This window comes from Acinonyx jubatus, chromosome X, assembly GCF_027475565.1.
Source record: "Acinonyx jubatus isolate Ajub_Pintada_27869175 chromosome X, VMU_Ajub_asm_v1.0, whole genome shotgun sequence".
Lineage (NCBI taxonomy): Eukaryota > Metazoa > Chordata > Mammalia > Carnivora > Felidae > Acinonyx > Acinonyx jubatus.
The window spans coordinates 78,600,900-78,658,382 of NC_069389.1; the positions used below are offsets into that span (position 1 = coordinate 78,600,900).

The 57,483-nt window shown below is 43.4% G+C and overlaps 2 protein-coding genes across 9 annotated transcripts in view; one reads left to right on the forward strand and one right to left on the reverse strand.

Moving 5' to 3' along the window:
• The first annotated feature begins 7,053 nt into the window (after window positions 1-7,053).
• DRP2 (dystrophin related protein 2) lies at window positions 7,054-48,920 on the forward strand. 6 transcript variants are annotated; one of them, XM_015081734.3, is made up of 23 exons: window positions 7,054-7,428; window positions 18,352-18,529; window positions 22,676-22,839; window positions 24,657-24,813; window positions 26,240-26,360; window positions 27,949-28,217; window positions 28,604-28,750; window positions 29,192-29,270; window positions 30,937-30,997; window positions 31,305-31,366; window positions 32,390-32,464; window positions 33,399-33,600; window positions 33,830-33,915; window positions 35,568-35,725; window positions 36,050-36,216; window positions 37,869-37,980; window positions 39,285-39,421; window positions 39,730-39,795; window positions 40,047-40,112; window positions 40,937-41,080; window positions 42,727-42,964; window positions 44,374-44,494; window positions 44,810-48,920. In XM_015081734.3, exons 2-23 carry the CDS (start codon window positions 18,413-18,415, stop codon window positions 44,932-44,934), a joined length of 2,874 nt encoding a protein of 957 aa, XP_014937220.3. In that variant the 5' UTR covers window positions 7,054-7,428; window positions 18,352-18,412; the 3' UTR covers window positions 44,935-48,920. The 6 variants fall into 6 exon arrangements, with proteins under 6 accessions (XP_014937220.3, XP_026909594.2, XP_053057431.1 ...); XM_027053793.2 differs by lacking the exon at window positions 39,730-39,795; XM_053201456.1 differs by lacking the exon at window positions 22,676-22,839.
• Window positions 48,921-52,173: 3,253 nt separating this feature from the next.
• The window catches only part of TAF7L (TATA-box binding protein associated factor 7 like), an 18,400-nt gene continuing 13,090 nt past the window's right edge, over window positions 52,174-57,483 (reverse strand). For all 3 annotated transcript variants that reach the window (XM_027053837.2, XM_053201459.1, XM_027053838.2), the window contains 2 exons: window positions 56,492-56,551; window positions 52,174-53,033 (listed from right to left, as the gene is read on the reverse strand). In XM_027053837.2, coding sequence (XP_026909638.1) covers window positions 52,989-53,033; window positions 56,492-56,551 — 105 coding nt within the window. In that variant the 3' untranslated portion in view covers window positions 52,174-52,988. The remainder of the gene's footprint in view (window positions 53,034-56,491; window positions 56,552-57,483) is intronic.

Here is a 57,483-nt window from a genome sequence, read left to right on the forward strand (position 1 = left end):
CTACCAGATGTAAAAGACTGATGGCGCTTGTCTTTTAGGCTCAGGCTCACTTTAGATTTCAAAACAAGTTCAGGATTTAAAAGTATCCCTGAAAGGGGCCTCTACCTGTTGGTGAACAAGGTACTTGCCAGATATTATGCCACTATGTGCTTTTGAATGCACCAAGAAGTGGTGATTTCTATGATGTGCCCTACTTTTAATATTGAGGCACTGTCTGGGAGGAGAGAAGTTGGAAGAGCATTAACGTTGGAGTCAGACGGATTTGGGGTAGAATCCCAGCTTTCATTTCTTATTAGCTTAATAAATTTGAACAAGCTACTTAATATCTCTGAGCTGTAGTTTCCTTATTTGCAGAGTTGGGAACAATAATCCTTACTTCACAAATTGTTGTGAAAGTTACAGGAGGTAACAGATGGCAAGTGCCTTACGCTGTGTTTGGCACAGGGTATGAGCTCAGAAAATATTAATACCCTTCTCCTCTCAATACAAGCTACAAGCAAGAAATGCCCACCTTGCCCCAGCAACCTAAACACAAAGTAGAAATCATTAGCTGTTCTCTTTAGCCTAGAGATCCAGTAGTTCTCATTGCATTGTATATCCTATCCTGCAATCCCATATGTAAAGATTGTTAGTATGTGTGCATGTGTCTAGTATTCTGGGTTGGCTAGGAGGATGGGAAGATTGATAACATAAAGATGGTTAATAAGAGTCTGACTGCCTTGTTAGTATGTCTACTTAAAGTGCTATAATATCTGACCTATTATGGGGCACCTAGGTAGCTCAGTCAGTTAAGCATCCAACTCTCCATTTCAGCTCAGGTCATGATCTCAACAGTTTGTGAGTTTGAGCCCTGTATTGGGCTCTGCACAGTACGGAGCCTGCTTGGGATTCTCTCTCTCTCTCTCTCTCTCTCTCTCTCTCTCTCTCTCTCCCTCCCTCCCTCCCTCCCTCCCTCCCCTGTGCATTCTCTAAATAAACAAAAAAACAAGCAAACTTGAAAAATACCTGATCTATCATGGAAACAGGAGCTAATTACATTCCTGGCACTGCTTCCTTTGCTATAATCTACCCTGGGTCTTTATGTCTTCTGCAGATAGGTAAGCCACTAGGACCTTGAAGCAATAAAAATGATAATCTCTTACATTTGAATAGCACTTTATAAATACACTATATTCAATATATGTTCACATTCATTATCCTGTTTGATTCACAATCTAATCAACTGAACAAGGCAGGTATTATCCTCTCCATAAGAAGAAAAAAAAAAAAAAACAACATGTCTCAAAAGGTTAACAGCAATGTAATAGCAAACTTGGGATTAGAACCTTTGTCTTCTAACTCCTAATTTGGTGTTTTTTCCACTTTAACTGTAACTGAAGTGGTTTGGGCCTAAATGGAATGCATTTGAAAACAAACAGAACGTAATATTTGGTTATATAACATCCCAGCTGCTGGGTCTGGTTTAGCAGAAGCTTTAAGAACAGTAAAAGAGGGTGGAAGGTAACCAAGTGTGTAAGATGAGTTCTGCATTTGAGATGTTTGACAAAAGCTGCAGAGGATGTTCAGAACATTGACTGGGACAACACTGAGACTTCAATTCTTGGTCTATCATAGCTTTGCCTTATTGCTTATCACTCCAATGACAAAATTCAGCTTTTTCAGCAGTGTGGCCCTATATTCCTAACATGTTTCTCCAACTTATCTCCTAATTTCCTGCTTCCTTGTCTATGTCATACACACTCCCCTCCTCCTACTGTCTGACTCATTCTCACATCCCAACTTCTCCTGAGGCATTTCACCTTTGTCTATCCCTGTACTTAACCCTTTTGGTTTTGTTGCATGAAACCCCAATTCATTGGAAGCGACCTCTGCTAGACAAATAAAGTGGCAAAAAACACTCTGTAAATAACTGACAGAGGGTTATTCTTGTCCTCTGCATTTTATAAGTGCTGCTTTTTACTTCCTAGCCTGACCTAAAACCTGGGAATTCCTTGCTCTGATACTTTTACTTTCCTCTAAACTTTCTCCAACTTGTCTGTAAAAACAGTCTTGACGTGGTTGTGTGTGTGTGTGTGGTGGGTTGTGGCAGGGGGGTGGGTGTGAAGGGGGCTTTCTCTAGTAGGAAAACATTCTTCCCACTTCTCAGCTCACAGAAGTCAGCAAAATTCCTGTTCCTCACATGTTTTTAGACAGCAGAGAAAGTGTTAGAGGCAAGAAAAAGGTTGAAGATGGAAGCAAGAGAAAGAAAATTTATGGAAAAAGTTCTAGAGGAGATAGGAAGAGAATGTTGTGAGATGATGAGCAAAGCTATTGACCTTAAGAAGGGGGAGAAAAAGGGGTTTTCTTTCTCTGGGGATAATAGATGGGAAAGAAAACTGGAAGAAATTCTGAGGTAGAAAATAATTTTGCAGGGATAACTCCCACCTTCTCAGTAAAGCAAGAATGGAGATTATTTGCTGAAGTAGGTGGGCTTGGGTTGGGCATTTGAGAAGAGTAGAAACAATTTGAAGTAGTTTTGGTAAACATGGTCAGGGACCCAATGGCAATGGGAATGACCCTATACTACCTCTCCCAGCCCCGAGGGACAAAAAAGCTATTCACTGTTTATTTCTCCTTTAGCAACTTAGCAAGTAGTAAGGCTGGGAAGAAATGATAAAAGGAAAGGATAATATGAGGAGGAATCACTGGGGGAGGGTGCTGTTCACCCTCACTACCAACTCCTCTGCTTCAGACCCCCAGCTGATAAGTACCTATAACTGCCTCCTACCCGGCATCCAAGCTTCTGGCCTTTCTCCCCTCCAAGCCACCCTACATTGCACTTATCATTCTATTGCATTCGTGTTTAATTGTCTAACCCATTGGGCTACGAGCAACTTCAAGGCAGTTTCTGAGTCTCTGAGTCTTCTCTGTGCCCCTGGGATCTACCACAGGCCTAGCATGTAGTAGGAGCTCAGTAATTGTTCTTTAGATGAAAGGCGTTAGAATAATATTTCTAAAGCATAAATCTGACCATGCTGCCTGCCTTTAAAAAACTCTTAAATGATCCTTAGCACACCTTCTTGTGTGCTTCTATAGCCACCTCCTGCCACCTCCCATTTCCTACCAGTATCCCTATCTTAACTAGTACTTGCAGTCCCTCAGCAAGCTGAATTCTCTAAGCTTTGTGCCTTTGCACATGCTTTCTCTCTACCTACCTAGAAATGCTTTACTTATCCGTGTCCACCTAGCAAAGTCCTGTTCAATGATACAGGATGGGTCTCAAGCATCCTTCTACAAGTTATCAGGATAGAGCTGCAGTCAAAGCTTGTAGCCCAAACTACTTAGATTTTTCTTTGCCCTCCTCAGAGAAATAGTTAAAGCTAGCTTATGTGCTTGCTCTGGTTTGTCCAGATGTTCCCTGGGTGAGAAAGAGTCTCACTGGGGCTTAAATGTCAGAGTGGGCTTATCTATCTAGTTAGTAAGGAAAGATGTTACCTCTCCTGCAATACAACTAGAGACTCTGTCTATCCCAATACCCTCCAGGAAAAAAAACAAACAACTCTTCTCCAAATACCTCAAAAGACCAACAACAGTAAAGAATGTGCCTTCAGTGTCCTGTGAGATGGCACATGGTGAAAAGCCCATAGGAGCTAAGCCAGTAGACCAAATACAGTAAAGTAGAGAAGTACAGCAGGCTATGTGGGGACCATGGCAAACTGGAGAACTCTACCTCATCTCAAGGTCATTTCTCTTTTCCTTTTCATACTCCATTCATGGCCTTAACCTTTTTTTTTTTTTTTTTTTTTTTTTTTTTTTTTTTTTTTTTTTTGGTGGGATCTGCTCACTTGGGACTCTTCAGAGAGAGAAGTCTGACCTCTAAGGTCCCTGTGTCTCTAACTTCTAAAGGAAGGGAGGCAATTTGAGTAGAGTAAATAGCTTGAGAAAAAGTACAAAGGATGGAAAAATTATCTGAGGAAATTCTTCTGCCCTAGTCACATTTGTCTACGTAAGCCTGACATCTCTTCAGGCCACTGCTAGATGAATGGAGGCAGAATAGCAGTGGTTCACCATGTGGACATTGCCCACAGAGGTCTAGGATAAGCCTTAGCTCCATAGCACATTAGCTGTGTGACCTTGGACAAGTCATTTAACCTCCCTGTTACACTGCTTTATCTGTAAAATGGGGGCAATAAGAGAGGCTATTTTTTTTAAAAATTTTTTGATGGCTATTTATGTTTGAGAGAGAGAGACAGAGAGACATAGTGCAAGCAGGGGGAGGGGCAGAGACAGAAGGAGACACAGAATCCGAAGCAGGCTCCAGGCTCTGAGCTGTCAGCACAGAGCCCAACGTGGGGCTTGAACTCATGGACTGCGAGATCTTGGTCTGAGCCGAAGTCAGATGCTCAACCAACTGAGCCACCCAGGCGCTCCAAGAGAAGCTATTTTAAGTGTGTTGTGAGGATAAAATGAAATAACGTGTGCAAAGCACTTCAAATATATGCTCAATAATGTTAACCATTATAATTGTTATTAGTATAATCTAATAATTAAACTTAGGTATTGCTAGCTGATAATGACCTAATGTTTTGTGGGGTTTTTTTTGTCTGGTAGGTAACATTCCCATTTTCACAGGAGTCCTTGGTGCCTTAAACAGAGAAATAAGGAGGGGTGGTTTTTCCATCATGATGGGGTCAGTGGGAAAGAGATTTGGGGAAACCTTTTGTTATGTCCCTCAAAACAAACTCTGTGGGTTTATTTTCATGGAGGCTGGTACTGTACTTTTGTATCTGCAGCCTGAATGCTTTCTCTAGAGGTAGAAAAAGGATTATTCCAAGTGTTCCTTGTGATCTGGATAAGTCCAACTATAGTCAAAGTGGGTGCCCCATCCAGCTCACTCTCCTTCCTCCTTCCAGACCTAAGACTCTGGTTTTGTTTGGCCTACTGGTGAGCTGGTGCTGGGGTGAATAGTGAGTCAGGTTGCCATGTGTTTGGTGTATGTCTCTTGCCATTGTTCTGCATCCGTGCTAGCCCAAACAATTTCTCAGAGTGTTCCCTCTGGTCTTTCTTCTAGCCAACTCTCCCCTCCAAGTCCTTCCAAGTCAGTTGTAAAGGACTCCTGGGGCGGCATGGTATTGAGAAACCCTGCAAGCTGCCAGGGCTAAGACTGGGGCTGGGACTCAGGGTCCGGCCTGGGCTAGGCTGGGTAGCTAAGAAATGAAATGCTCTGTTGAGGGTGTGTCGATGGAGATGCTGGATGTTCTTCCAAAAGCACCTTCAGAAATCAAAGACCTTTTCTGGGCCTGCACAGAGGCTTGGCTGCTGCTGCTTTGGCCAAACAGGAGGGGTCACTCAACATAGCTCTAAAAGCCTAGCTTGGGGGAGGGGGCAGTTTGTTCCCATTTTGCTTGTTTTATTTATTTATTTTTTAATGTTTATTTATTTTTGAGAGAGAGAGTGCGTGCTAGTGGGGGAGGGACAGAGATAGAGGGAGTCAGAGGATCCGAAGCGGGCTCTGTGCTGACAGCAGACAGCCCAATGCGGGGCTGAGATCATGATGTGAGCCAAAGTCAGATGCTTAACCAACTGAGCCACTCAGGTGCCCCTGTTCGCTTGTTTTAAAGAGGAGATTACGCCTTGACGCTAAACTTTTACTGAAACCAGCAGCCTAAGTTTTAAAAAATTTTATCTCAAAAGAAAAAACACATACACACTATTTCTTAGCTGAGGGTTTTCAATAATAATAATGATAATAATTATTATTATGCTCAGTCCCTATAGACAGTTTGTAAGCACTAGACCCAGGTCCTTTGGGCCAGGAAATATGTTCTGTTCTAAATTCCAGTGCCATCAGAGCTTATAAAATTTTTAGATGCAAATTCTTTTAAAAAAATTTTTTTAAGTATAAGAGACTCTTAAAAAACTGAGAACAAACTGAGGGTTGATGGGGGGTGGGTGATGGGTATTGAAGAGGGCATCTTTTGGGGTGAGCACTGGGTGTTGTATGGAAACCAATTTGACAATAATTTTCATATATTAAAAAAATTGTTTTAATGTTCATTCATTTTTGAGAGACCAGAAAGATAGTGTAAGCTGGGGAGTGGCGCAGAGAGAGGGAGACACAGAATCTGAAGCAAGCTCCAGGCTCTGAGCTGTCAGCACAAAGCCTGACACGGGGCTTGAACTCGTCAACTGCGAGATCATGACCTGAGCCGAAGTCGGATGGTTAAGCAACTGAGCCACCCATGTGCCCCAGATGCAAATTCTTGAAGTTACACAACAACCCCCCCTTCCCCAAACCACTGTTTCTCTCATATACACCCTGTTCTCAGAAGTGGAAGGAGGAAAGAAGAATGCTTCTCTTATCCTTTGCCCTCTCCTGGAGCTGCTAGAGCTTTAAGTATGAGTATATTTGTGTAGGAGGATGGACATGGTGACTTTCTGGCTGCTATTCAATCCATTCATCCATCCATCCATCCATTCAATTTACTCATTCAACAAATATTTATTAAGTAACCTACTGTGTGCTGGGCACTCTGTAAAGGGATATAATCCCCTCTATCCATTTAGTGGCTTTTCTGAGTTCTCTCAGGGTGTTTGGAACTTATGCTGTCTTCTCCTTAACAGAGGTAATAAAGGAGTAAGGGCTGGTATGGACAGAAGGAGGGAGAGCAACTGGGGTATTTGCTGAGGAGAGGCATGGAGGAAATATATTTTCTCAAATCATTCAAGGTCCCTTTTGTTTCCCTTATTGTGGAGGTTTTTTTCTACATGTAGATCTATCAGGGGTAAGCATAGAACTTATGGGTGACTGGAAGGTTGCCCTAGCCTAAGACTGAGCCTTGAGTACCAGTGACGATTCTAGAGCAGAGTGTTTCAACCTCCAACACAGAAGTTGAATCCTGGACTGGCTACTGAGGGACCCTGCCAGCTGCTGGCTCTGAAGTTGGCTTTGGATCTGGGCTAGATCTGTGGAAGTTGGGGCCCAGGCTCCTAACTCAGCAGCTTGTATTGATCTCCAGGCCTCTTTTGTCTCCTCCTCCCCAGTGGAAGCCTCTCCCCCTCTCCCCCTCTGCCTCAGCCTCTTCCGCTTTCCTCCTCTGCTTCTAATGAATTGAAATCTCCGAGAGCCGCTAAGGCTCTGGTAGTTTTACAAAACTGTCCTTGCTCTTTCTGCATTCTGCCCAGTCAAGGGTATCTTTGCTGGAGGTCGGAATGATGCTGTTAGTCCTGATGTGATTGCATAGCAACACAGAGCGGCTCTGAGAGGGGAGGAGGAGGAGGAGAAAGAGAAGAGGGCAGGAAGGTGGGAGAGACAGAGGGAGAGTGTGCATACAGCAGCTGTCGGCATCCCTGTCTCAGGGACTTCTTTGCTGATTCACAGAGGCAGCCCAGCGCCAGCCTCCCAGCTCCCAGTTGCAGCCTGCTCCTCAGACCCGAAGGAATCAGAAGGTAGGCCACAGAGAAATGATTCCCCAGCCTCGCCCTTTTCAGGCTGGCTGAGAGGAAATGATTGAGGGAAGGGAAGCTCCAGAGGACTCTGTGTGCGTGTGTGTAAGCGTGTGTGTGAGTGTGTGTGTGTTTGTGTGTATGTGTGTGTGTGCGTGCCTGCCTGCTTCCTGCATGTGCCTTTGGGGGAAAACTTGCTTTTAAAAATGCCCACAATGAAGTAGCTACTGCTTGGATTCAGAGGGGAGAGAAAAGGTGCCCTGGCACAGAAACACAAGCCAATGTGTGCAAGTAATGAATAAGAGGAAGGTCCACGGTTTGCTTCTTAGAGAGGGAGAAGGGTATTATTTATTTGTTTGTTTGTTTGTTCATTTATGTTTGTTCTCAATGACATGCCTTTTGTACAAGGGTGGATTTCCTGGTGGGAGGGAAGGGAAGGGGTGTGGAGAGCATTGATTGAAAAGGGAGGAGAGAGGAAATGTGGGACCTCAGAGCAGGTTCCCTGAGTAAATGAATGTCTGGTCAGCAGACAGGACACAGGAGTGCTTCCCTGGAGTAAACTGGGCTCTGATTTAGGAGCCTGGTGCTGAAGGCACGTCCTGATATCTGCCCTTACTTCGTGGTTAAATTTATCTTCCCTGTTGGATTTTGTCCTTTGCTTCTTCCCTTGGTTGCCTTTCTAACTCCTGCAATCAGGAGGGTACCTCTCCACTTCTGAGAGCGTAGCTTGGTGTGCTTTGAAATGGGGTTTACATCTCTTGGAGTCAAAAACCTTGTTCCTTCTGGTCTCCTCACCTTTCCTGGCACGAGGTCCAGTGTCCAAGCCTGGTAAGTGGGCTTGAGACTGTGTGGGTAGTTAAAGTTTGTCCTGCCTTTGGTAGGCAGGTGGAGCTAGGCCTCATGGGTGTTGGGTCCAAGCAGGTAGCTGGGCTGGGCTTGGGTGGAGTGGAATAGAGAAGGAGCGATGGCAGTGGTAGCTGCCTGTTTCCACTGAGAGCATGGTGCATGCTGAATGGAAAAGAACATACTTTCCTCTTATGTTTTCTTTGTGATTGTTCAAAAGAACTAAAGCCTTAAAAAAAACACCTCTATTTCTAGTTCACCTTAGTTCCTGGCTTTTCCAAAGGCACCCTTGTTTCTAGATTAAAGGCCCTCAGGTAAAACACCTTTTAAAAGGCCCTGTGGGAACCACAAATCTCAGAAGATTTGCTCTGTGGGATTTGGGTGGGGGGATGGTTCCAGAGAACTTTGGAGCCTCAAGGAAACCCTCCAGGAAATGGAAATACTGCAGGTGAAATTGATAAGTATCCTGTCCCTGAGAGAAGACCAAGCCCCTCTTTTGCTGGGTGAGTTAGCCTCTGCCCTGCAGTCCTGCTTCCTGCAAACTCTTGCTGGAGGAAGAAGACATATGGAAAAGTTCCCTCTTCCTATGACAGTTGTTCCCCCAGGCATTCTGCTCTTGCCAGGTATCTCTCAGCTCCGGCCCAGAGCATCCTTCAGTTCCAAAATCACCCAAAGGAGGAGAGCATGGCCAGAAGCAGAAAACTTAACAAAGGCCCAAGAGCCAGATGTACAGAGTGTGTCAGTGATGCAGCACTTCTCAATATAGATACCCAGAAGTTTCTGATGTTAAATCTGCCAGAGTGCCAGATAGGATTAGGCTCTCACTAATGAAGCCCAAGAAGATATCCTTCTAAACTTGCCAGGGACACTCACCCAAAAGAAACCCACTGTATGGAAAGCTATACCATCAAACCACATTCCTCCCTTATAAAGGATTCTGAACACACACTGGCAACAGAGATAGCAAGTGAGACAAATCCTTCTAGGACAGCATTTACCAAACTGATGTCTCATAGAACACTGTTCTGAGAGAATGTTAATAGATTGTGTTTTAAAGTAAGGAGCGGTGGTGGTAGTAGTGGGGGGGGGGTGCATTCTGTGGGGGGTCTTCTTCCCCCTGCTCTGTTTTTTTCCAAGCCTCTCATGATTTAGAAGTCTTCCCTATTTATTTTTCTTCCAAGAAAAATAAATGCTTGTTATAATTTGTTGAAAATGCTTCATAACAGAGTTCTCTGCTTAGAGAGTCACAATGTATGGACGCATATTCAAAGCTCTGAGGTATAGTGCCATAAATAAATCTCTTTAATTTTGTTTAACCTGGTATATCCCAAACTGATTTGACCAGGGAACAGTTTTCTACATAGAAAACACTTTAGCATCCTACAGACACAGTTTTGGGAACTGCTCTCCAAACAAACAAACAAACAAACAAATAAACAAAAAGCTGGAAGAAATTGTCACATGGAAAAAATGTGTAAGATAATCTAGTCTAACACAGCATTTTTAAATGTGAAAAAAATTGAGAGGTTAATCAAATTGTTCCCCTTTCCATAGCTGATAAGTATCTGAAAGAGTGGGACCCTTATCTCCTGATTATCAGTCCATTGCTCCTTTTCTAGCAGGTTCCCTCCTGTGACACTAGTCCCAGGAAAATCAAACAGCTTTAAGGAATAATCCTGTCATTTGGAGTACAGAATTTGTATCTTATACATTTTTTTAGTATTTTGTTATATCTGAAAACTGAATGTTTTTCAGCATGAGATTTGTTGCGTTGTTTCAAACAATGTATTGTGAAAATCTTTATACACTCAAAAAGATATAAAGAATAATATAATGAAAATCAGAATACGCATCACCCAGCTTAAGAAAAAGCATCACCAGTAGAGTTGAAACACTTTGTCTATCCTTCTATGATTAAAGCTCCCTCCAGAGTAACCACTCGCCTAGATTTGGTGTTTATGATTCTTATGCATTTATTTATACTTTTGCTACATATGTATGTGTCTTTAAACAGCACACACCACTTCTTTTCATGTTTTAAAATTTTATATCAATGGTACGTATTCTTGTCCAATTTTTAAAAATTCAGTGTTATAGTTACAAATCATCTATGTTGTGACATGTGACTCTAAGTCACTTATTTTTTTCACTATCGTATAACATGCCATTTAATAAATATGCCTTGATTTATTTATCCATTCTGCTGTTTATGGACATTTAGGCTATTTCCAGGTTTTGGCTCACAGGGCTATTATGATCATTCATTTGTAGATATTCTTATGTGACTATTGCTATTGTGTATATATCTAGAAGAGAATCATTCCATCACAGGGTATGAGAATCTTCACCTTTGGGAGATATCGTCAAATTGCTCTGCAAAATGGTTTACTAACTTATACTCCCACCAGCAGTGTATCAAGGTTTCAGATGTATTGCATTAATTGGCCTTAGAATAAAATGCTCCCCATGGGGATGCATCTCTGATTCTTTTCACTGGAAAATAAACTCCATTTCTCGAAATTTCTTGACAGCTAAATTCTCAGGAACACATGTCCTTGTTTCTGTGTGTAAATGAGGGGGTTGGTCTAGATAATCTCTAAGATTCCTTCCAGTTTGACAATCTGAGGCTCCATGATTTATTCATTAAGTGAGAGCATCTGAAGCAAAACCTCAGTTTTTGGCTACATTGCAATAATTATTTTAGGAACAGATAACAAGGTTCAGTACCAATGAAATGTGTGTCTTCTCTCTTAGTGCCATGCTGTCAGGTAGAAAGTCAGTGCTGTGAGAGAGGGGGGCCCATCATTTCATGTTAGTTTGGGTTGGACAGAGGAATCTATAGCCCATGGGGAGGGGGTCTTCTTCCCCCTGCTCTGTTTTTTTCCAAGCCTCTCATGATTTAGAAGTCTTCCCTATTTATTTTTCTTCCAAGAATAATAAATGCTTGTTATAAAATACATACATTTATATGTACATGTATGTTTATATATATATATGTATATATATATGTAGTTGTGTGTGTACATATATATACATACAAAAAGTATATAAATCAAAGGGAGACTCTCCCTCACACAACTCTCCAGAGTAATGTTACTGAACAGTTTTGTGTATCCTTGCAGGCTTTCTTTCTATGCATATACACATGTAGATTTTTTACAAAAGCTTTTTGCATAATTGTTGTTCTATTAGACATATTATTCCTAACTTATTTTCTTTTATCTAAAATATATATCTTCAATGTCTGTTCAAATCAGTGTATATAGATCCACCTATTTATTTTTAACAGCTGTATAATGTTTCATTTTGTGAGTGGCTCCAATAATAGGTAAGATTTGAGTACTTACTAGGTATCAGAAACTATGAATTAACTCCTTGTAACAAGGCTACAAGGTAGGCCTCTTTGTTATCCCTATTCTACAGGTGCAGGAATTGAAGCACAATAAGGTCAGGGAGCTTATCCAAATCTGTGCTGATAAATAGTGGAGCCAGGATGGAAACCTGAGTGTCCTGGCTCAGAGCCCACACCATTACCTGTCATGCTGTGCCACCTCTCTGACACAGTCCACTTAACCAGTCCCCTGTTAATAGACATTTGAGTCGATTACAGAGTTTTGCTATTGCAAACAATGCTGCAGCAGCTACCCTCATCCATTTCTGCAAGTATTTCTCTAGGATAGGTTCCTCGACTTCTCTAGTTTTATAGGCAGAAAGAACTTATTGATTCATTAAAAAAAATTTACTGAGTTCTAAGGCACTGGAGATGCTCAGAAGCTAGGACAGTTGACCAGAATTTTACTTCTCAGATGTCCTAGGAAAGTCATGTAAATATTCCGTAGGGTTTGCCAGCTGGGTGGTACCCCAGACCTCAGACTCACTGCCTTCTCTAAGCTGCTTGTATCTTTGCCTGAGTAAGGCATGAGTGAGTCAGTTCTTGGGCTCCCATCTGGTGGCCCATAGCCCAAAAAATCTCTGCTTGCTAAGGTTAGTGACTACAATGCCTCAGGGCCTGTGTTCTAGAATACAGAGGCAGAATAGTGTAACAGTGACGAATTTGTATTCTTGGACACACCTGCCTGGATACAAATCCCAGCTTCTCACCGCATATTCACAATATCACTCTAAAGCACTTACTTACTGCCTCTGTTCCTCTGTGTTCTTAGCTGCACAATGGAAACAATAGAAATCACTTAATAGGGTTATTGTGAAGATTAAAGAACTTGGTGTATGTAGACTGATTAGTTAATTATGTAAAACATGGAATACAATAAGTTTTAACTGTTATTATTTATTTGGGCTATGGAAAAACTGTGACACTAATGATTACATAAAACAGTTGAAGAAGTCCATGACATTTTGGTGAGGAGTGGGGAAGGGAGGGAGGAAGTAGCTGTTAAATAGCTAATTATATTGACATGGTACAAAAGGATATTCAGTAAAAACTACATCTCTTGTTGGTGGGCTTTTGTGGGTGTGGGTAATTATTCTATTTTTCAACCCAAGCAGTGAATATATGGGAATTTACTTTATAATAATTCTATATATTTTATACATATGCTTTATGTATTTTCTGCAGGTATGTTTTTAAAACTGAGAGAAAATCCCACAGGAACGGAGGGAATTCTCCCACCCCTGTCTAGTAGCCATCTGTCTCCCTTCTCCAAAAGCAATCAATATTAACAGATTCTTTTGTATAATTTTATTGCATATAATTTTTTGCATACATAAGCACATATTTTTCTTTTGGTTTTACACAAATGTAAACTAATTACCTTATTTTTTTCTACTTTTCTTTTTACTTAAAATTATGTCCCAAGAGATTATTCCATTTTGGCACATAAAGAGTTCTTAATTATGTTTTTAACAGCTGTATAGAATTCCATTATATGGATATGCCATTATTTATTTAACTAGTCCCCTAGTAATGGACATTTAGGTTGTTTGCATTTTTTTTTTTTTTGGCTATTTCAAGGCTTGCTTCAAATGCTAGCATTCTGTATACATCATTTTACACAAAATACAAATAAATATGTGTATCCAAAGCATTTTTCTTCATGCCTCCTGGGATTTGTACCTACAAAGTTGAGAACCTGTATGCTTACCTAATTGGAGTTTAATTCCATAAATCAAGTCAGGAAACATTCACTGAGTGAATGCTCTGTACCCGGCACTGTCTTAAAAAATATGTGGGATATAAATAAATATCAGGCATGGATCTTATCTTCCATGAGCCAATAATTTTACTTTCATGTTGGAATCCTTGTATTTCCCATATGTTTTTAAAGCTTTTATCTCTGCCCAAGAGAAATAATTTCTCCCATCTTAATCTTCCTGAAAGGGTGTATGTGTGGTTTTGAAAACCAAGAAGGGCATTCCTAGTAGCAAAAAGCCACAATTTGGTATCTAGCAGGATCCCTAGGGGAGAGCACAGAAGAGTCAGTTCCACCCCCAAAGCATCCTTCACACTACTCCATGTGTACAAATCACCTTAGCTCAAAACCATCTCTTCCATAAATACGTCCTAAATCCCTCCAACTTAAGGCGAACACTTCTTCCTCTGTGACCTCTCAAGACATGATTTCTGTGTCCCACATAAGGTATGAATCATTTTTTCCCTTAAGTTATACTTTTAAAAAATGTGTCTTATTTCCTACACTTGACCATCTGGGGACTAAGATTCCTCTCCAATTCCTCACAGCCTCTGCAAATTAAAAAGAAAAATAGGAAGAGAATCAGTAAGTACAGGTGGTAATGTGGGACATCATGAAGACAAATAGGCAGAAATAAGAATCTTTGTGCAGAACAAAGAGCACTGGTCAGGAGTCAGGTGCCCTGGTTCACTTGTGTCTCAGCATCTTAATCTCTCAAATAGGATCATAATCCTTCCTGGGCCATCCTTACCAGGTTGCATTAAGGATCAAGAAAGACAATAGCAGGCTACAAAAGCATGTTATACAAGTACAGGGGGTGCTAGCATTTTCTTTTTTTTTTTTTAAGGGAATGCTAGCATTTTGATGTGTGACAACTTTTTTTATTTTTAAAAATTTATTTATTTTGAGAGAGAGAGAGAGAGAGAGACGGAGAGCACAAGCAGGGGAGAGGGCAGAGAGAATCCCAAGCAGGCTCCATACCACCAGTGCAAAGCCTGATGATGCAGTACTCAAACCCAAAAACCATGAGATTATGACCTGAGCTGAAACCAAGAGTCAGATGCTCAACTGACTGAGCCACCCAGGCACCCCAATGTTTGACAACTCTTAAACATTAATGTTTTACAGGTTAGCAAACCAAGATCTAGAGAGGTGAAATGACTTGAGGTCACAAGTGGCAAAGTCTGGAAATAGCAGAGGATAGTCAAGGTAGGACTAGAAGGAGTTTATTCCTTCTCTGCCTATACTGGGATTAGACTATCTGAATTCTCTGACTCCTGTGTTTGTTTTATTTTTGTTTTGTGAAGCATCAACCTGATATCAGGTCAGAAGAGGAATAAGAAGGAAGGAAGTTAATCTGCAGAGAGGTGAACCTCAAAAGAAACAAAGATAGTTCATGAAAGAAGAAATAGAACTGGCCACTAAAAGTATAGGAAAAAAGTTAAGCATCTTTAGTAATTAATGAAATATGGAGTACTCCTTAAGATGCCATCTTCTCTTAAAAATTGGCAAAGATGTTTTAAAAATAAGAATACTCACTGTTGGCAAGTATGCTGGGAAACTGGCACTCTCATCCATTGCTGGTATTAGTATAAAGTGATCTATTTTTTTCTAGGGCAATTTAGAAGTATGCATCACAAACCTGAAATTGGTTCATACCCTTTGGTCCAGGAAGTTTTCCTTCTAGGAAAATATCCTAAGGAAAGAATCACAAATAAGCACAAGGCTGTTCATTGCAGTGTGACTTATGTCTAATTATTAAAATTACGGTATATCCATTCAATTGAATAGGATACAATGATTACAGCTAACATTTATTGAGCAGTGTACTATTGCCAGGGACTCTACTAAGTTATTTAAATACATTATTAATTTTAATAATTAGAATAACTATGATGGCAATATCATTGTCATCTCCATCTTGCAGATGGGAATACCGAAGCTCAGAGAGAGGTTAACTCATCCCAGGCCACACCGCTATTAAGTTGAATAGTGTGGATCTGAATTTAGGTCTGTATGATGCCAAAGCCCATGGCCTCAACTATAGTGCTCTATCACCTTTGCAGTCATTAGAAATCATGTTTTAGAGGAATAGTGACATTCTAAAATGATCATGATATAAGGGCATCTGGGTGGCTCAGTCTGTTAAGCATCCAACTTCGGCTCAGGTCATGAACTCACCATTCATGGGTTCCAGACCCGCATCGGGCTCTGTGCTGAGAGCTTGGAGCCTGGACCCTGCTTCAGATTCTGTGTCTCCCTCTCTCTCTGCCCCTCCCCCACTTACACTCTGTCTGTCTCTCTCTCTCTCTCTCAAGAATAAATAAACATTGGGGCGCCTGGGTGGCTCAGTCAGTTGAGCTTCCGACTTCGGCTCAGGTCATGATCTCACGGTCTGTGAGTTCGAGCCCCCTGTCGGGCTATGTGCTGACAGCTCAGAGCCTGGAGCCTGCTACAGATTCTGTGTCTCCCTCTCTCTCTGACCCTCCCCTGTTCATGTTCTGTCTTTCTGTGTCTCAAAAATAAATAAACATTAAAAAAAGAATAAATAAACATAAAACATTTTTAAATGATCATTATATAAATGATAAATGAAAAAAGCACAATTCAAAATGATATATATCACATGATGGCAATTGGATATGTATAGATATATTTTTTCATAGAAAAACTACTATGAGGCTTCATACCTATTAGTTATTTCTGGGTGGTAGTGTTATAGGTTATTTTAATTTTCATCCTTATGATGTTTTTTGTATTTTCCAGTTTTTCTGTAAAGAATATGCATTATTTGTGTAATCAGCAAAAATAAAAATGTTGATATAAAAAGAGGTCTGAAAGCAAGCATTTTGTAGCCTTCATGCTTGTGACACATCTATAGTAATTATTTTTTATCTGTTGTTTCATCTGTTTTCTGTCGGTGTCAGATGAGAGGGGAGCCATATTTTCAACCATTCTTTGGAGAATCTCTTTGGGGATGAGGAGCTATATAGCTGTGTAATCTCTAGAGACTTTGAATACAATTAAGTGTCCTTTTGACCTTAAATTCTTGCATCTTTGTGATCTGTAACAGTCCCCAATCTTGGACCATGGGCCCCTGAGGAGGAGGGAAGGGCACTCAATGCAAGAGTCCACAGATCTTTAAATGTATAAGTGCTTTTTCTTACTCTGTAAGTGCTAAAAGTATAGCTACTATTGTAGGTATGAGTGGGTGAAGTGAGATTCTTTTTTTAATCTTTCTTAAGAAGGGGCCCTTAAACCTAAAATGTTGGGAACCACTGAAATAGAGACTAAAAATGGTGGCTATTTAATCATCAACCTCAGGAATCAAAGATGCTTATGTCCTGCCCTTTTGATCAGGGTTTTCATGTCTTTGCCCAACACTAAAAGATAGGACTTTTAGCAGTTCCAAGCATTGTCTTTGTTACCCATTCTCATCACACTTGTGTACATTCCTTGTGTACATCTAACTTTTTCACTCATATCTTCCTGTTCTCAGCTTAGCTCCTGACATCTAAAGCTGAATATGTCTGAAGCATGGCTTATTATGGAACACTGCCCAAGCATAGCTTATTATGGAACACTGCCTTCATCCCCCACCCTACCAAATTTGCTCCTCCTCCAGTCTTCCCTCTCTTGCTGTTGGTAACGTTATCCACCTAGCTCCCAAATTAGAAACTTTTCACTCCTTCACTTCCTTCACCCTTTACATCCAATTGATCACCGAACCCAATGTATTTTACCTCTTCAGTGTATCTCTTAATCCATGCTCTCTGCTCCATCTTCCCTGCAACTGCTTGCCTATTGTAACAGCTCTTTAATGGATTCTTCCCCTAGGAGAATCACTCCAAAAGGCAGCCAGAGGGCTCTTTCTAAAATGCAAATCTGGTCCAGTCACTCCCCTGCTTAAAATCTTCTGTTCCTCCCTATTATCTACAAGATAAAGCCTAGAATTCTCTGCTTGTCACTCAAGGCATGACCCAATCTGGCCACAGCCTCATTTTTCAGACTCGTCTACTGCTCCCCACAAGGCACCTACCTTGTACTCTGGTCACACCATACATTTCATTTTGTGCTTTTTGGAATTATTATTATTTTTTTTTTATCTCTCCTGCCTAATAACGATCTGATTTCTCTCTCATGGCTCAACTCAAGTGTATTTCCTCTAGGGAGACTTTTCCTGACCTGACCAGGTAGAACTCACCTCACCTATCCCTTCACTCCATCCCATAAATACTTCTACCATTAATGCAAGTAACACTTTATGACTTGATTTTTTTCTAGGTCTGTTCTTTCTGTGTGTGAACTCCTCAGGGATAGGCACCATGTCTTTTTCATCTCTGAGCCTCCTAAACTCTAGCCAAATGGAACTTACTGTTCTCTGAACATGCTATGCTTTTTTGTGATATCCACCTTTACAGAGGTACATTACTCCACTGGGGAGACCCTTCTCTCTTACTCCCCTTCTCTGCATACAAAAACATCTACTTGTCCTTTGAGAGTCATCTCAAATGCAATTTCTCTGAAATCTTTGCACATTCTTAGAGTTATTTGTCCCCAAGTCTGTGCTCACCAAGCCTTCTGGTCAAATCTCGATTATAACACTTGCCACATAAGCATTTTATGAGCTTATATGACTGCCTCCTCCCACCCTGCAACCTCCCCGACACTCTTCCCCAGGCTCTGAGATCTCAGATAGCAAATCATCTTAGTGTCTCTAGCATAAAGCATAATAGATGAACAATAAATACTTCTTTGGTCAATAATTAAATAAAGCCTCTTATGGTACATGGTGGCCTGGGAAAAACTATTGGGTAGACCAGTAAGCTTTAATACTTATTTACATAACTGGTCAAGGTACCCTTGGGTAAGTGTTGGGTTCATAAGCCTTTTCTAGGTCTTGACTCTAAATCTGTCCTTGTTACTTTTCCAGGTGCTTATGGTCAACAGTTGGTGCACTGCCCATTCTCTCCCCCCCATGAGCCTTGATTCTGATGCAACCTATGGTCATGCAGGGATGCCCTTACACCCTCCCTCGATGTCATGAATGGCGGGCAGCTGACCAGTTCCATAACAGCAGCAGCCTTCGTAGCACCTGCCTCCAGCCTCAGGTAAGAGGCTGATAGCAAAAGAAAGTCCTGTGGAGAAAGGGTAGACACAGGACTTTGTGTGTGTTCTTGTGGGTGTCCATGCTTCCTAAGGCTATGGGACACTCTATATATACATGAATCTGTTTGGAGGGCATAGGACCTCCTTCTGACTCATCCCTTATCAGTCATGAAGCTTTTTTAAAAATAAAGTTTATTTATTTTGAGAAAGAGAGAGAGACACCACGTGGGGGCAGGGGAGGGGCAGAGAGAGAGGGAATGAGAGAGAATCCCAAGCAGACTCCTCAGTGTCAGTGCTGAGCTCAATGTGAAGCTTGAACCCACAAAGTGTGAGATCATGACCTGAGCCAAAATCAAGAGTCAGATGCTCAATCAAGTGAGTCACTGAGGAGCTCCCTTGAAGCCTTTTATAGGGGGCATGGGGCAAAGAAATGTGTTGGTCTGGGTAAGTGAAAGGCCAAGAATGGCTGAGGGAGACTAGCTTCATGTTAACCTCCCAAGGGAAGTCCCAGAAGAGTGTAACCCTTCAGGTTATCACCTAGGACAAGGCATGATCTTCCTTTGCTTTAACTTCTTTATGCCATACTTCATGTTCTGCACCTGAAGAATATTCTCTCTCCTTCCATGGGCTCTTCCTCTCAAGCCTTTAGTCTTACAGCTCCTGGCAGAATCCCTGTAGCTTCATAGCTGTCTCTCCTTTCTCTCTCCTCCCCTAGGAGTGGAATGGTGGTACTGTGTGTTCCTGCCTATATATGTTGGCAGATGGGCAGAGGATGTATGAGAGGTAGTAATCCCAAGAGGATAGCCCCCTTCACTGACAATGAGGGAGGTCCATGGGAAAGTTGACTGGACAAGGGGGAAGCATAAACATATTTTGGCTTGTCCTACAATGCTTTGAGGTCCAGAGGCCATAAGGGTGTGAAAAAGTACTATGTCTCCTAGTATCTCACAGATGGGCTGTGGTGCTGAGTCACTGCTGGGGGTGCAGACAGCAGCTAAATATACAGGGATGAAGGGAGGAAGGAAGGAGGGAGAACGGCAGCAGGGATGGAAAATGTGGGTGCTGGGGAGTCCATTTTGAAGAGAATAATGAGGAAAAGTCCAGAGAGGCATAACATCCAGGTCTTCCTGAGCTGTCTTCCCACATCTAACCAGAGAGAAATTGCTGCCTCTAACATATTCTCAGGCAAGTGCCAACTTAGAGTTCCCCAGTGTACCTACCCCTTTCCCAGACTGGGACTGCCATAGGGTCAAGGGATTGAGAAGTCTGGGCCCTTCCAAAAGGCTTGCCCTGCACATTTGTCCACCCCCTCCAAATTTCACCACCTAGACAGAGGGACCTAGGGCTTCATTTTGTGATTGAGAATGGTGAGAGCCACCCCTCTCCTCTGCCACTGTCCACTTTCTTCTCTCCCTTCCCTATGGCCCTGACTTTGTCTTAAAGTTTCAAGAGATAAGGGGAGAGCCCTCTGGGGAGTGGAGTGAGAAACAAACATCTTGGCTACAAAAGCCAGAAGTAGAAGGCCATTGGTAGCAAAAAATGTTGTTATTCATTATTTGCCTATTGTGTACCTGGCTGTGCTAGGGGTACTTGTGAGTATAAGGGGGGACTCGGAGGGGAGAACAGGGTGAGGGAGTATAGTAAGGGGGCCAAGTGAGGATTTAGGAAACTAAGAAGAAGTCTGAAGAGAATGAAACCTAATATGGGTGGAGCCAAGTTCGTCATGGGCACTTCCCTCAGAACCAGGACAACTTGGTTGTAGCTGAGTTACAAGGAGCCATTTCTAACTCTCAGTCTAGGGGATTCTGTGAAACTGTCTTGAGCCCAATTATCCCAGCATAAGCAAAGCTGTGACTCAGAACTAGAGCCTGCTCTTGGCCTGCCATCCCCTGCCATCCCCCATCCACCCAGAATGGCTCCACCCCAGACCCCCAGAAAGGGTCAGGCAGCTGCTCCAACTATTCCTGTAGGTGGGCCTCAGCATGGAAACAATGTGGAACTGTGGAAAGCCCAGAAGACTCTGTGGGAGATTAATGAGGATAGGAACAGAACACTTTTTGGTAAAAATGAAGTGTTTTCCCTCAGTGCTGAAGAGTGGGGGCCTAGCTTGGGAATGTTAACCTTTCCCCCAGGCAAGTCTGCTGGAAAGAGAGAAGAGTGACCACTTCCAGAAGGGGCCCTACCCCACAGACCAGTGGCCCAGGACAGCACAAGTAGGGCACAGGAGCCTCCCTGGCACTGGATCCCTGTACAGAGCTTCTGAGTTCCATTTTGCCTTCTCCCTCCCCTGCAGAGGTTCAAGGGGATGCCCATAGAAAAATCTATTTCCCCCTAACCTTAGAGTGCAGTGAGAGGTCTGAGGAGGTGGATAATGACCCTCCCTTCACTCCTCTCTGCCTCTCAAAGGTAAGGTAGAGCACCCCCTTGTTTTCATAGTGGGCTCAGATGAATCTTCTGCTGTTCAACTTCCTGATCCTGCCATCCTGTGGCTCTGTCCCCAGGTGTGCCACACACATTCCTCACTGCTTCTGAGGACACTTACTTAGTTAAAGACAAGGCTTATTTCCAAGCCCATCCTTCTGCCAGGCCTTGGGGAAAATAGCTTACCAGAGGTTTGTCACCAAAGTGGTCTGATCCTTTACTCCCACCTCAGGGGAGGGGTGGGCCTGGACGCAGTGAGTCCTTTGTGTCTTCCATAGAAAATGAAAATAAATCAAGAGAAACTATCCTCTGCATACCCTTCCTCAACACCATGGAATGTCCAGTTCCACTCCTGCAATCCTTGCCAGCCTGGGAGGGCCTTCCTGGCCCCGGTGTGGTGGGCTCAGATGGGAGTGAGCTGGAATTCCCCAGGGACAAAGCTCTGATTCACCAGCTGAGCCCTGACATAGCCGCCCCCTCTAGATTCCTGGGGGGTCAGTAAACAAACAGGGTGACAGCTCCCACCTCCTGACCTGGCTCAGCTCTGCCAGCCTTCCCTGAGGGAGCCTGCTTAGAGCCTGTCAGGATTCTGCCTGTGGCTCATCAGACACTGATTCTGGAAGCAAGCTGAAGGATAATCATGGAGCTGCCTAATCCTGCAGTGGAGTTCCCAGGCAGCACAGGTAGGGTCAGCTCATGGGAACATACGGTGACTGACTTCAGAACTTTGCCCTTGAGCCTGGTTGCTCCCTCACTTCCTTTCAGTGTGTGGCTGTGAGCTGTGGTTTTAATGGGATGATTGTTTTCTTAAATTGTTGGAAGAGTCTTGTGTGGGAAGGAAGTATGGTTTGGGGGGAAAGGGAGACTAGAAGAGTCTCATCCACCAACAGAACTATGTTCTTTCTATAAAAGGCAAGCTGGTATACAGGTGGGCAGACAGGTGGGTTTCCCAAGTCTGGGATTGAGCAGCACAGGCTGAGATTTCCTCGTCCATACTCCCCTTCCCTCAATTCCCTTCTGCCTTTGGCTGGGCAGTCCTGGCAGTATGCTAGAGGTGGCTAACTTATTTAGCACAACCCTCATTCCCCCAAACCTTGTAATTCCCTGCACGGTGAAGAAGTGATGGGCTCTGAGCTTTAGGGCTCAAGGGAAGCCTTTGGTAGGATCTATGACTGGTCCTCTTGGCTGCTGACTCTGGTCAGCGTCCTTTGGAGATCAGGGTCAAAAATATGGCTTTAGTTCTCTCTCAACCCATGGAAGATGAACAGTACTCTTTAGGACTATTTCCAGGCTTTCCGACTGGTGGAAAATGCATGTGGGGAAGAGGGAGAGGGGGCACCAAGGCCTGGATTCATTTGAGAAGCAGGACATCTATTACTGATATCTTTCCCTGGCTGGTCTACTCTCTCTCCCTGAATCTTTTGAGGCAGCCCCTCAGCTTTCTTTTCTTTTTCAGTGTGGGACACTGAGGTTGAGCCTACAGCTTACCTTGAATGCTGTGTTTGCCAGTGTTTGGGCAATTCTGAGCTGCTCTTATCTAAGGAAAATACTTCCAGAATCCCATCTGGGCAATAGTCTTGGCAGAATTTACAGTAATAATCCACCCCCAAACATACCCTGGGACATGCGCTTCTCTCTCCTTGTTCACATTTGTCCCATCCTTGGCTTGGTGCAGACCAGGGTGTGGCATACTCTGGGGATTGCAGAATGTCTATGTTTCTGTCCAGGTTAGAGTTGCTGCTACTGCCCCTGCGCCTCCTCAGGATGGTGCTGGAGTTTCCTGCCTAAGCCCAAAGCTATTCAACGGGTCTGTTGGTGCCGCTGGACCCCTCGAACCACGAGCCATGAATCTGTGTTGGAATGAAATCAAAAAAAAGTCTCACAACCTCCGGTAAGGCCTGGCCCCTAGAAACAGGAGCCTTAGGCAAATGGCTGGGGCTGTGTTGGGCTCCTTTTGCTGCTTCAACTTGTCATTCTCCTCTCAGCCTGTGTCAGCCTCATCATCCACTTCTCATCGTCTCATCAGCTTCATCATCTACTTCTCCACTTCCTTCTCTGGACCGTGGAAAGGACCCTGGGTCAGAAGTCAACAGGCTTGGATTTGAGCCTAAGTTGTTTTTTTTTTTTTTTTAAATATTTATTTATTTATTTATTTTGAGAGAGAGAGAGAGAGAGAGAATCTCAAGCAGGCTACACGCTGTCAGCACAGAGCTTCACAAGAGGCTCGATCTCATGAAGCTTGAGATTATGACCTGAGCCCATATCAAGAGTCCCATGCTTAACCGACTTAGCCACCCAAGGCCCCCCTGAGCTTCATTTTAAAGTAGTTGTGTCACCTTGGATACGTGGTTTAAGTTATCTGAATTTTACTCTCTTTTTCTTTTTAAACAAAAACAAAAATGAGTGAAGGAACTTTCCTAACTACTTCACAGTGTTGTAAGGATTCATATAAGATATGAAAATGCTTTCTGAACTTAAAAGCACTCATGTATAAGTGAAGGATATGTGTGCTCCTTCCTCCTCTTCTTCTCATAACTGTCCTTCCTCCATCTCAGTAGATATTATCTGCTCTCTTTCCCATCCTTTTATGCCTTCTACTCCCATCCATTGGTTATCAGCCCACTTATTCCTCCCCAAACTGAAGGCAAATCTGTACGAGCATGAAGGCAATTCCTATATCACTTGTCCCTCTTCTCCCTACCCTTCTGTATAACCTACCCCCACACTTTTCCTCTCCACTCCCTATTACCAAAGCCCAAACCCCTGGCTTTTGGTAGGCTTTGGCTGGAATGAGACAGTGTAGAGAAGTTGAAAGAATGCAGGCTCTGGGGTCAAATAAACCTGAGTTCAAATCATAGCTCTACCAGTGATTTAACTGTGTGACCTTGGGCAAATTACTTAACCTTCTTAGGCAATAGTAGTACCTACCTCATAAGGTCACTGCTCTGAGAATTAGTGGAAGTAGTGACTTAGGTAAGGGTTTGGTCCAGGTAGTAGGGAAGTAATGAATAGTTATTATTGTCAGCTAGGGGGAATGGGCTTGATAGCTATACCTAGGCTGGCCTCTAGCTTCCTACCACTTGGTCCTCAGCTCATGGTTCATTTGTGGGGGATGGCTTACAGAGATGATTATAGTGTATGCATTTTTCTCCTTCCATATGTCAAATCTCTAGCTTCTGGTGCTGTCATCCTTTGGGACCCTTGGGCTACGTATATTTGTATGTGTCCTCACACAAGGGAGTACCCATGTTCAGTCACCTCATTTGCCCTTTCACTTACTGTATCCTCTTCCTACTCAGAGGTCAGGCTCTGAGAAGCCTCTGTTGATGAGTAGTTTGGCATGGTTTGAGTTCCTCAAAGGCAAGAGGGTAACCAGACAGCTGTCACCCCTAATGCCCTTGTTCAGTTTCCTCCCCTTCCCAGCTTGATGCTGGGCAAGCAACTGAATTAGCTGATATCCACACTATCACACCTCCCCACTCATGGACCTACCCATTGGTTTTAGTACTGTACTCCATGCAAAGGTACATTGGGAACCTCTGTGGATGGGTAAGATGGAGGGCTCTGGGCCTCCTCCTACTTCAACCAGAGCAGCTCCTCTTTAATCTGTTTTATATATATTAAAGTTCTACATAAGTGTTTGGGGAAAAAGTGTTTTGCCACTTAAAAAGAAGGTTGAAAATCACTGGTCTTTTGCATTGTGTGCAGTGCTCGCCTAGAGGCCTTCTCAGACCACAGTGGGAAGCTTCAGCTCCCTCTCCAAGAGATTATTGACTGGCTCAGCCAGAAAGATGAGGAATTGTCAGCTCAGCTGCCCCTGCAAGGGGATGTGGCTCTGGTGCAACAGGAGAAGGAGACACATGCGGTAGGTTTGAACTATGGAGGCTGTGGCGTGTCACCTCTCAGCTGGGAAGGGAGCTTTTCTGCAGTGTTCTGACAGATGAGCACCTAACCTCTGCTTAGACATCTGAAGTAACAGGAGGCTGGATACAGTTTTACTGGGTTTTGGATAGCCCGCTACCAGAGTAAGTCAAACCTTTTCTCCCTGGCCCTTTCATCAAATACTGACCTCTCTTAAAATCCTGCCCTGATTTTCAGTGGGGACATGGAAAAATGAACATAATATAATGTTAAGTGAAAAAAAAACATAGGATACAAAAACTATATACAGGTGGATCTCAGTTGTACAAAAACAAATATAGACGTGTGTACATGTATACACACATACGAAAACATAAGAATGAACTATATCACAAAGCCCCCAATGGTCAACTCTAGGTGATGAAATTAAAGTTCTTTTTAATTTTTCTTCTTCATGCTTTTCTGAAGTTTCTAAGATTTCTGTGACATATATTACCTCTTATAATCAGAAATTAACAACAGATATTTCTTAAAAATGAATACAGAATGCAGTAGGAGAAATAATTATGTGACATGGTAGAGGTGTTAGCTAAGACTACAATGCCAATCACATTGCGATATAAATGTACCAAATCAATATGTTGTATATCTTAAACTTACACAATCTTCTATGTCAATTATATACCAATTTAAAAAGTGGAAACAGAATGGAATACAGTACAGCAAAAAAATAAACTATAACTGAATGCCACAGCATGGATTACTCTTAAAAACAGTATGTTTAGTGAAAAAAAGCCAGGTAAAAAAAGAGTACATACTGCATAATACCATTTATGCAAAGTGTTCAAAAATGGGCAAGACTAATCAGTGGTATTACAAGTCAGGATACTGGTTACCTAAGGGGAAGGGGTGATATAGTGACCAGAAGGGGCCCTTGAGTATACCTGCTGGGATGCTGGTGGAGTTCTGTTTCTTGATCTCAGTGCTGGTTACAGACATGGAATTACTTTATGGAAATTCCGAGCTGTACACTTTTGATTTGTGTACGCTTCTCTATATTTCGACACAAATTTTAATTAAAATTATGATATAAATCCTGCCTGTCTGGTTTTGATTTCTCTAAAGCCCCTTACTGGGGAATTTCTGGGTCTTCCAGAGAACCAAGATTTTCAACACCAAATCCTTACATTTCTCTCTACCTTGTGGCATATACAGACCCATTTCATATTAAATAGATCTCCCTATGTCAGAGTCACTCTTCTGCTTATAGAGAGGACTGCAGCTCTTTATGTCTGGGTAGCCCAAAGATGCATGATAATGCTAAAGGATCAAGTTGCACTAAGGAGAAGAAAGGTTGTCAATTGCAGAATAGAATTTGAAGCAGTTGAAAGACTTTACTTCCCTGTTGACAATGTTGCTAAACTTCATAGGCCTTTATGGAAGATGTCAAGTCTCGGGGCCCTTATATCTACTCCGTTCTGGAGTCAGCTCAGGCCTTCCTGTCCCAGCACCCATTTGAGGAATTAGAGGAGCCTCATTCTGAGAGCAAAGGTGGGTAGTCTTCCTCTCTTTTACCTTCTTCTTGAACTGCTAAACACCTTCCTTCCTTCCCCAAACTCAGTTTCTCAGCTATTATCTAGGAGAATAATTTTCTCTTAAGAGTCCAAAGTTGGGAAGGAGCAAGGTTCACACTGCAAGAAAAAGCAAAGAGAACAAAAGAAAAAAAGAAAGAAAAAGAAAAAAGAAAAAGCAAAGAGAACAGAACCTGGAGCAGGGAAGACCAATGGGTGGCCCAAAGCTGTATGTGACTATGTGGAGCATCATGTGTGGCATTCTAATGAGACATAAAAAAGAAAAAACAAAAGACTCAAATGCATTGAGCTGACTCTGAATAAAAGTAGTAGTATGTCCTTTAAAAACGTACTCCTTTAAAGAAAAATAAAATAAAATAAAATAAAATAAAATAAAATAAAATAAAAAGTGTACTCCTTTATTCCGACATAGAGAGACATGCAGTGATGTTCTAATCAATGAGACAATAAAAAATCTTTTTTAAATCTAAAAAGTTAGGTGATGACATTTCAGGAGAAAATTTATTGTGGGTCTTTATTGTGGTGACTTCTGGCCCCTTTCCTCAGTAGAGTAGGCCACTCTAGGTCTAGGTTCAAATAAGGGAGCAGGGTGGGATTCTTGGGGTAGCCCAGCAAACCCTCTTCTCCAGAAGGAGTTCTCAACCTTTCAAGACTGGCTATGAATAGCCTGGAAGGATCCGTTGTTAACTGAGCTTTGTTAAAGCTGTTGACTCTCTCCGTTTACTTCCAGCCCCTCAGTAGGAGGCTATTAGTCAATTTACTATCCAATGGGCCTCAGACAGGACAAGTTCAAAAGAGAGCAGGATAGTTCCAATTAACCTGGAGTTTTGGGGGTCTGAATCTACTTCTGAAGGGAGTTCCAGGGGAGGATGAAGAAACCTACAATTTAGGAGCCTAGATAGAAAAGCTGGGAAAGTTCTGCTAACCTCCCCTGGGCATAAAATACTTCCCTTCTTTGGATGGAAGTGGGCAGCAGACACTAATGCAAAATGGCATTCCAGGGTCATGTGCATAGGACTCTGGATGATTTGCCTCACTGTGCCTCTTAAAATATTTTACTCACTGGGGTACCTGGATGGCTCAGTCGGTTGAGCATCCAACTTCAGCTCAGGTCATGATCTCACACTCCGTGAGTTTGAGCCCTGCGTCAGGCTCTGTGCTGACAGCTCAGAGCCTGGAGCCCGCTTCAGATTCTGTGTCTCCCTCTCTCTCTTCCCCTCCCCGGCTCATGCTCTGTCTCATGTCTCTGTCTCAAAAATAAATAACAACATTTTTAAAAAATTAAAAAAATAAAATATTTTACTCACTGTTTACCTTGCCCATTTTTTTAAGAATATGAAGAAATCCTCTTAGCAGGTGGAAAGTAACAACATGGTCTCTTGACTGTGGTGTTGGATCCATGAACCTACATGTGTGATAAATCGCATAGAACTAAATATACACATAGGGGCACATGAACATTTTACAGAGGTATATCTTTGCCTCTCTCTTTTCCATGGCTGCCCCTGCCAGGTTGGCCTGACCTGGCTTCCTGCTTGCTCTTACAGATACTTCTCCCAGACAGCGGATCCAGAACCTTAGCCGCTTTGTGTGGAAGCAGGCAACGGTGGCCAGTGAACTATGGGAGAAGCTGACAGCCCGCTGTGTCGACCAGCACCGCCACATTGAGCACACTCTGGAGCAGCTGTTGGAGATCCAAGGGGCAATGGAGGAATTAAGCAATACTCTGACCCAGGCTGAGGGAGTCCGAGCCACTTGGGAGCCCATTGGGGATCTCTTCATTGATTCACTCCCTGAGCACATCCAGGCTCTTAAGGTATACAGGCCCCCTAACCTGGCTAAAGTCCACCCTGAAACCTGACACTCCTCCCAGACCATGTCCCTGCTACTGAAGCTTCATTGTTGTCCCAGGTTGTAACTGAGCCTTTTCCAGTTTATGTGCTGGATTTTGGGGCTGGTTTAGCTGGAGTCTCCTCTGTCCTTTTACTGTCTTCTCTTTCCCTGGTGTTTTCTGAGAGTAAAAAATGAAGAGGATAAGGACAGTGGCCCCCCTCACCTTCATCCAAATGGCCTAATAGCAAGCACCTGGATCGTTCTATTGAAACAAAAGTCTGGGTGAAGAAGGAGGAGTTGAGATGAATGACTAATGGTTCCTCTTACCTACTTTCTCTTTGCTGTGGGATTTGGGTCCTGGTTCTATAGCTATTCAAAGAAGAATTCTCCCCTATGAAAGATGGAGTGAAATTGGTGAATGATCTGGCCCATCAACTTGCCATTTCTGATGTACACTTGTCAATGGAGAATTCCCGCGCCCTGGAGCAGATCAATGTTCGGTGGAAACAGCTACAGGTAGAAGAGAAGCCTGGAGTGAGCCAATGGAAAGAGCTTTGATATAACTAGGCTTGGGAGAATCTTCTTCTGGCCAAAAGAAAGTGAAGGGGCATTAAAGTGGGATGAGACCTCCATGGGGAAAGAATAGTAGAGCATTTGGGGCCAGGGAACAGTCTTCTCAACCTCTAAGCTGCAGGACGTAATTGAAATGAAGATTTGAGAGGGGCCTGTGTAAATGTGGGCATTTAGGGTCAGATAAGAAGTGACTGTGGCCTGTAATTAAGAATGCTCTTCTCTGACCCTTGGGAGTGATATGGAAGCACTAGGAGTTAGGTGATCATGGAAGGATCTAGAGCCAGAGATGAGTTAGCCTGTGAAGGACTTCACAAAGATTTCTGGAGGTGCCTGGAAATCTCACACTAAATATCTGGAATGAATTCACTCTGCCTCTTTCCATAGGTGTCAGTTGGTGAGAGGCTTAAGCAGCTCCAGGATGCCCACCGGGACTTTGGGCCTGGGTCACAGCATTTCCTCTCCTGTACGTGAGACAAACTAGACTTCACTTAGCAGAACCGCAGATACCTTACAAGAGAGTCTACTCATGTCCCTTGGGGGTCTGGTAGGAGCCCAATATATCTTGGCATCCAAGAAGCAGTAAGGATAAAGCAGTGCAGTATAGTGGAAGAAAGGACAGGGTCTCAAATCAGAGAGACCTGGATCTGAGCCACTGCTCCTTGACTTAATAGCTGTGCAAGCCTGAAGAAAATAGCTTAACCTTTCTGAACATCAATTTTCCCATATGAAAAAAGAAGAGAAAATATTACCTAACTCATAGGGTTATGGGAATATTAAATAACTTGAAATTTTCAACAATATTTATTGAGGACCTAATGTGGGCCAGGTAGTGTTCCAGGCACTGGAGCTACAAAAGTGAGAACAAAACAGACAAGTCTTTAGACTTATAGAGCTTCTACACTAGTAAGGGAAGCCAGAACATAAACAAATAAGTAAAATCTATATAACGTAAATTGGTGACAAGTGCTGTGGGAAAAAAAATAAAGCAGGGAAGGCATGAAAAGGCAGTGCTGGACTTAATGAGGGAGGCATTGCAATTTTGAATAGGGTAGTCAGGAAAGGCTTCACTGAGAGCTCTCGGAACAGAAACCTCAAGGAGACAAGGGAATGAGCCATGGGGATAATTGAGGGAAGAGCACACCAGGCACAGGGAACAGCAACTTCAAGGACCTCAAGGCAGGGGAATGCCTGAGGAACAGGAAGGAGGCAGGTGTAGAAGTAATATGGAGAGGAGAAAGCGGGAGATCAAAAAGGGTAGCAGGAGGCCAGAGCACCAAAGGCCTTGTAGGCTATGGTAGGAACTTGGGATTTTACTCTGAATGGAATTGAGAACCTTTGGAGGGGTTTGAGCAGAAGGGTGACATTGTAATAATCCAGGTGAGGGATTATGGTGACCCAGGTCAGGGTGGTAGCAGTGGAGATGGTGAGGATATACAGATGTGAAAATTAGATATGTACACAAAGCATTTGGCAAAGTATCTGGCTCATAGTAGGAACTCAATAAATGTTAATGGCAGTTAGAACTATTGCTATTAAATAATCACTGGCATGCAGCTATACCTATAGAGGGCTCTTGTATCCAGGGAAACTGCAGTGAGGAGGTTTGCCAGGTGACTTAGTCTCTCAAACATCTGGAAGATAAAGACATGGAGCAGAGAAGGGCATCCTTTTCCAGAATTCCTCACCAGAGAGAAATGGGCAATACCATTCCCCATTGTCCCATAGGACTGAGAAGCTTGGCCTTCTGGGGGAAAGTTTTTGAGTCCCATGAGGAAAGTAGTCCACTTCATATCTCTAGCAGCACTGCAGCTGAATGGATAGAAATGGCAGGCTGGCCAGGGAAGAGATCATCAAGGTGGCTGAGGCCAGATATTCCTCTTCATGCCCTTGCCACATCATTGACACATGAGGGTATCGGTGACAATTTCTTCTTCACTTGCCCTAACATCAGCGAGAGAAGTACGTTTATTAGTCTTGCCCCACCTTCAGGGGCTATGAAGAGCCGGTAATGCAAGTCAGACATCCCTGTTTTGGACTTAACCACCTATTTGGGAGGATAGAGCAGGAGAGTCAACAGGAGCCTAAAAAGTATTAGTGGCCAACTTCTTTCTCTTTCTCTTCTTTACCAGCCTCTGTGCAGGTTCCCTGGGAAAGAGCAATTTCACCCAATAAAGTTCCCTACTACATCAAGTGAGTGACCATCTGAATTAGAAGTGGGTCATTCACCTGCCCACCCTCCTCCCTTGCCTATCCTTTTTTTCTCCCTGTCGCTGTTACTCCTTATCTGTTGGGATTCCTCCATCCAATCCAGTTTTTCCTCCTACTCATCTCAAGAGCTCAAGATTCTGCCTGGGGAAGGGTGCTTTGGGATATTAATGGTCCACCCTCGGATCCTGAAGTTCCTTGCATCCAAACTATCACTGAGTGAAGCGCATATGTGTGTGGGGAGGGTGGGGGGTGGTGTGGACCCCGGTATTATTGATGCTTTTGTTTGTAGCCACCAGGCTCAGACCACTTGCTGGGACCATCCCAAGATGACTGAGTTATACCAAACCCTGGGTAAGAATTCAGAGTTCCTGTATAGGGTGGAGATCTATATAGCTGCCTTTTTCCTGTAAGAACAGAAGGGAATTCCAGTCAACAAACAGATGGGGGTAGAAGGGAGCACCTTGTCATTTACCCAGTGGCCTTTCTTCCTTTCCCCTCTGCACCTCCCTCAACTGGAGGCTCTACATTCCTCCTAGACCATTTTACCATCACATTAGGGAATTATTCTTACAGACCTGCTTTGAAAGACACTGTCCAGGCTATGATGAATATGACTTCCGTGTGCCTTAGTTTTGGCTACTAAGAGATTCACCATTAAGGTTGCAAATTTTATCCATGCTGATGCATGTGAATATAGCTCATTCACTTTCTTTGCTGTAGAGTGTTCCATTTTATATACAACAGCTTCTTCATCCAGTCTACTGTTGATGGACTTTTGTATTGTCTATAGTTTGGAACTAGTAAGGACAGTGCTGCTAACCTCTTGTACATGTCTTCTGGTGCACATGTGCACGTTTTTCAGTCTAAAGGTCTAACATCATTTCAGTGTGTTGTGAACAGACTAGGAAATTTGAAAGTGCAACAGATCCTTTGCAAGAATCATATTCAATATTAATTTTGTTATGTTTTTACTTTATCAAAAATCTAGTAAGGTATTATCTCCTGAAATATTGTGATTCAGTTATTTATACATGCACACATAGGGTGCACATATTGGACGGTGATATCAAATGAATGTCTTACTGTGCATCTTGGTCAATAAATGCTTGAAAATCACTGCTCTAGGATATGTAGCCAGATGTGTTGTGGGATATGTGAATGTTCAATTTTACTAGGTACTGCCAAGTTGTTTTCTGAGGTGGTTGTATCAGTTTATACTTCCACCAGCAGGTCCTTATTTATCCACATCTTTTCTAACATTTTCTGTTTCCTTTTTTTTTTTTTTTTTTGCCAATCAAGTGGGTGTAATATGGTATCTTGTGGTTTTAATTTGCATTTCCCTGATCTGAGTGTGCCTCTTTCCATTCTTTGTAGCTGATCTGAACAACATTAAGTTCTCAGCTTACCGCACTGCCATGAAGCTACGCAGAGTCCAGAAGGCGCTGCGTTGTAAGTTTCCCATCTCACTTCCCCGCAGCCTTCACCCTACTCCCACTCTTCCTCATCTGCTAGCTGTTTTCCACTTTGATTCCACCTTGGCCAGGGTTGTTGATTGGCTTGTCTCCAAAAGCTGGAGTATGCTGGTTGTGGGCACCTGCTCTTTCCAGGGGCCTTCCATTGTTTCCAAGCCCCAGACTTGTTTCTAAATTAACCCATGACTATCCTCCTCCTTGTCCCTTCCCTGCCCAACATGGATAATCAAGCAACTGTTTTGTGGCAGGAAGTAGTCCAGCCCAAGGTTTGGAGCCATCAGGGGCTTGTGTTCTTTTGCCATCTTGGAGTTGGTTATTGAATGTAGCAGAACTATTGAAGCAAGTGCCAGTGGTTAGGGGACAGTGTGGCTATACATAAAATGTGCTTTCTGGCCTTTCTTAGGAAGACTATCCATTCAGTCTTCCTGGCCCAGGCATGTCTGACTAGGCTGGTTCCATCATTCCAGGTAATAGAAAGTCCTCTTGAGGCATGTCACATTTACCCAGACATACCTGAGCCTTCATAACTGGTATCTAGGTTCTCAGAACAAGGTTCATGAACAAACCTGTTTGCTGTTGAAATGTGTGTAAAGACAGAGAAACGTAAAATGAGATTTGACTCCTTGGGAGTTAATACAACAAAGGAGGTGAATTTATTCACATCCTACCATCTTCTTGAAACTGATGCCAAAGAACATATGGGTATATACATGTTTGGGGTTAATTTCCAGGGCCTTTCACTGCCATCCCCCTCTTCAGGATGAGGATCTTGGTGAAGGGCAATCTTGTATCATACTTATAAATGGATGGTCTGGAGATTCAGTCAAATTTGGTGATGCCAGTGGTGTTATCTTCTCATGTAGTCCTAGGAGTTCTACTTTTGGCTACTCTCCCTCTCTTTTCCTTCCCAGTGGACCTGGTAACTTTAACCACAGCCCTGGAGATCTTCAATGAGCATGATCTGCAGGCCAGTGAGCAAGTGATGGATGTGGTAGAGGTCATTCACTGCCTGACGGCCTTATATGAACGGCTGGAGGAGGAAAGAGGCATCCTGGTCAATGTGCCACTCTGTGTGGACATGAGCCTCAACTGGCTCCTCAATGTTTTTGATAGGTAAGGGCCTGTACCCCCCCCCCCCAGAAGCCTCCAGGATGAAATCCAATGGGATATCTGAAGTGGGCATTGTGAGAAGGGGTCACTCCCACAGTGGACTTGGACTTAGCTCAACTTGGGGCATGGTTGGCACAGAGCCCTGCTGGGATAAAGTCTGTCAGAGAAATTAATGCCAATATGTTAACCCTTTACATATATTCATGTTCTCAGTCTCTTCTCTTAAACCTAGTGGTCGCAGTGGAAAGATGCGGGCGTTGTCCTTTAAGACCGGCATTGCATGCCTGTGTGGCACTGAAGTAAAGGAAAAATTGCAATGTGAGTACAACTCCAAAGTCTGAAGTGGAGTTGGGTGGAGGGAGAGGCGTGATAGGAGGAGGAAGGGTGAAAATAAGCAGAAGATAGGTCTTATGACTCAGCAGAGCTCTACTCAGGCTACATTCTAACGGTGGTCCAGGCTAATGCAAAAACCCACAACAGTCAAAGGCTAAGATGGGTCTAAGACCTGTTATTATTTCCAGTGTTACTCCAAGGATTTTGACTTCTTCTGACCTAATATAATTAGTTGACTAAGCTCTGAGTTGGCTTCCTGGGGTATCCAAGGGCCTGACTTCCTAGTGCTATTTTCCTGTGGCCTATCAGGCTCAGCCCTCCCCTAGTCTGAATCTCAAGCCATGTCACACATTCTACTAGAGACATCCCATGTGATTACATGGGCAGGGCACAAAAATCCCCAGTATCTGGTAGGTGAATAGTATGCATTTCTGTAGTTTTTAACCTCTCTGGTTTATACTACCTTTGCTTTCCCCTCCATCCTCCATCTTCTGTATGGCTTTTTGTACTTTTCTGCAGCAGCAGTGTTAGTTGTCAAGTGCTTAATGTGTGTTGACCGTTGTGCTAAATGTGGTGAGTACAAGGTCCAATCAGACATGGTCCCTGCCTTAGGTTGTTGACAGTCCAGAGGAGGAGATAGAAGTACACAGAAAGCATTTTTGAAAGTGTTAATTAGAATAATCTGAATGGCAAAGGATATGTGCTATATCAGATCACAGAAGATGGATGACAGTGGCCTGGGAAAACTTTAAAGAGAAGGAGACATAGCAAAGCATGTTCATAGCAATGATATTATTTATTTCTCCCAATATTCCTTTGAGAAGGAATGGATACTAATTATTTCTTCTCAATTTTCAAGTGAGGAAACTGCAGCGTAGAGAGGTTCATGACTTATCCAAGGTCTTACAAGCTAGCCAGTAATGGACCCAGAACTAAAATCCAGGCCATATGCCTTCCACTTCTGAGTATTTTCTAAGCCACTGGTGATGTATGAGACAGACAAGAACCGCTGAAGGAGCTTTGCTAAGATTGCGGTAGCATGGGCGTAGTTCTCACAGGGCAGATATAGCCCATGTTCGAATATAAGTACCATAGTCTATTGCACACATTAGACTATGTTCTATTAGACCATAGTCAATTAGGTGATCATCTCCTATTTGTGGATGATCCATGTCAATGTTTGTTTCCATTTGTGTGGAGAGTTGAGAGTTTACTGTAGTGTCAGATGACATGAGCTATGTGAACAGGAGGGGACTCATGATCAGGCACACCTAAACTCCACACCCCTTCATCTTGCTTCTTGAGAATCTGTTTTCCCAGCAGTGCCATATCTGTGTCTGGCACTGGTCTGACACGCAGCCCGCTCTCTGTCTTCATCTCTCCCTCTCTCTCTCTCTCTGATGCTCTCTCTCTCTTTGTGTCTGTCTTGCTTTTTCTCTCTGAACACAGAGATTGCTCTTTTTATAAATCATGGGCTTCTAGAAGATCAGGGATAGATCTTTAGGTATTCCAGTTTCAAAAGTCATTAGCTAAGTCTATGTACTCTTTCCTTGTCTTCCTTTTCTTCTCCTTTTCCTCACACCATTCTCTGGCATTCCTGCATCGGGGTTGGCCATGACTTATGGTGGGGCCAGCAGACCTCTTCAGCCAAGTAGCCAATTCAGGCAGCCAGTGTGACCAGCGCCACCTCGGTGTCCTGCTTCATGAGGCTATTCAGGTGCCCCGTCAGCTGGGAGAAGTGGCAGCCTTTGGGGGCAGCAACGTGGAGCCCAGTGTCCGTAGTTGCTTCCGTTTTGTGAGTATGGGACTGGGTAGGGAATGATGAAAGGGAAGGTGGGAGGAAGGGAGGGAGAACTACGAGTGAGGCTTTCAATCTGAACTACTCAGATGTAAAGGAGTTTCTTCAGAACAACAAAATAGAGGGTTCTCTGGGCTTTTAAGTCCAGAGTCCTACTGGGGAGAGTGCCAGCTCAACTAAGACAGGGCAGTAGGTGGACACCTCTGTAGAATAGGCCATAGGCCAACCCAGGCCTTGCTGGTTCTCCTGTCCCTGTGAGGGGTACCATTCTAGGAACACTTTGGGCCCCACTCATTTACATTGGGCTTCTTGTTTCTCTAGAGCACTGGGAAGCCAGTCATTGAAGCTTCACAGTTCCTTGAGTGGGTCAACTTGGAGCCCCAATCCATGGTGTGGTTGGCTGTCCTGCATCGGGTCACCATTGCTGAGCAAGTGAAGCATCAGACCAAGTGCTCTATCTGTAGGCAGTGCCCCATCAAGGGCTTCAGGTAAGGAAAGCAATACCTGCTAGAATGATAATGTTAAATAGGCCATGTTACATATAAAATCGTATATTATGAAACAATGTACATATTCCATAATTATATAATTACAGCTAATCTATGGTACGCTGTTATATGTTGTTGCAATCCTTTCTACTACTGAATGTTTAACTTTTTAGAAAATCAGAAATGATGAAATATTTTCTTTTCTTTTAGTTTATATTATGAAGTATTCCAGACTGACAAAAAAATGTATAGAAAAGTAGGGGGTGGGATGGCAAAACAGCACAGAAAGGGAAGTAGTTTGTTCATTGTCTCCCAGGGAATATTAAGTAGACATATAAGATCACCTGTGTACCAAATGATATGCTGGCAAATGGTTCACAACTGACTCCCCAGAAAGCAAAGCAAACAAACAAAAAACAAAACCTAATGTGTAGTATTTGCTAATTTCCATGATGTAAATACTCCCACTGTGGCTGATGTCCAGGTACCCACAAGAGGTTGAGAAGAGATGCATGGTTGTACACTATTTATAGCAGAGATGATAGATTTAAACAACCTCAAGTACATAGATAATAGGAAAATAATTAGGAGGTGATGGGTTCTGGGTATGTGTTACCTTTGTTTTTAATATCATTTACTTAATTGTGAGTTTAGTAATTTTTTATAATGGTTGTATTTAACAACTGGCTTGGAAAATCCCTGAAATTTTTAACATCCACCACCAAGCTTAAGAAAGAAGGCCTTATTGCAATACATTTGAAGTTTCCCTGGTTACATTCTCCAGGCTTTCATCATAAAATGCTCAATTTTAAAACTTTTTAAAGCCTTAAGGCACTCTCTTTACAACTGCCCTGCTTTCTATAAGCAAATGAGGCACAGACGTGGAATGTGACTTGCCCAGTTTCACCGTTGGTTAGTATAGATCCAGGAATAGATGTTGGATCCTCTTGACTTCTCTAAGTCCAAGCATTTCACCATTGTGCACTACTAGGTCTGGTCTGGGGAGTTCAGCCAGGTTTTGGACCTGGATCTTATGGGCTAGTCAATATTTAGTAATAATAGAGTTATTTTTATAAACAAGTTTTGGAAATAACTTAGCCGACTTGCCCAAGGCTGGTAGAATAAATGGCCTTTGTATTGGAAGTGTAAGTTCTCCAACGTAGGCAGTGGTACCTGTTAGACTAAACCCTTTGGGGCTATTTTTGTTTAGAAAGCTGTTTGAGGGAGGGTTGATAGGGGGTGGGGGAGAGGGGAAATGGGCATAGAGGAGGGCACTTGTTGGGATGAGCACTGAGTGTTGTATGGAAACCAATTTGACAATAAATTATATTTAAAAAAAAAGAAAGCTATTTGACATCATGAGCTCTTTACCCCTTCCCACTTGAACCCTTTTAAAAAAGATGGTGAGGCAATGCTATTCCCCACACTTCCTAGGAGTCTGAGCATGTAATTTCATGGAGGTTTGTGGTCTTTAGACTAAGGCTAGTTATCTAGTGAGGATGAAGCCACTGTTATGTATAGGAGGTTGAGTGCATTATGACTCCATGTCCCGCCCCCTTCTAATGTGTGTGTATATATTTGGATGTTAGGGAAATGGGGAGGTCACTATGGTACATTGGATCCTCTGTCCTATCACCTCTCATCTCCCCAAGGTACCGGAGTCTGAAAGAATTTAACGTGGACATCTGCCAGACCTGCTTCTTGACAGGCAGGGCCAACAAAGGCAACAAGCTGCACTACCCCATCATGGAGTATTACACCCCGGTATGGAACCTCCGGGCCGGGCAGGAGGGGGAAGCAGTTCTCAGGTTCTAGGCCCTTGATCCACTTTGCCAAGCATGGACTAACTATATTCTGCCCCTCACCCAGTTGCACTCTCTCTGTTTCTCTGTCTCTGTCTCTGTCTCTCTCTTTCTCAAAAAAAAAAAAAAAAAAAAAAAAGGCATTCACTATTTTCCTTCAGGGAAAAGTTTCAGGAAAAAATAGAGAGAAAGGAAGTTCCCGGCAACTAGACTTCCATTGCTTACTTTAATTTTTCCTACGTAATTTCCCGAATTGCTCTGTCACCTAGTCTTTACCTGCTACTTTGTCATTTCTTCCATACCTTCTAGTCAATACCAAGGTTTGTGCTCAAATTACTCAGTCTCTTGGAGGTTAGAAAGGGTATGTTCTTTACCTGGGTCCCCAGATTCCACTTGGTTTTCATTGGAAACTGTGCCCTTCATTGCCACCTGAGTCCAGGTGGGTCAGCATTCCTGAACTTCACTCATAGAATTTCTCCTGTGCTATATTCAGGACGCACAGCTTCGTGCTTAGCTCCCTGAGCTAACTCTACTCCCCAAACTCCTTTATCCCTTTCTGCCCCATGGATACTCCTGTAGTCCCAAGTATATTGCCATCTCCCCCCACTGCTTTCTCCCACCCTACCATCCCAGTTTTCAACCTGTTTCCCCAGAATCCATCCCTGTAAGTCACCATCTTTTCTCCATATTCTGTTGGCACAGAAACATGTGTGACTCAGTGGGAGCGGGGAGCTTGCCCTTTATTTTTATTTTATTATCACTTGAAAATAAACATTATAGGTTTGCACCCTAAGTCAGGCTCTGTGCTGACAGCTCAGAGCCTGGAGCCTGCTTTGGATTCTGTGTCTCTGTCTCTCTCTGCCCCTTCTCCGCTTATGCTCTTTCAAAAATAAATAAACATTAAAAAAATAAAAATACCCTCAAAAAAAAAGAAAATAAACATTGTAAAAATCATGCATGGAAAACTGGCTGGAGATGAGAGACTGAGAATGCTGTACCTCCTGCATTAACAAATATATACTTACTGTAAAAGAGTCCAATAATATAGAGGTGTATAAAATATAAAAGTCCCCCTCTCTCCTCAGCCTTGCTCCCACTTCTCCAGTCCAACTTCCCAGAGGCAACCAGTGTTCACAGTTTCGCATTGTACCCTTCTCGACATTTTTCTGGGAGTGGGGCTAAGATTAGATTACCAGTCATGTTCCCTGCTCTAGGGGAGCACCTTCGAAGCCATTAGGGTGAGTCCCTCTGCCCTGTCTCCCCTAGACCACATCCAGTGAGAACATGAGGGACTTTGCCACAACTTTAAAGAACAAATTCCGCTCAAAGCATTATTTCAGCAAACACCCTCAGCGAGGTTATCTGCCTGTGCAATCAGTGCTGGAGGCTGACTACAGTGAGACGTGAGTACCAGTGGGTGGGCACAGGCTGCAGGCCTTGCTGAGCTGGGGATGTGCTGTGTAGGGGCTGAGTCCCACATGGGCTAGAGGAATGTTCCAAGGCAAACCTGACTAGTAACAAGGAAGTTCAGCTTGTGCCTGACAGGAATCTGGCCTGAGAAATAGATTAGAATCCAGTCTCTGTATCCTGTTCCCATCAACTCTTTCCCATCTCCCTAATTTGGTGGTAGGGGGTGGGGAGGGTTGTTGTAAGGTAACAGACTGCTCAGCTACCCATTCTTTGGCTGCCTGAGTCTGCTGCTTTCTTCTAGGCTGGCTTCTTCCCCGATGTTGCCACACGCTGACACACACTCCCGCATTGAGCATTTTGCCAGCAGGTACCACTGGGTTTGGAGGAGGGAGATTTTCAAGAGTCTAAGGGGGATGGGGTTTTCAGTCAGGGCAAAGAGAATGGAGTCAAGACCAGAGGGACGTGCATAGTGGGGTATGTGGCAGCCAATGATGCCCAACACTTAAGGGCAGTTGGGGCAGCCATCAAAGCTAATGATCCCACTGTGGGATTAGAGTCTTGAGATGAAAACAGGCCCCACATCCTGCTTTCCCTTCTGTTCCTGCTCTTTCTTCCCAGGCTTGCTGAGATGGAAAGTCAAAATTGTTCCTTCTTTAATGACAGCCTGTCCCCGGATGACAGCATGTAAGTTTTCACAGCTGCTTATTTTCCAGGAATAATTTTCTTTGGGATCGCCCTGCCACAATTTGGGAAGGATATATCCTCAAGATGGTGGGGGGAGTATGGTGGCTAGGGTCCTAGAAGCCCCAAGGAAGGAAAGCTGCTTTCTGGGCACAGTATTTGGTAATAGAAGCTCTCTATTGATGGATTTGCCATCTGCCCAGGTCCCTTCCTCTTGTAAGCTCCCATCTTTCTATGCCTAGTTTTGAAGGAAGAAGAATATGCCCTCATTTAAAGTTGCAGAAATGAATCATTATCCTATGCTCAAGATGCCAAAGCCCCATCTAGTGCCACATCCTGGGGAGACATCAGGGACTTAACTGAAGTGTGACTTGAGAGATTCCCTGGTGCTATAGGTCAGAGAAGGGGCCCTTTATTCCTAGGGAGATTCCTGGCATGTTCAGGAGGCTTAGAAGCTACTGGCCCTGATTGGGACTTAGGCAGTGAGCCCCTGGGTGGGTGAGGAAGCAAAGGAGGATACGGTCAGGGAACAGCACAGAATGGGAAATGATTTGCTCATTGTTTCCCAGGGAGCTTTAGGTAGAACCCAGAAGCCCCAGCATCCTGAAAACCCTCTCTCTTATACCCTCAACCATGACCTCTGCCATCTTATTTTTTCATCCCTCTTAAACCTGAATATATAGCCTTTCCCTTTCTATGTGACTTAGAAGTGAATATTCCAGCATACGTATCCTGAGGCCTGAGCTGGAAGCTGAGAACTCATGCCCTGTGATGTTTCTTGGTTCAATGCCTGGCCACCTCCTTTTCCTCTCCCCACACCCATGCAGAGATGAGGACCAGTACCTGCTGCGGCACTCCAGCCCCATTACAGACCGGGAGACAGCCTTTGGACAGCAGGCTCCATGCAGCATGGCCACAGAAAGCAAGGGGGAGCTAGAGAAGATCCTGGCACACTTAGAGGATGAGAACCGGTGGGTATGGTGATGGCACAGATCTGTGTGGATTTGAGAGTCAAACAGCTTGAATTTGAGTCTTGATGCTTCCACATCCTAGCTATGTGGCCTTAAACAAGTTACTTATATTCTGTTATCCTCCATTTCTTCATCTATAAAATAGGGATGATGATAATAGTATCTACCTCCTAGGGTCACTTGTAGAATTTCAAAGGGAATCAGGCATATAAATGTGTTAGCCAGTATCTGGATTATCATAAGGTTCAGTAAACGCTAGCTATTATAATAATTAATTGAATCCTTTGAACTCAACCCAAATATTTTCAAGTACCCAGTAGATGCAAGCAGAGAGAATGCAAACACAGAGAATTACAGAAGACAGTATTCATGTCTCTGCCCTCAAGGAATCTTCAGTGTTAGAAATGGAAAGAGGTACTTATCACTTACTGAAAGTAATAAAACAAGAGGAGAGTGGCACTGCATATAGTGTTTGAAGACTGGCAGAGGGAAGGTGAAGATTACAAGGATGACACTGATGTCCATAAAGTACGGGTGGCAGTAGGGGTCTGAGGAGGGTCCAAGCCACTTTGGGGGAATTCAGTAGAACCCAAAGAATTCCTCAGAACAGTGTTTCTCAAACATTAGTGTGCATACAAGTCACTTGGGGAATTGGGTAAAATGCAGATTTTAATTCACAGGTCTGGGGTGGGGCCAGAGTTCTACATTTTTAACCAGTTCCCAGGGAGGGGCGAATGCCCATGCTGCTGGCTCACAGACTACTTGGAGTGGCAAGTCCTCAGAACAGGACTGGTCTGCCAAATCTTCATTATTGGTTCAAGACAAGATAAGTAGAGAATAAGCTTTTAGAAACTTGTATAGCAATTTGACACTGCCATGTCATCCAAGCACATAATTAGTGGACTTTTCATTGAATAAGGTATAGACCCATTTGAGTGTTGTTGAACTTGTGTGGCGTGTCATGTGTGGCATGAGCTATGTACTAGCCATACACATTTGGACCAGTCATTGGTTCACAGTGATTTGAAAACCACCCTCCACCCCCGCCCCAGGATTTTGTTACAGATAGTTTGAGAAGCACTGTATTAGATCAGCAGTGGCCTGGCCCTAGAAAACATTGGTGAGGGAATGGTTCTGTTGCAAAAGTAATGTCCCCTAAAGTAGACCATCTCTTTGGAACCTGTTTCTTGATGACTCAACATGGGTGTTCAAAGTGGGCCAAAAAGGCGGGTAGTGGAGAGAAGAGGCAAGATGGGTGGTCTTTTGTTTACATCTTCCACTGGAATCTAAAAATCTACAAATGGAGTAGGTGAGTCAGTGGCCCTAATGCCTCATTAATTTGCAGACTGTGTTTCTGTCTGATTTTAAGGTCAGAATTAATCCCTGAAACAGCACATCAAAGCCCTAAGACATTTGTTATATGAAATGTCAGCTCCCTCTGCTCCAAGGCCCAAGGATGGCAGAGTAAATGACATATGTGCTGGAGAAGAAATGGATATGGCTGTTCAACCAAGAACACAGCTAGGGTGGGGGTGGGGGTGAGAGAGCAAAGGGGTTGCTCACACTGAGGTATGAGCAGACATCTGGGACCTGGACAGTCAATACTTTGTTAGGGCCATAGGTCTTAACTCCTCTGTCCTTGGCAGGATTCTCCAGGGAGAGCTGAGGCGCCTGAAGTGGCAGCATGAGGAGGCTGCCGAGGCCCCCACCCTGGCTGAGGGCTCTGCCGAGGTAGCACAGGACCACCACAATGAGGAGCTTCTGGCTGAGGCCCGGATCCTTCGGCAGCACAAGAGCCGCCTGGAGACACGCATGCAGATCCTTGAGGACCACAACAAGCAACTAGAGTCTCAGCTGCAGCGCTTAAGGGATCTGCTCCTGCAGGTGAGCCTGAAGCCTGGGAAAGGACCAGAGCAGCCCCCGAGGGGAGGAGAGGTGGAGAGCACAGCAAAGGGATGGAAAGAAAGAGCTCCTTGGCAGTGGCTGTTGGATGACTTTCTAAAGAGAACTGGGCTGACAATTAGGAAAGGTGGAGGAAGGAAGGGGCTGGTATGTCTCATTGCTTGGCCAATTCTGGGTGCTCACTTCTCCAATGACACATTTGAATCTGGTATTGAAAGAACAAAGTTCAAAGAATCATCTGAAACCTTGATTTTGCTACTATGATGTTTTCTAGAAAGAAGCAGGTTTGAACGGCCAAGAAAAAGTTTTTCTGGGAAGGGAGCTCTTTGTTAATGTTTGTCCCTTTCCTCTTTGAGAAGTAGTATATGTGATATAGTGAAGCTATGGAGTCAGACAGCCCGGGGTTTGAGTGTGACTCTGCCAATCATTGCCTGTCAGGTGTTAAGAGTGACTTACCCTCACTTATCCCCGGTTCCCTCATCTGTAAAACAGGGATAATAATATATCAACTTCATGGAATTGTGATCATGTAATGAGACAGTGAATTTAAAGAATTTAGCACGATGCCAGGAATAGTAAATACTTTGTAAATGTTACTTATCACAGCTGACCTTTAAACAACACAGGTTTGAGCTATGTGGGTCCACTTATACGTGGATTTTTTTTTTACAGTACAGTAAGTGTATGCTCCCTTCCTTATGACTTTCTTTTTTTTTCTTATGACTTTCTTAACAACATTTTTATTTTCTTTAGCTGACTTTATTGTGAGAATATAATATATAATACATATATATAACAGTTCACTATGTTATCAGTAAGTCTTCTGGTTAGCAGTAGGCTATTAGGAGTTAGGTTTTGGAGAGAATCCAAAGTTATATATGGATTTTTAACTGCACACAGGGGGGTTTGGTGCCCGTAACCTCTACATTGTTTAAGGGTAAACTGTATTGTCACTCTATGTACCAATACCACCCCATGCTTCTTCCCCAGATCCTCCAAGGGATAGCCTCTAGATGAATTCCTGGAGGTCTTAACGTATGATATTATATCACAAACAGAGGATCGGGTGTACAACTCTATATTTTCAGAGAGAACTGGATTTTAAATAGCTTAATTATAGCCAAGATGACAGCAAGAGACCTTTAGGTGCAATGCCATCCTTATACAAACTGGGAACCTTTGACACATGTTGTCAAAGGAAGAAGGTAACTGGTAACTAAATATTCTAAGAAGTTTCTTAAAAGGAAGAGCCACTGTTTGGGGCACTACCAAAAATTCTTAAAGTCCAAGGGCAAAGAGATGGGCATGAGGTCTCCCTTCTAAGCTCAGGAGTCTGTTAAAGTAAGGTCAGGAAAACAAAGCCACTTAAGTCATGCCTTACCTCTTGCTAGCCACCCACCGAACCAGATGGCAATGGCTCTGCAGGCTCGTCCCTAGCTTCCTCTCCACAGCAGTCAGAAGGCAGTCACCCCCAGGAGAAGGGACAGACTACTCCAGATACTGAGGCAGCAGGTAAGTTCCTCCGGCTCCTCCCAGCCCCTTCTATGGCTTCATCCTGGCCCAGATCTTCCCAAGGCTCTGCTAGGGCTGGGACTGGTTTCTCCTCATGGCTTTGAGCTTAGCTTCAGGGATGATGGGCTTATTGATGGATTCATTTGTTTGCTTATTCTACACATGTATATTGAGCACCTTCTATGTACCAGGCATTGTGCTGGAACAACACAAATGCTGTAGGTTTGTCCTTCAGCTGGCCGCATCCCACCTCAGCCCCTTGTCCTCATCAAGGAATCTCTAGTTTTCTTCCCAAATCTTTCTTTTCCAACATAGATGATGTGGGGTCAAAGAGCCAAGATGTCAGCCTGTGCTTAGAAGACATCATGGAGAAGCTCCGCCATGCCTTCCCCAGTGTGCGAAGCTCTGATGTGACTGCCAACACCCTGCTGGCCTCTTGATGGAGCCAGTTCCCCATCCTATAATCCACAGTCTTCTGGTTCTTTCTGGTCAAACTCTTCCTTCAGCCTTCACCCAACATTTCCAGTCCCTACCAGGCCCACATTCCTCAGCCAGAGTTATTTGGGCTCTGGGCAGCAGCAGGGATCCACTAGTATGTGAAGTGGATGTGTGAGGACTGGAGGAGGAAGACGCATGATTCCTCCAATTATAGAAATGTGCCCTTTAATCCACAAGTTTGAGATTAGTCCCTTAAGTATGTCTCTGTTGCGGTCCAGGCAGATGACACTTGGAAGCCATTCAGATGGGGACAGAGAAGCTGCCTTACAGAGCTAAGCAGTGCCCATCAGCCCCTTTCCCTTCTCCATGGAATTATGGAGATAAGGAAACCCAATGACTCCAGGGTTCCAGCATTATGAACCCACAGGAGTTAGTCCTACGCTCTGGCCCAGCTCAGGGAGGCAAAAGAGTATCTCTGAGACTTCCCCCTACCCCCCAAAAAGTGCCCCTGAAAATGTCTGGGCAGCATGTGGCATACTATAGTTTGACAGCATATCTCTAGTCATCCTGATGCTACCTAGATGTTGTTTCCCCCTAGAATATCTGCAGTTCCTTCTGCCTCAGGCCCTGGCAGGCTTTCCTCAATGAGGGGGAACAATTCGTTCTGATTCCTACTTATACTTTACATTTGGAAGCATTAAAGAAATACTTAGGGCTTTGGTTTTTTCCCCAATCATCCTCTTTCCTGAAGGCTTCAGCATCCTGAGACACCAGCTGAGTTGCTCTAGGAACCAGCTGAAGCCACCCTTGGCTCTTCTGGGTCTGCCCTCAGAGCCCTGGGGTAGAGGCAGCAGCTTGCTCAGCAAGCAAGTCTTGCTCTACTTGGGTGAAGAAGGGGAAGCCACTCACCAGCCTGGAGGAGTGTGACTGCCCAACACTCTTGCAGGCTGTGACCCTTCTTTCTTTTAGGCTGAATCAGATGAAGTGGCTCACTGTCCCTAGCTAATCGTAAGGCAGATGCGAGTGGCAACCTTAAATAGTGGCCTCTTCCTAGGAGCTACTGGCCACACATCAGGAAGCTGGCCACGTTCCACCCAGACAACAGCAAGGCCTTCCTTTGCATAAAACTGTTCTTTCTAACTCTGGAAGGTGAATCCAATCCTCAAAGGAAACTAACTCTTCCTAGGCTACATATACCATAATCCTTTTATCCAGAAACTGTTCGAAGTAGATAGCGGGGTTGGGGGGAGGGGGGTAATGGGCTTGGAAAATTTGAACAGTCAAAGCCCACTTAGGCAGTTTTCTATCAAAAGAAGCTTTATAACCTAGAGCCCCGCAATTGACTTAATTTGCCTAAGTTTATATACATATATATCTATCCTGCATACCTACTGTACATCAGTACTCCCCTGGCCTTGCTCACACATTAAATTCTAATACCTCTCAAAGCATTAATGTTCTGCCTTGCTCTTTGTTAGCCCCAGCCTCTGGTTGGACTGATAGATGCATCCTGGCTGCCCCCCCCTAGGATGTCTCTCCATTCATGTGTGGGGTAAGCTATCCTTAAGACCAAAGCCAACAGAAGCCTGTGGCCACAGTGGAATCTAACGGGAAGAGTCACTCTGTTCTCTTCACTCATTCAAAATTTCGTTCCCTTGACACCTGGGCCTTGGATGAATTTTCCTGGGCTCCCCTAACCAATGGTTCAGGTGCCAAAATAGAGCAAATGTGAGTCCTACTCATCGCATGCAAACAAGAAGGAACAGATGGGCCTTTATTGACCTTTGCCAGGCTTTGACGCAGAGAATACCCTCCAGCCCCTTCCAGGTCATAAGTCTGGCTCAGGGACTCAAAGAAAACAGCAGTTGCCACCAAGGTCAGGAGGGTGTGAGATAGTTGGGGTGCTCTGTTATAATAAAGCAGTGGGCCAGTGGGTAGAGCTTCTGGGAGGTTAGATTTATCTGCTGCAGGGGAAGGAGGGCAGCAGCTTTGATCCAGAAGCCTAGGATTACCTCCTTCTAGAATTTCCAGGGAGCACTAAGCCACAGGTCCAGGGCTAACCGCATCTGCCTTAGTGCCCATGAAGTCTCTAAATGGGAGGCCTGGGTATCTGGATGTATGGTGAACAGGTTGTGGGTGGGCAACAAACACAGGGCATGGGCATCTGTCCATGGGAAGGAGGCTGTATTTGTAGGGGCATAGTTTGTAGGCAGGAATGGGGGAGAAGACATTTGCTATAGGTCAGGGAGCACAGGGTCTTTGAGGTATATCCTGCCTAAGGCTTAAGAGGGCACATGTTATGAAACAATCTTTGACCGGGAAAGTCTTAGAAAATCCTTCCCATAACCCCCACCTCACCCAAGAGATCTTGGGCTGCCAAGGGCCTGTGGCAACCGTGGTGGGCTAGGCATAGTAGAGAAGATGTAGATCTTGCTATGTAGGATTTGTGCTGTAGGTGGACCGACGCAGCAGGTTGAATTCTCACTAATGGGGTCACTGACACTGTGTGTGTGGTCCTGTGTGTACCTTAATGCCTGAGGTGAGTGTATCACTCAAGGGTCCAGTGACAGTCACTGCAGCATGTGTGGGCAGTTTGCCCTCAGTGAGGTAAATGGATCCTTGGGCACGGTGAATCCAAATTAGGGTGAGATTTACTGAGATGTGTTGTATGTTGTTAAGCATCTATCATGTATCATGTCTCCTAGAGGTATCTTTTTTGTGTGATGCTGCATAATTTATGGCCCTGTACTGGAGGAATGGTAAAGGGGGAGTTTTCTGGGTAGGCAGCCTAAGGAAAGCCTCTGACTTGTGAGAAGGAACATGAGTGTTTGCTGGGGTTGTTGTCAAGTAGTATCAGGGAACAGTTAGGACTGATAGGCGATTTATTCTCGACAGGATTTGGCAGAGGCCAAAAAGCTGTTATGAAGGTGCCTCTGCTCAAATTGAGAGCAGAGCAGCGTCATGTTGACTGGGAACTTGTTAAAAAAGGCTGACTGGCTGCAGAACATCAAGCTGTTTGTTGGATGGTTCCCTAAAGAGGGCCCTACCCAGGAGGATACATGCCCTCCCCTCCAGAATGGCAAGGCTGAAATCAAGGCTCTCAAGTGCCCATTTCTATCAAGGCCCAAACTTTAAAAATATTTCTCTGTAGAGAAACCTGTTTCAGTTTCTCATACTCCAGGAACTGGGCTGGCAGGCCACAGTAATGAGAAACCCTGACGTCAGGCAGAGGCCAATGCTGGGAGATAGACGTTTTCCCTCCAGTTTAATTTTGAGGAATACCCATGCTGCCTGAGGTGTGTGTTTGGAATCTGGGCTCCATGTCCAGCTTCATGCTAGAACATTCCTGGAACACACATTCTCAATGGCCAACTTGAGGCCTCTGAGACCGTTTCAGGCCAAGAATCTCATTAAAGTTCCGCTTGCATAGGTGATAGCTAGCCAAGAAAGTAAGCTACCTTAAGGTGAACAGTCCTGGGAGAGAAACTGGGGGGCCCTACCCCCGGGCTGTGGAGACTGAGCTGCTCAGCTGGGCAGCTCAATCTCTGGGCCTCCCTGCCAAAATCTGGCCCTGGGAACAAAGGAATACTTCAGCTCTTTCTTACTCTTTTAACACCAACGGCTGTGGGAGAGGGAAAGGCTCAAGGCCAGGAATCAGCTCCCAGCCTCCATCTCATCCCACAGCGGCTGCATTTGCGGGCATGGGGGGGTGGGTGGCTGCTGAATGTCCTTGCTGTCTCCAGGGCAGTATTGGGTCCCAGAGTGGAGCTTGCTATGCTGTTTGCTGGCTGCAACAACTGGTCTCAGGAATGGAAGTTGGGGAAGGGATTCGGGGCAGGGGGGAGGTGGCCAGGGTGGCACACAGGTCTAGAAATGGGACAAAGTGGGTGGGGCTGGGAACAAATTGGTTAACTTTGCCACTCACTGTGGTGCTTTTCCCCTTTCCCTTGAATTCTGCTTTGAAAAGAATAAATTTGTATTTGTTTACTTTGGTTCTTCTGGTTATACTCTGACTCTTGGGTGTGGGAAGAGAGGGTGGGCCAAGAAGCCACAGGGATACTGCAAAACATGGGCTACCAGATGAGTTCAACACCTGCTGGACAAAACAAAAACCAACCCACCTGCACTAGCCCCATCCACTACTGTTACCTGGATTGGTTACCTCTCAAGATCCTACACAAATTAGCCAGTTATCCCCTCATGGGATGAGCTTTCTATACCAATGGTTCTTAAGTAACCATCCTCATCAATCTGAGGGAGTTTTCACCAGCCTGAAGCAATGTGAGAAAAATCAGGACAATGCAGTGACTTTCCATAAAGATACATTTACTCAATTTAAAGGTCTATATTTTATTATCAGCATGTAATTTTTTGGAGTGTGAAAATGTCCCTGTAACTGGGGCAAAGAAACTATGGCAGTTTTTTTTTAATGCCATTTTTCTAGCAAAATAAGACCCTGGGAGTCCCTCTTCCCCAACACCAATTTTTCTTTTCTCACCAATCTATAACACCACTGTCCAATAGAAATATAATGAGAGCCACATACACAATTTTCTAGCAGCCATATTTAAAAAATAAACAGGTAGATGGGGAGCTTGGGTGGCTCAGTCGGTTGGGCATCTCACTTCGGCTCAGGTCATGATCTCGCTGCTCATGGGTTCAAGCCCCACAATGGGCTCTGTACTGACAGCTCAGAGCCTGGAGCCTGCTTCGGATACTGTGTCTCCCTCTCTCTCTGCCCGTCCCCCACTTGCATTCTCTCTCTCTCTCTCTCTCTCAAAAATAAACATTAAAAATTTTTTTAAATACATAAAAATGAAAAAATAAATAAACAGGTGAGGAGTACATGGGTGGCCCAGTCAGTTAAGCATCTGACTTCTCAGGTCATGATCTTGTGGTTCATGAGTTCGAGCCCCACATCGGGCTCTCTGCTGTCAGCATGGAACCTGCTTCCGATCCTGTCCTCCCCCTCTCTGCCCCTCCCCCACTCTCTCTCAAAACATAAACTTAAAAAATATATCAAATAAAAATAAACAGGTGATATTAACTTTAACATTTAACCCAGTATATCCAAAACATCATTTCAACATGAAATCAGTATACAATGAGATATTTTATATTCCTTTTTTTAAACTAAGTCTTAGAAATTGTCAAACAGGCTGACAGATTCAGCTGGAAAGAAACAAGAGACCCACACAGATCCAGACAATTTACTACTCATAGAAGCCAAAGCAAGATCAGCAATGGTATCACCTCCTTGCATCCCTTGTTCCACAGGTTGCCACTGAAACAAAAGGGGCCCAAGGACATGCAACATGGATAGTGGGACATCCTATTTTTATGGCCTCCAGCTGTACACTTTGGGGGTGGTACGGCAGGCAGAAAGTCCTATGCTTAACCTAAATGAGGGAGGCAGATGAGGAACTGCCTCCCAGAAGCCTCCTTCGAGACAGGGAGGTGAGAAATGGTCTTGTAGTGACTTCTCATGAAACTGCCTATCTTCCCATGTTTCTGGAGGATCACAGGGCATTCTGCCAAGGCCTGGGTCAGCCTGCAGTTGAGCCTGCCTACATGGCCTATGCTAATAGTACAAGGTCAGCAGGGCACCAGTTACCCTACAGAAACCCAGTGTGTATTTTACACTTACTGCACATCTCAGCTCGAGCTAGCCAAATGTCAAGTGCTCAAAACCCACATGTGGCTAGTTGATACCATATTGGACAGCACAGGTCTGTAATATATAAAATTCAAAATCACTGGGCTGTAGAAAAAGAAAACTTCATGAGGTATCACTGTGTGTGTGTGTGTGTGTGTGTGTGTGTGTGTGTTTGTTGGGGTGAGGTGGGGAGTCAGGGTGGCAGTAAGCCTTGGGTGACTGGAGGGCAGTGGGGAAGCAGTTACCCTGGGTTACAATGAGATGTGGCAGAAGAGGGAATGCAAGGCCACTGCAGACGCATGGACTCACCCTTGCCCCTTCCTGTTGTCTTCCCTTCCATCCTGTCTCTCAGCAGAGTTCTGGCTGCTCTTGGGCTGTAGTATTGGATAGAGGCTGAACTAGGGCTCTTCTACCTCTATCACCTCTAGATGCCACCTGTGGCATATATGCCACCCTCACTAGCCTCAGTCTCTCCAGCCATGTCCCCAGGATGCTTTGTTATCTGTTTCTGCTCCAGCCCCCTGCCTTCCTTTTTTTTAAGTTTATTTTATTTTGAGAGAGAGAGAAAGCACGAGCAGGGGAGGGGCAAAGAGTGAGAGAGAATCCCAAGCAGGCTCTGTGCCATCAGCAAAGAGCCTGATGTAGGACTTGAACTCACAAACCATGAGATCACAACCTGAGCCAAAACCAAGAGTTGGGTGCTTAACCGACTGAGCACCCAGGTGGCCCCCTCTGCCTTCCTTCATCTGTAAAGGGCTATCTTCTTTTCAAACCTTGCCTCTTCCCCCACACCTTCTGCCTCTAACAGTCCCTTTCTCCCACTTCCCTTTCTTCTCATCTTTTAAAGCCTGAATTTCTGAAAAAAAATCTTTTTTTATATATCATCTTGGTTTTCAAGCTGTCTTCTAGCTTTTTTCCTAATATTAACTTCATTTTGTTTGCCCTTAACATATCTTCCTTAGTCTCGCTTCTTCCCTGCATTTGCCCCCAGCATCCCTTCCATCTTCCATCCTCCTCCACAGGGCCTGCCCATACATACTGACCTGAACTTCACTGCCCCTGGCTTATTAACTTGAACTTGGAATGGGAGCACTATAAGAGGCACAGAAAACTTGTGGAGTTCATTTCCTAGAGCAGCACTGACTCCATCAATTGGGACCAGACCTGGGTCTAGCTGGACTACTTCCAGAAAACCCTCAGATACCTCTTGGTCATAAGCATTATCATCCTTGATTTCTAGATGAAAAAATAACAGAGGCTCCAAGGGGTGTAGGGACTTGCTCAAGGTGAATGGAAAAGCCAGGATTCCAACCTTGTGTTCTTTCCACTACAACATAAATCAATGCAAATACTGCCATTTTGATCACTTCTCTAGATGATTTCTCAAATTCCCAGTGCTATATGGTTAATGTGAGATGATCTGCTTAGTTCATTAGGAGTTATCCCAAGAGCTCTTTAGAAGATGCCCCAGTATTGACAGCATCTTCTGTCATTTCCTAATGGTAGAGTTTATTGCTTGTCTCTCCAGTTTCCTTTTGGATATGAGTGTATTCATCATGGGAACGGTTTAATAAAGTGACAGCAATCCAATTAAAATGAAGAATTTATTTATTGCTTAAAGAACACAGGCCAGAAAACTTTAACAATACAGCTGAAAAAACAAACCCACTCAGGGTTTTTAAGGGAGTCTTCACAGGCATCACAGGCATCTGATTTTTCCTAACCTTTTCTGATGGGGGTTAGGATAAAGAGGCTCAGAATAAGGATAACAACTCAGAATTTCATCTCTGTCCTAACTATTCTCTTAGCTGTCAAATAATAACCAGACACAATCCCTAAAAACACAACAGAACAAAGATAGCAGCAGCAAGAAGTCATCCCTGAGCAGGAAAGCAGCCCCTATTACCTTAACAAAGACAGGACACAAGCTGGTGTTAACTGCTGGGAGATAGGCACTTAATTCACTGTGAGAGGTCCTAGCCTTTGGTAGAAATTATTTGTTCCATGTTTTAGGAAATATTTAAAATTAATAGAAGAAGGGAACTGAAAACATACACAAACCAACTAGCTGTATGGCCTTCAGGCTAGACTGTCTTTGGGAAGCATGGCTGAATCATTTGATGGCACCAACAGAGCAGAGGCAATGTAAGCAATTATCAAGTTGATAAAGAGAAGGGAAGTTCTATATTGAGTTGGGATTTTAGGTCTACTACTTTTTTATATTCTGTCCCTTTCTACACAGCTATAAACTTCAAATGTGACTAGCATAAAAAGTTTCAGATCAACAAATAACAAATGACTTCGCATACGGCAATGAAAGGGACAGAAACACGTACAATTTCATCCAGTCTTCAGTCTGGATAGTAAATCCAAGGTTCATGTGCCAGGCTGAAGGCTCTCTTACTTCTCCAAAATAGATTTCAATTGTTTCCGGAGGAAAATGAGCTGTAGGGAGAGGCAGAAAAAGATGAAAAATTGCTCTGAAATCTTAGGTTCTGTTACTTGATCTAGGATTTACTTGTATGAACCAAAAAGAACCACTGTAATTTGTATTTTATATGGTTATCTGAGTCTTGCAATGTTCCAAAGAACAGTGCCACAGTCAAGAATGCATGCACAACACTGCATGATGTTGTGTTTTACTGTGCCCAACTTCTAAAAAGAAGCCTTCAAATTGAATATGCTTCAAAATTAAATATGCTTCTGATAAGACTTTGCATTTCTGTGAAGAGTGTACAGAGGGATCACTGTAGCCACATTTGAAGAGTGAGAAAATAAAGCAATTGGGATAGGCTTTTGTTCCACTGAACACACTGGAGCTTAAACCAAGTCTTAGCTGCTGCTTCTTACCATGTTATGATACACTTGGAAACTGAACCAAAGACCTGACCAATATTTATTTATTTACCTATTTATCTATTTATCTATCTCTCTCTCTCTTTATTTTACTTGGAATGGCAAAGTGACCAAAAACATTGAGAGGTATACTGTCTTTGGGACAGAGATTGGTTTTGAGTATTATTCAATTTAGGTCACTCCATACCAGTGTAGATTTTCATTCTGTGAAAGAAAGGAATGGAGCATTAGAAAGTGATCCTATGCTGCACATCACCTATCAAATTACGAGAATTGCTTCTACAGTAATTTAGAGGCTACACTCTGTTGCTGACATGATTACAACCACTGATTGCTCCAGTTCTTTCCCTTTTGTGGGCTCTCTTTCTCACCACCCCCTAAAGGAAGGTTTTTCCCCAGGTTTGGACTTCTTGCTAAACAGTCAACCTGGCTAACTCATCTATCCCCACAGCTTCAATGATCATTTCTCTGCATGAGCCACTCTCCAATCTCCCATTTTCTAAAGTGCTTCTAACTCAACGTGCTTCCAAGTTATCTCATCATCTCCATCCGCGCCCCCAACAATTCCCTTCCTGTTGTCTTCTGTTAGTGGCACACCATTTTCCAGTTACTCAGGCTTTGGACTCCTCTTTGTTCTCCTTTTGAGCCCATGAATCCAATCAATTGTTAAGCTCTGATTCCTTCCATCACTTGCATCTTCCTCTAGTATCTCTCCACTCAACAATTTCTCCTACATACTGCTGGCAGAGACATCTTCCTGAGTCACTCCCCAGGTGAAAAAGTTTTGGTGGCTCATTATGCCCTAAACAAAAAATCTCAACTCTAGGCTGTCATCACCATCTCTGAGCCACTATGCATGCCACTTTCTATACAGAATGCCCTCTTTTCCCTATCTCCTTATTAAAACCCCACTCTACCTTTTGAGGCTCCAGCCAAACATCATTTCTCTATGAACCAGCCAAACATCATTTCTCTATGAAGTCATCCCTAGTCTCTATGGACAAAAGTGAGACTTCATTCCTTTAAATTCCTGTCCCTCTCATGGATCTCTTCCCACCTGGAGGCAGAGACTGGGTTGTAAGCATTTTGTAGCTCCCTACTACAGAACCTAGCTTCAAGTAGGCTATAAATGAACTAATAACGTAAAGGAATGTGAGTGAATAAAGTTCACAGCGACATTTCCATGCTGAAAATAGCACTCCCCAATACTATTTACATGGATGAAAACAAAGATGTTTGGTGTGTGCTAAAGCAATTTGGTGTTAATTGTTCACATGGTTGTTTATGAGCAGTACTTGGTTAAGTGATTTGCTGAGTGGAAGGGAATATATAGAATTCCCCTGGCTTTGCTTGTATGTGTAACGGGGATGGGGGTTGGTGTCTCTATCTCAAGAGCCCCATGCTAAGCCCATCATCATATGGCCCCCAGTTCCTTTACAATTATTACCCTCAATTTTATAGGACTGAAGCCAGCATACATCTTCTGTACAGCTACCTGACCCTCACTTATCCTACAGTACCTTCTTTTCAGTCTTCTCACTCTCTTGTGGCTTGAAATAATACAGCTGTTCAAGTCAGAAATCTGGCATGCATCCTTAACACTTCCTTCAATACCCAGTAACTGGCCCAACTCCCATCCATTCTACCTTTAAAATATATTCTTTCATATATGAGTGTTTGTAGCAGCATTATTCATGATGGCTAAAAGGTGGGAACAATCCAAATGTCCATCAATGGATGAATGGATAAACAAAACGTGGTGTGTGTGTATGCTTACACACATGGAATATTAGAATATTATTCACCCACAAAATGGAATAAACTACTGATACATGCCACAACATGGATTAACTCTGAAAACATTATACTAAGTGAAAGAAGCCAGATACAAAAGACCACACATTATATATGTCCTTTTAGATAAAATAAGCAGAATAGGCAAAGTAGATGAGAAGGTACATTAGTGGTTGCCTTGGTCCGGCAAGTGGTAGAAATTCAGAAGAAATGGGGAATGACTAGTATTGAATACAGGTTTCTTTTTGGGTGATGAAAATGTTCTAAAACTGATTGTGGTGATGGTGCAATTCTGTGAAAATACTAAAACCATACAATTTAAATGTATGGTACGTGAATTATATCTCAACAAAGTGGTTATAAAAACATTTTTATTGCAGTTAATATATATATATTCTTTCCATAGCCACTGCCACCACCTTAGTTCAGGTTGTCATTTTCTCTTATTAGACTACCACACAGCCTCCTAACTGGCCTCCCTGATTCTAGTCTTGCCCCCCCTATAATCCATTCTCCAGATAAGAATCAGAGTGGTCTTTAAAAAGTTTAAATTAAATGTGACTCTCTCCAGCTTAAAACTCTTCAAGGGTTTCCCACTGCACTTAAGACTAAAACCCATCCTCCTTATCATGGCCTGCAAGGGACCATACACTATGGCCTCTGCCTACTTCTACAACCTTATGTTAAGTCATGCTCTTCCTTGCTTTATATAGCCCAGAGGTCCTCAAAAAGGCCAGGTTCTTTCCCCCATGGGGGACCTGTCATATGCTCCACCCAAGAGGCTCTCCATTCCCTCTTCGCTCAGATTGACTCTTTAGGTCTAAGCTTAAGTATCACCTCCTCAGAAAGGCCCATCGTTTTAATTTAATTCCATTTAATTCAGGACTCCTTTTATTCAAATAGCACCACTGATGTTTTTTCCTCCTTCAAAGCACTTTTTTTTTGCCATTTGCACTTCTCCATTTGTATGTTAATTTGTTCACTGTCGATCTTCCATCTAGACATCTCCATGAGGACAAGTACTCTGTCTTATTTAACACGGTATGTACATCTTGTACTTTTCACTTAATAGGCATTCAGTATCTGCTGAATGAGTGAATTTTCACAAAAACCTTGTTCCAACCTGCTATCCTCATTTAGAAGATTTGGTCACTACTGATCCTGTGAAAGGAACAGCTAGAAATGACTTTGGGGGTGGGGTTGGGGATTCTTTGTATCAAATGTTTTCTGGTTGATTTGAAAACACTTCTCACCTGCTCATTTTTTTCTTTTTCCTGTAACTTAAGCTGCTCCAGCACAGACTGTAAATGACTCTGGAAAACAAATTGTATAAATGATGAATGCTGAGTCTCAAAGGAAAAGAGAACCAAGTGAGACAAAGAGTTTGGCAAATAATTTGATAAGCAAACTGTCAGTCATAACAAAAGAGCACTCTTTTTAAAGGATTCAGAGTATAAAAACTGCATCCCCTAAGTACAGAGCCATCTGATTTGATTTTATAAACCTACACACGATATTTTTTTCTTGCCTTAAAATAAATGGTTGGAATGCCTTCATGTTACCTTTTTCTAGTTTAGCACAAATCCTTTGACTGTGGTGAACTATTAAAAAAGCTGACTTGGAATTTGGTGCTGACTCATTCATTTCCCTGCACTAGGGCAGAATATTATTATCCCTAACTAGTCCTCCATGCAACATCAATACAACTGTATCTTTCAAAGTGTGTCCACATCTATTATCTCACTTGGTTAATGTAAAGGACAATATTCTAAATAGGTACAGTTCTGTGTTGAGTTACTACATTTTGATGACTACGGCTCTCCAGAAAATAAAATCTGGCAAGGAATTTTCCAGATGCTTCAGAATTTCCCTCACTATAAAAAAGGATGCAAACATGGCCTAAACATACACTTTCCTTTTGTTGAAATATATGTTAATAAAAATCAAGCAAGATATTTATTCTTGTTCAGGCATGCATCATAACACTTAAAAATGAACTTCGTTAATTTTCTTTCACTTCAATGAATACATTTTGGTACAAACAACTATTTGATTGAATCAAGACATGATTCAATCTATGTTTTACCACTAGTTACTTAACCTCTTTGAATTTCAATTCCTTATCTATAAGATTAGCGACAGTACCTGTATTTCAGGAAGGATGAAATGAGGATGAAATGAGATGATACATGTAAAATGCTTAGCTCTTTTTGTGCCTTTCACATAACAGATACTCAGTATTGGT

What these genes read in the sequence shown, in the direction of transcription:
- DRP2 (XM_015081734.3), top strand. Translation starts at nt 18,413, where the DNA reads ATGCAACCTATGGTCATGCAGGGATGCCCTTACACCCTCCCTCGATGT. An exon ending in TAAGGGATCTGCTCCTGCAG is followed by an intron (nt 42,965 to 44,373) that starts GTGAGCCTGAAG and finishes ACCTCTTGCTAG; the next exon opens with CCACCCACCGAACCAGATGG. An exon ending in TCCAGATACTGAGGCAGCAG is followed by an intron (nt 44,495 to 44,809) that starts GTAAGTTCCTCC and finishes TTTCCAACATAG; the next exon opens with ATGATGTGGGGTCAAAGAGC.